The following is a 72089-nucleotide window of genomic DNA, read 5'->3' as shown; positions in this document are numbered from 1 at the left end:
GCTCATTGGACTGCGGTAAAGAATATTCTCAAGTACCTACGGAGGACTAAGGATTGGATCCTTACCCTTGGTGGGAGTGATGACTTGAGAGTAGCAGGGTATAGTGATGCTAGCTTTCAGACTGATAGGGATAACTTCCGCTCTCAGTCGGGCAGAGTCTTTACCCTAAATGGAGGGACAATCACTTGGAAGAGTTCCAAACAGGAGACTGTAGCTGATTCGACTTGTGAATCAGAGTACATAGCAGCGAGTGAAGCGACAAAGGAGGCGATATGGCTGAGGAACTTCATTGGAGACCTTGGAGTTGTACCAGCTATTAAGGAACCTATGGAGATTTTCTGTGACAGCAATAGTGCGGTTGCCTTAGCCAAGGAACCTAGAGATCATGGCAGATCCCGACACATTGACAGAAAATATCACTTCATAAGACACAAGATAAAAGAAGGACTCCTCGTGGCAAAGAGGGTATCGTCAGATGAGAATCCTGCGGATCCCCTTACGAAGGGACTGACGAGGGTTAAGCATTTGCAGCATGCGAGACGCATCGGGCTGAGGGACGATATTAGTTTTACAGATTAGATAGTTATTACTGAAACTTGTAAAATGTAATCGACGTTTGAGGATGAATAAAAGTTGTGATTTATTTATGAGTAAGGTGTTGCTATCATTGTCAATTATTTACTATTGTTTCAGCTTTGCATGTTTTGACTTCCAGAATAATAAATTTATTCAAATTCTCCACAGTCGATCATATGTCGGAAGTAGGTATGAATCAAGACTGTCATGAATTGGGATTGTAGATGACTGAAGGTGTTTAGCCATAGCAATGGTTGCTACAACATTCATGAGTACTCATAAGTTATGAGTATTGGAATAAACCCACGCTCACTTGTATCACTTCATGGAATTCATCTCGAGTGATCGTGAGACGGTAATATCATATAAGTCTTCAAACCTAGAGATATGAGTTGTTACCTATGAATTGGTTGTGCATTGATTGCACGTAAACGCATCAGTAACTTGATGTTATAAAACGTGCCTTTGTGTACAATTCAATAAGTAGTAGAACAAGCATATGAGTCGAAGTTTATCTGTTCCTTCTAGAAATAGAAGCGATATCTAGGCCCCTCGATGATTTTGTTTTGACCTATGTACCGGGCCCGATCAGAACTAAATTGATGTGTTCGATTAAGTTCTTTGTCAAACAAATCGGAAATCGGGAAACAAACTGCTGGAAAACAAGTAAGACATTGTTCCATGTATTTGTCCGGCTGATATCATGAGAACAGAGGATTATATGATCACTTATATAAAATGGCGCTTCATAGTTCAACAGAGTTTTCGAGAGCTACGATTGCCGGTTGGTTCCTGAAGCTATATAGGCAAATACAGTTATCAGACTTATCCAAGTGGGAGACTGTTGGATAAGGTGTCTAAGTCCATAACTTATTTGGTATATACTTGACCCGACCCGGCATGGTCCATTTGGGTTGCACTTCACCCGAACTATTTATATGGATAACAATATCAGAAGAGTATATCTGCGGCTACTAATATATTATATGTTATAATATATTAATATGAAATTGTATTATCTAATTAGTATTGATCTTAAATTAATTATGAATTAATTTAGTGGTCAAAAGGTGACTAATTAAATAATGGGCTATTATATTTATATGGTGTGGGCTAACACTCATTAGGAAATGAGCTAAGCTTAAATAGGAGTTCATGGATGATCCATGGAGCTTTTAACCCATGGATCCTTGGAATAGAAAAAGACATGGGTTATTAGGGTTTGCATGGTTCATAACCCTAATCATCTACACTATATAAAGAGGCTCATGGTGCTTGAAAAGACACTATGTGTGTGTGCATAAGGTGTGGCTGATTTCTAGAGTATTAGAGTGCTCTCTCATAAGTTTTTGAAGTTTGTGGTGATTTGTGATTTCCATTTGAGGCATTCACATTATTGGTGCTTGGCTCTCAAACTCCCAAGGAATCAACTCGCTAACAAAGGTATGTAATTATTCTAGTATCTTTTATGTTTAAAAGTACCCCATGTATGCTAGGTAGGTTATGAACCTTGGAAAATTATTTTGCATGTATTTTAGACAAACATAGATCCAAGGTTTCTAGGGTTGCATGAACACCTTAGGAGTGTTATTTTGCTCAAAACCCAACAATTACGAGCTGAGAAACTTTTTGCAAAGTTCTCAAAATGCGAATTCTGGATTAGGAAAGTGGAATTCCTAGGGCACGTGGTCAGTGAAGAGGGAATCCACGTGGACCCTTCTAAGATCAAGGCTATCAAGAATTGGGTTGCGCCCACAAAGCCAACCGAGATTCGCCAATTCCTAGGTTTCGATGGCTATTAGGGTAGGTTCATACAAAACTTCTCCAGCATTGCGGAACCTCTTACCTCCCAGACTCAGAAGGGTGTAGCCTACAAATGGGGAGAAAAACAAGATACAACATTTCAGACTTTGAAGCAAGCCCTGTGCAGTGCACCCATCTTGTCCCTTCTAGAGGGGACAAAAGACTTCATAGTATATTGCGATGCTTCCAATCAAGGGCTGGGTTGTGTGCTAATGCAGCGAGGAAAGGTTATTGCGTACGCCTCACGACAACTGAAAACACATGAAGCCAACTACACCACTCACGACTTAGAACTTGGAGTAGAGGTGTTCGCTCTGAAGATCTGGAGACACTACCTATAGGGTACGAAGTGCACCATCTTCACAGACCACAAGAGCCTTCAGCACATATTCGATCAGAAGGAGCTCAACATGAGGCAAAGATGTTGGGTTGAGCTACTCAACGACTACGAATGCAAGATTCGTTATCATCCGGGAAAAGCCAATGTGGTGGCAGATGCCCTTAGTCGTAAGGAGTACTCTGGTCAAAGAGTGAAGTCATTAACCATGACAATCCATTCACACCTGTCAACACATATCAAGGAAGCTCAATTGGAAGCCTTAAACCCAAAAATATGGCAGGTGAAGCAGTTAGAGGAATGGACAAGAATTTTGAGATCAAGAGTGACGGAGTTCGTTATCTCCTGAACCGAATCTGGACACCGACGTTCGGTGGGTTCAGAGAAATGGTTATGGCCGAAGCAAACAAGACCCCACACTCCGTGCACCCAGGTTCAGATAAGATGTATCTGGATCTCAAGCAACTCTACTGGTGGCCAAACATGAAAGCAGAAATTGCTGCCTATGTGGGCAAGTGCTTGACTTGTGCCAAAGTCAAGGTAGAACATCAGAAGCCCTCAGGGTTACTCCATCAGCCCGAAATACCTGAGTGGAAGTGGGAGCAGATTTCTATGGATTTCATAACCAAACTACCCAAGACACCGGGCGGTCACGATACCATTTGGGTGATCGTCGACAGGTTAACCAAATCTGCCCACTTCTTGTCAATCAAAGAAACTGATAACAAGGAGAAGATAACAAGAACCTACATCCGAGAGATCGTGCGACTTCATGGGGTGCCGATATCTATCATCTCGGACCGAGACAGTAGATTCACCTCAAGGTTATGGCAAACACTACAGAAAGCCATAGGTACTAAGCTGGATATGACTACAACCTATCACCCACAAACTGACGGGCAAAGTGAGAGAACGATCCAAACCCCAGAAGACATGTTGCGAGCATGTGTAATCGACTTCGGTAAAGCATGGGACGTCCACTTTCCATTGGTGGAGTTCTCTTATAACAACATTTATCACACTAGCATCAAGACTGCTCCATTCGAAGCCCTTTACGGCCGCAAGTGCAGATCACCTCTATGCTAGGTGGAGGTGGGCGACACGCAGTTGGCGAAAGCTCTAGTCCCTGATAGTACTCTCACTGGTCCGGAAATCATAAGGGAAACGACTGAGAAGATCGTTCAAATTCGAGAGCGACTGAAAGCCTCACGAAATAGACAAAAGAGCTATGCCGACAAAAGACGAAAACCCTTGGAATTTCAGGTTGGTGACCGCGTTCTACTGAAGGTCTCACCCTGGAAGGGCATGATACGCTTCGGGATACGTGGAAAACTAAACCCAAGGTACATTGGACCCTTCGAAATTATAGCAAGGATTGGTCCAGTTGCTTATAGACTTCAACTTCCAATCGAACTTAACAAAGTACATCCGGTGTTTCACGTGTCTAACTTGAAGAGGTGTCCATCCGACGAAACTCTTGTAATTCCACTAGAGGAAATCGAGCTGAATGAAAATCTTAACTTTGTGGAAGAACCCGTCGAAATCATGGATAGGGAAATCAAACGAACTAAGCAGAGTCGCATACCAATAGTGAAGGTTCGCTGGAATGCTAAGCGAGGACCCGAATTCACTTGGGAACGAGAAGATCAGATACAACAAAAGTACCAGCATCTTTTCCCTAGTTCATAAACTTTTTCTTTGTAATTAATTTCGGGACGAAATTCCCTCTAACGGGGGGATGATATAACAACCCGATATTTCAGGTCAATGTAACGACTGGAAGTCAACTATTGTAATATCTTTGTGAATTAATAAAAATAGCGTAAAAAATGAAATGTTCAAAAAGCTCAGTATGAGTATACTAAGTGGTAGATATCGTATCAAGGTTTCAAAAAATATAAAGAACAATAAAATCCGAGTTATAACGAAGAAGTTATGACCAATCGAAGATCCGTAACAATACCGGTAAAGCGTTGTTAAGCCTAAAACGCGAAATCTCAATAAAATAATTTTTGGCCTTAGGTATCTAAATGAAAGTCGTAGATATCCCTAAACCGTGAGCATACATAAAAAGAACGCCCAAATCTGACTTCGTATGAGGAAGTTATGATTTTTCGAAGTTTCGGATATAGCGGTAGACAACTAAAAACTCGAAATAGAGATCGAGCGACTTTTGGCCAACGCAATCTAAACGAGAGTCGAAGGTCTCGAGAATAGTGATACAACGGTAAAAAGACAGACGAAAACGGACGTCGGATGAAGAAGTTATGGATTTTTAATGGACTTTTCGTGTCCCGGCCTATTAAAAATATATAATTAAACATAAATTCAAAACTAGCCAACGGAGTCTAAATGAAAGTTGTAAAGTACATTCTCACCTACGCGTGGATATAAAGAACGCGAAAAACGGAGCTCATACGCAAAAGTTACGTAATTTAGAAGTTGGAAAAATCAGATTACGCCCCGCGTAATGTGTTACGCCCCGCGTACCAGAGGATAGGAGCCTCGTCCCATCGGCCAACATGCTCTCCCATCGGACAGAAGCCCTCCCATCCGAAGTGCGTAAGCAATGTCTTTATAACTACTACATGGATTTTGTTAACATCCAAACATCTTACACCACTATACGCTCTCGGGATGAAACATAATTATCAATATTTGAAGTTTTATTTATATGGTTGCGTCATATCAAGGGTAACCATTTTTACTATAACATTCGTAAACATGCAAGAACATACAAATCATTATTATGCCTTGTCAAAACTGTAGAAAAGGGTAATTAATTCAGAGACAAACATATTCATTCTAATACGTGACTTAATTGAGAATTCGTGAGTCATTTATCTTCAATATACCTATTAAGGTACCGCTAGAAGTCCTGTTTATATCCAGAATCTCCCGTCCGAAGAACGTGACAAGTGTGTATAGATCTATACGGGACTAAAGATCTATACGTGACTAATGATCCCGCGCCCTGACTGCCAGCTACAGTCCTCGGGGTGACAAGTGTCATCTCGTTTCGACGCCTGAAGAACGTCGCTACAGGAAAATTATGATAGTACGGTTATAAAAAACTCACTAGATAGACAATTATTATGGTATTACGTTTTCACGGGAAAAGTAACAGATACAGTTCTTTTCACATTCAAACATAATCTTTTTATAGTTTTGTTTTACAATAAGACTATACATCATCTTTTGAGCATGTCATAGTTGCTTACAGGTTACGGTCTTGGACATTTGAGACTGCATTTCACTTTTAGGAAAATATAGGATTTTCCTGGTTGAAATACATACAATTTATACAAAAATCATTCATACTCATTTCATACACTCATAAGAAAATATCGGATTTTCTGGAAAACGAACCTGAACTTTCGAATGGCATACATTTTCTCAAAACACTACTTATGAACTCACCAACTTTATTATTGACACTTTTTCTTTGAAATAACTTGTATTCTCAGGAAAACGCTAAATCAGGTAGCAACTACTTTTGAAGACAAACGCGCTGGCGTTAGTAATATATTTTGGATCACCATATTGTATTTGATATTCAAACATGTAACACATACAATCATGTAAACTTTTCAAATATATTTATATTATGGTGGTGTGTACTTTCTTTACTATTCAATTGTTATGATACTGTACATGACGTCCTCCGCCCCCGAACGTTTCCGCCGTTCAGGTTTGGGGGTGTGACATGGGATGTTAAGAATTTTATTAAAGGGGTTGTTTTGGTCATTATGGCATAGTTGAGGGTAAAATTATGAAAATCTAAAATTGAGTCTTGGGATTATGGCCTCATGATCGGCCTCTTCCTGCTTGCCCATTTGCCCAATATTTTAATGTAATACATCCTATACCTAGAAGCCTAAAAATCCAAACAGTGAAAAGTGTGTGCATGATTTTGAGTTACGGCCGAGAGAACGGGAAAGAAAAGAGAATCGAGAACCAAGAATGAGAGGAAGAAGGAGATCGAGAGGGTAGAAGGGAAGAGATAGGGCTGCAATCAAGTGAAGAGTTGATGTTTGATTTCTAGTGTGCCATTGTTTCAAGGTAAATATTCATCATAATCTCATTTTCTCCCTTTCTTTTGGTAAAACCCAACACCACCACCATTTAGGTGATGGCAACCACCTCCGACCACCACTTTCATGATGGCAGTGGGTGGTGATGTTTCCAGCAAGGTTATTAGGTCCTTAGTATGGCCCTGGTGTTCAAATGTTGTAAGCTAAAAACCCTAAGCCCATAATTTATCGTATAACATTATAATTTCGTTTTACATATAAAAGCATTGTGCTTTGAGTTGGATTTGAAGTGGCAATAGTTATTTTGACTCAAGACTATATGTCTACTATCAGGGACTTCCTTTCCAGGTTATAATTTATTTTGGATTAGGTCGTAATGAGTTAAGAAGCTAATTAACCCTAAATACCAAGTTGTGAATTTCTGGAAATGCCATAATCTGTCCAGAATATTGAGAGGTCATATCTCGATCATGAGTAAACCTTTTCAGTACAAACCAAAGCCCAGAGTTTCATTTTTTAGACCTCTACATTTCATTAGTTTTGACCGAAGGTCAGAAATGCATCTAACTAGGGTGAAATCGACCATTTATCTAGACTGGTCCGTAATGAACTGTTTTGCGAGGCAGATTTGTAAAGATCACCAAAAATGATAGAAAAATCGTACAGAGGTGTGAAAATACTACTTTTAAAGCTAAGGTCCGGAATTTTATGCATATAAAACATTTTTGAAAAATATGGTGTTTAAGAGGGGTAAAATAGGTCATTGTACTTTTTAGATATCAAAGACCATAACCTAACTTTTTTTTGGTCATTATTAGGAAGTTGAAGGTTGACCTGGTGTGAAGTGGGTGTTTGGATTATTTGAAGGGTGTTTGACTACTTAAGTGAGTTCCTCACTTCTTAGGGTATTATATGTCTACTGTTAGGTCGGGTTAGACTAGGAACTATATGGTTGATAGTTAAAGTAATACTTGTTGCATTAGTTATATTTGATGTACTTAATTGGTATGTGGAATGTATATGCATGATATGTTTGGGCTCGACGGCAGAATACCGAGTAGATATGTTTGGGCTCGACGGATGAATACCGAGCCGACTTACTAAGGGCCATTGTGCCAAGTCAGGGGGACCGAAGGCGGAAACGCCAAGTCTGTGGACTCGACGGCTGAATACCGAGTCTTTATTTGCGTTTTGTTTGGGATGTGTTCCCAAATAGACACGAGATGCATGATCTTGATTCTTATGTATTATATGGATGCTTGCATATTTGTTGATGGCATGAAATGTAGGAGTAGGGTGTAATACTTCTATTGTTAAGTTGTGTTGGAATTCACTAAGCTTTGTGCTTACCCTTTCATTTATAAAATGATTATTACAGGTACATATGCTATGAATGGGGCTTTAGCTTGACTGCACACTTACGCGGTTGAAGATTGGGTCCTTGTCACAGACTATTGATATTGGATTTTAAGAATATTAGTTTTCCGTTGTTGTTTTGAAGTATAAATGGATTAATATTGTTGGAAGTATGTTTTGATTTTAAAATGTTCTTTGAATACTTGAAACTTAATAGTTTTGATTAATTAATGGATTTAAAGGTTTTTATTATAAATATAAATGTTTTCAAATGTTTTAATTTATTGTAATTTTTAGGACGTTACAAGTTGGTATCAGAGCACAGCTTGAGCGAATCAGACACATCTCGGTGTGTTTGAACTCAAGTTTGTGGCGTTGAAATATTTTCTTTAATGGTTTGTAAAAGGAAATGGAAAATTTTGGTGACAAGGATAGAGGACCGATTGTGTACAGTTAGTTGAAGCCGAAGGAAAAGGATTTAATTATTTAATGTGAATTATTGCTTTCTAGGAGAAAGGATGTATATGCACTAAATAGCCTATTACTTTCATGCCATGTTGAATGCCTACTATATGTCACTTGAATTTATGCTAGCACTGATAGCTTGTTTAGTGAGTGCTTTAGGTTGTATGCAATAGGAGCCAAATATACTTAGAATGCCTGATTTAGCCTAGTGCACAACTCTTGTTTGAGTCCAACCGTTCTGTCGTGGGATTCGATATTCGAATGACTATCTGGCTTCACGTTGTGTATGGCTGTGCATTCATTTGGTGACATGCTAGTGTTGGAGAAGCTTCCTTGTGGATTATAGTAGAGGAATGAAAATGAAACCATTACACTAGGAGAGGATATAAATTGCAAGTGTAGAGAATATATATGATAGAAATTGACGGGAAGGAGCGAATCGGACAGTCCATAATGGATCTCGAAATGAACATGCATAGGTGTGAAAGATAGTTGTAGAGCTCCTACTATCTGAAGCACAAGATCCGTGTCCGGGTCGGGAGAAATCACGGAATGTCCAAGGAGCTGAGAGTGATAATATTGTTAATATTACTTGTGTATTTATAAATTGTAGTAATCTTAAGTTTTCCTATTTGACTGAGAATGGTGACTACGAGATCCATACATTGGGATTTGTTATGGTATTGAGTGATGATGAGATACTTAAGATTATTGTGATAATGGTTTCGTATTGTCACACCCCCAAACCGGAACGGCGGAAACGTTCAGGGGCAGAGGACGTCATGTTTAGTATCACAAGACATGCATCATCGTAATCAAAGTAATAAACAACCATTTCATTAGAAAGAAAGTGTTTACAAAGTATGTGGTTCACAAAACATAGACTACACATGTAAATAACAAAACAAGACATGAAGCTATTCTTCTCCATCTTCTGCATCCCAGAGCGAGTACCTGTCTACTAGTATCCTGAGAATACAAGTTATTTTGAAAGAGTAGATCAGCATTTAAGATGGTGAGTTCATAAGATTTTAGTGATGTAAGTAAGTTGAAAGTTCTTTTAGAAAATTTCGCCTGTTCCTCCAGAAAATCCTATATTTCTTGCTTTGATGAAAGATAAGTAAAAATGACTCTACAAACCTTTCTATGAGTGCTAAATGGATACAAGTTATATAAAACCCAGAGTAAACAAACAATCGATTGTGTGTATCTGCCCTAAGCCCACAACCAAACAAGGAACAGGGAATGAGACGGAAGGCACACCTCGCATTGTTTGTTAGATCATCGTTGTATATAACCCTGGCATATTCATTTGGTACTCACAGAGTTAATTGTAATAGTTCCTTTATATTTGATGAAAACATTCTTTAAGAAAACCCTTATTTATTTTAATAAAAATTGGTAACCACAGTGGTTCCTTCTATAATCTCTTAGTTATACTAGCAATATATAATCTAATATCAAATAGATAGTTAATTGTGTGAATCTGCCCTAAGCCCACAACCAAACAAGGAACAGGAAAGGAGGCGGAAGACACACATCTAACTATCTATCGGGTATTAATTGTATATAACCCTGATATATAAACTAAGGTATTATAGAATTAATCACCTAAGGTCCTTCAAGTTATACTGGTTTAATAAAATGGATTAAACCCTTTACTGGTAAGTTTCTAGTTTTGTATACCAAATGTTCTATTTGAAAAGTATGTTTTGTTCTAGAAAACAATGCATTGAATTAGTGTCCTATGACCTGACCCATACCTGGTACCCTTATGATGACTTAATTATAGGTCCCTTTCTACTGAACGTACTAGACCCGACTGTTCTGTTTGTCGTTTGAAAAAGATGCAAGTTTTCCCTAGTTCATAACTATTTTAACTCGAAAATAGTTCGCATTAACTTTCAAGTGGAACTGTCACAATATGAAAGTAATGGGAAAATGTAAGTACACAGTTGTCTTTTGAAATGACAACTGAAGTACTGATTACCTTAAAACAAGTATGTTTTATTAAGGTCATAATGTGATGTGTAGTACCCATACTATACGCTCTCCCTGCAAGAGATTATGGTTACCAAACACGACCTCAGCAAACAAATTGCTAAGCCGTATGGATCGCACATTAAAGTTATATGATAATGTATACCCAATATGTTATCACCTTTTGTTTAGAACAATGTATTAGTGATCATTGGTATAATTAGATCCTGTGTTGTTATATGCTATAGCATTTAGTATGTTCTTTCCGTTATAGTATAATAGCATGTTCCTTCTGTTATCGTGTATTGTGTCTTCCTCCCTGTTTCTCTTTATAGTGTGTTCTCTTATGTTATCGTGTATTGTATCTACCTCTTTGGTTCTCTTTTTAGTATGTTCTAGTATCTAGTATGAACTAAACCCCTAAACTATACCTATTATACTTTACTAGTATGTTTACTTGAACTGTTATTGAAAACACTCATTTATATACTATGTTATGATTGTACTTTAAAAACGGAGTATTATAAACTATAAAGTAACATAACTTAAAAAGAGTTTTTGAAATATTTTAATCGCTTATAAAAACATAAGCAATCCTTTGAAAGATGTTTATAACAAACATTTACACAATTAACAATTGTGTTCAACTTGTATTCCCCCCCCCCCCTTAAAAGCATTGAAAACAGTTTAAAAGATTGATTATAGGGGTATGAACTCACCTTATGTGGGTGATTCAATTGTAGATGCGTGTAAGGATGAGAAGTTCCACGAATGAACTCCCGAGACATAAACGTGTCCTAAATGACATATAATGGCATAAATTGGCATGCATATAGTGTTTAGAAGCAACCATATGCAAAGAAACACATTTAGGGACTAGGAAACACTTGAAATGAAGTGTTGAATCACATGTGATTGATCAAAGGAGTGTTTACGGCCACCATATGGTGTTTACGGCCATGGGTTTACGGCCATGGAGTCTACGGCCGTAAACTCATGGTAAAATATGTATAAGAGGGTGGTTTAAGGTCCTATCTATCATCCCTTAGGGTTCAAGGTCTAGTCCTTGGATATAAGAAGGGTTTGCGGCCAAAATGTGACCAATCCATGGGTTTACGGCCAAGGGAGGTTCCATGACCGTAAAATCAAGATTTTTAGGGTAATTGGGTCTTAAATCAAGGGGTTCAAGAGTTCTTAATGGATAGCAAGTGTCTAGAAGTGTTTACGGCTCAAGACATGACCAAAACAAGGGTTTACGGCCATAACCAAGAGTTTACGGCCGTAAACTCTTGAAGATCATGAGATTGATGATGTTTCAAGACTATGATCCAATGTTTAACATGTACAACTAGATGATAGATGGAATACTCACACTTTTGAGGGCCTTTGAGGAGTTTTCGGCCACCAAGAATAAGTGTGTGTTCTTGGTGTTCTTGGTGAAGGATTAAGATCTTGAAGATCTACTCAAAAAGATGATTTCCATGGATGAAATCAAAGAGTGTTTCATGATTAAGAAGGATAACAACTAAAGGATGGAAGAAACACTTACGTTTTTGAAGATCTAGGATGAAGAACTCGATGATACTTGAGAGAGAATGGAAGTTTCTTGGGTTGGAAGTGTAAGAATGAAAGAAAAGTGAAGGAAATGAGGCTTTAAGGGGGAGTTTACGACCAACCTTGAGTTTACGGCCGTAAACTCAAGTGTTGTGGCCGTGAACTCCTTTTGATGAAGATTAAGGCTTGAATGTTGCACAGTGACTCTAGCAGGTACTTCCTAAGACTCATTCCTTGAATGTACTAGGCTTAGAGCAGTCAAACAAACTCTAAACAGTGTTAAACGATAGCAGGAGCGAGTCTAACTTAAGGTTGATTGGCTTGACTTTACAAGGCAAAAATTTTCAGGTTGTCACATCATCCCCCCGTTAGATGGAATTTCATCCCGAAATTAGCTTTCTTAGTAGTACTATTGGGGTTGCGGTCCTCTGATTGGCAGAATACCCACTCGAAGACCTGGCAACTTTGCCCTATTGTCCTTGAGAAGGTTCATACTTGGTCAATCTATCATTACCTCGTGTATACAAGTCGTATATAATTTAGGATTTGTAAGACGGTTGGATGTGCGACTCTGCCCCAGGTCCACAACCAAACAAGTCAACAGGAGATAGGACGGAAACACACATACTAAATCTGCGTAATCATAATCATATACCACCCTCGCGTATACACTGAATAGTGATAGGTGGCCTGTATTCGTCCTTAGCCTTTGTGCTCGAACTTGGTCTGCTGGACGAGTTGTATTTCGTGACGGTCACCTGAACATACGGCGGCAAGGCTTCAGAAGGCAAAGTACTCCTCGCACGAGTACTTCGGGGTTTAGAATACGAGAGACAAAACGGAGGTCTATGTCGGACTGTTGTTACGAATGAAGAAGGTTTCACGAATTTGACAGTCAAAGCGATAGAAACATATGAAGTTAGTATGGTGAGGACCACGCCAACTCCTGACGAATGATAGAAACAGACTCTTTACTGAACAAAAGTTTGGCCAATTTGAAAGAAACGTCTGTTATATGATGATATACTCCTAGTGTGTTCAACAATGTACTCTTTGTAAATGTTCTAGTGCTTTCTGTTTTTCCCTTGATGTTAACACTTCTACGTATCATACCGCGATGAGCGAGTGCATACAATGAAAGTGTTTTGATAACTAGTACCACTATGATCGCCTGGAATATACAAGTTATGAATAATTAAGATGAATTAGACAGTCGACTGAGTAACTCTGTCTCAAATCCACAACCAAACAAGGAATAGGAATTAAGGCAAAATCACCCACTCTAAGTCTGCAACATCTTAGCTATGCACAACCTTGATGTACATACTAAGCCATCATAGCTTCTCTGAACGGATCTTTTAGTTCTCTTGGATACTGTGACTTGATTCAATAAGTGAGTTATTCTAATTACTATTAAATGTTTTCCCCAACTTTTAATCTTATATAAATATAAATTAATTTTTAAAGTAATTATTATTTCGAAAACGTATCGCTGCTCGTTGGCGACTCCGGGGTTGATTCTCCTGCGGTGATCATCGGAATTTGTTCATCCGCTCCTGAGTTCTTTGTTATCGGGCAGTCCTTCTGGTAGTGTCCAGTCTCACCACAGCCATAACAAGCTTGGTTTTCTTCAACTCCGGGGACTTGGGAGATCGGTTGAGCCGGTGCCCTGCAGAAACAGACAGTGTGTCCCTTTCTGTGGCAGTTTAGACACTGTATTTCCCGGCATACTCTAGTGTGGTGATAGTTGCACTTTCCACACTTCGGGAGGGTTCCAGCATATGGACTGGCAGGTGCTAGAGTAGAAGGTGTTGTGGCGGCGTACATAGTACTCGTTTGTTGCTCTTGCGGGGGTTCCTGTGTTGTTCGCTTCTTCTTCCTCTTGTTCCCTGACTTCCGTTTATAGTCCTCTCCTTTTGATGGCTCGGGAACGGGGTCTTATACACCATGGTGGACTCCATGGTCAATGAGTCACTGGGCCAGGCGCTTGGCGCTATCGAATGTGGATGGGTTAGAATACAATACATCTCCTTGGATCGGGGCAGTTAGACCCCAGATGTATCTTTCTATCTTCTTGCTCTCCGGGGTAACCATCCCGGGGAATAGTGCTGCCAGGTCGCTAAACCTTTCAGTGTAGGCCATTATCTCTGAGCCGACCAAGGTGAGCTCCCATAGTTCTTGTTCCAGCTTTTGAACTTCGCCCAACGGGCAGTATTCTTCCAGCATTAACTCTTTTAGGTTCTCCCAACCTATTGAGTTAGCCACTGATAGGGTCAGTGACTTAACATGGCTATTCCACCATGTTAGGGCTCTGTCGGAGAAAGTGCAGGCAGAAAACTTCACTTTGCTCCTTTCTGGGCACGAACAGGTTGCGAAGACCGAATTTTTTCTCTCGAACCATCGCATCAGAGCGATGAATCCACCAATTCCATTAAAGGAATTGGGTTTGCTATTCATGAAGTCCTTATACGAACACTCCCTTGGGTGTCCGTGAATAGCTCCGGGGTTGGCTAAGTGGGTACCGCTACCAGATCCGAAGGTACCACTTTCACCAAAGTGAGCTAGAGCAGTTGCCACTGCGGAGGATATCGCTGCTTGGAGAGCAGCAAAGTCGAATTGAGGTGGAGGTAGTGGCGGTTGAGTTGGAGTTATCGGAGTAGTGCGTCTGTTCGATCTGCGAGGAGGCATCATTGCTAAAAGAATACAAAGATAAGATGAAATAAGTCTATAGCAGTGGATAAAAGCCGAAAGCTGAAAGACAAGGTTATCCTAGTTCTGAGTGTATCGGGTCCTGACTTCGCAGGGTTCTGGAAACGATTCATAAAAGAGTCTATACCTAATAAACTTTATGAATTAGAAATGGCTATCCTCGAATGAATATCTGTGACTTGAATAACTGTTACAAGTTGCATGTAAAGAAAATAATCCTAACATATAGGGTGAGTAGTGTTTCCACTAACTCATTAAGTTAACCAAGATTATTATTTATTAGTGTGACGCATATGACGTTTTGGTTACTTCGGTTGATCCTTCTTCGAAAACTTCTTATGAACTTGCCCTTGTTCCTCCTTGACTCTTCTGTTGACTGCTATGAGGGAGTGTTTACATCTATCTGGGTTTGTCGTGCGAGAATGGAAGTGTCTAAAGAATCTATGAGATTTAAATGAAACATTATGGGGTGATCCATACAGAGTCCTTCTATAATTGCACATATACAAGTTGTATATAATTTAAGATTAAATAGACCTTCGAATAAGTGATCCTACTCCAAAACCACAACCAAACAAGGAACAGGTAGTGAAGCGTAGATCACAAATTCTAAGTCTATAAAATCTCAATTACATAAAACCTTGGGAGTATACATTGCAAGATTATAGACCTATCCGTAAGGGTCTTTTAAGTTATCACATAAGTTATATATATGTGCCTAAAATACTCCTATAGTATTTTAATGTAATGTAATTGGTATGTTTTCAACTTGTTGTCGTGTTATAGTATCAAAAAGTACTCCCATAGTATTCTAACTCTATGTATTGATCTAGAATTCTCTTGATTAGCGTTAGGTAAGTTTTAAGACTATTGGAACACCACATCACTCCTAAACACATGTCGGTCACATCTCGAATGAATATAGTTGATCAAGCTATATTGATCCTAGTTATGATTACATAACTGTCCAGGTTTGACCGCAGTGTTCAACCTTTAAATACTTTTGTTCTTGTTCTTCTTGTGATACTTTTCTAGTATGTATATATGTATAAGCAAGTAGGTATATTTTTATAACGTATTATTATATGTTTAAAACATGTTATTATTCAGAGCACTTAAGCGCCATTGTATTTATAGTTGTATATCTTTTATCGGTTGATATACTTAGTTCACTATAAACAATGCTCTGATACCAATCTGTCACACCCCTAAACCGGAATGCCAGAAACGTTCGGGGGCGGAGGACGTCATGTTTAGTATCATAATACATGCTTGATAGTAATCAAAGTAATAAACAACCATTTCATTAGAAAGAAAGTGTTTACAAAGTATGTGGTTTAGAAAACATAGACTACACATGTAAATAACAAAACAAGACATGAAGCTATTATGCTCCATCCTCTGCATCCCAGAGCGCGTACTCGTCTACTAGTTTCCTGAGAATACAAGTTATTTTGAAAGAGTAGATCGGCATTTAAGCTGGTGAGTTCATAAGATTTTAGTGATGTAAGTAAGTTGAAAGTTCTTATAGAAAAGTTCGCCTGTTCCTCCAGAAAATCCTATATTTCCTGCTTTGATGAAAGATAAGTAAAAATGACTCTACAATCCTTTCTATGAGTGCTAAATGGATACAAGTTATATAAAACCCAGAGTAAACAAACAATCGAATGTGTGTATCTGCGCTAAGCCCACAACCAAACAAGGAACAGGGAATGAGGCCGAAGGCACACCTCCCATTGTTTGTTAGATCATCGTTGTATATAACCCTGGCGTATTCACTTGGTACTCATGGAGTTAATTGTAATAGTTCCTTTATATTTGATGAAAACATTCTTTAAGAAAACCCTTATTTCTTTTAATCAAAATTGGTAACCACAGTGGTTCCTTCTATAATCTCTTAGTTATACTAGCAATATATAATCTAATATCAAATAGATAGTTAATTGTGTGAATCTGCCCTAAGCCCACAACCAAACAAGGAACAGGAAAGGAGGCGGAAGACACACATCTAACTATCTATCGGGTATTAATTGTATATAACCCTGATATATAAACTAAGGTATTATAGAATTAATCACCTAAGGTCCTTCAAGTTATACTGGTTTAATAAAATGGATTAAACCCTTTACTGGTAAGTTTCTAGTTTTGTATACCAAATGTTCTATTTGAAAAGTATGTTTTGTTCTAGAAAACAATGCATTGAATTAGTGTCCTATGACCTGACCCATACCTGGTACCCCTTATGATGACTTAATGTATACGGAAACATACATATAGTTAAGATCAAATAGATAATAGGCTGGGTGAATCCGCTCTGAGCCCACAACCAAACAAGGAACATGAAATGAAGCGGAAAGCACACATCCTATTACTTGTCGGATCCGATTAATATATATCCCTGATGTATACACTAAGGAATCATAAATTTAGCATTATAGGTCCCTTTCTACTGAATGTACTAGACCCGACTGTTCTGTTTGTCGTTTGAAAAAGATGCAAGTTTTCCCTAGTTTATAACTATTTTAACTTGAAAATAGTTTGCATTAAATTTCAAGTGGAACTTTCACAATATGAAAGTAATGGGAAAATGTAAGTACACATTTGTCTTTTGAAATGACAACTGAAGTACTAATTACTTTAAAACAAGTATGTTTTGTTAAGGTCATAATGTGATGTGTAGTACCCATACTATACGCTCTCCCTGCAAGAGATTCTGGTTACCAAACACGACTTCAACAAATGAATTGCTAAGCCGTGTAGATCGCACATTAAAGTTATATGATCATGTATACCCAATATGTTATCACCTTTTGTTTAAAAAAATGTGTTAGTGATCATTGGTATAATTAAATACTGTGTTGTTATATGCTATAGCATTTAGTATGTTCTTTTCGTTATAGTATCTTAGCATGTTCCTTTTGTTATCGTGTATTGTATCTTCCTCCCTGTTTCTCTTTATAGTATGTTCTCTTATGTTATCGTGTATTGTATCTACCTCCTTGGTTCTCTTTATAGTATGTTCTAGTATCTAGTATGAACTGAACCTCTAAACTATAACTATTATAGTTTACTAGTATGTTTACTTGAACTGTTGTTGAAAAGACTCATTTATATACTATGTTAAGATTGTACTTTAAAAACGGAGTTTTATAAACTATAAATTAACATAACTTAAAAATAGTTTTTGAAATGTTTTAATCGCTTATAAAAACATAAGCAATCCTTTGAAAGATGTTTATAACAAACATTTACACAATTAACAATTGTGTTCAACTTGTATTCCACCCCCCCCCCCCTTAAAAGCATTTAAAACAGTTTAAAAGATTGATTATAGGGGTATGAACTCACCTTATGTGGGTGATTCAATTACAGATGCGTGTAAGGATGAGAAGTTCCACAAATGAACTCCCGGGACATAAACGAGTCCTAAATTACATGTAATGGCATAAATTGGCATGAATATAGTGTTTAGAAGCAACCATATGCAAAGAAACACCTTTAGGGACTAGGAAACACTTGAAATGAAGTGTTGAATCACATGTGATTGATCAAAGGAGTGTTCACGGCTACCATATGGTGTTTACGGCCATGGAGTTTACGGCCGTAAACTCATGGTAAAATATGTATAAGAGGGTGGTTTAAGGTCCTATCTATCATCCCTTAGGGTTCAAGGTCTAGTGCTTGGATATAAGAAGGGTTTGCGGCCAAAATGTGACCAATCCATGGGTTTACAGCCAAGGGAGGTTCCATGGCCGTAAACTCAAGATGTTTAGGGTAATTGGGTCTTAAATCAAGGGAATCAAGAGTTCTTAATGGATAGCAAGTGTCTAGAAGTGTTTAAGGCTCAAGACATGACCAAAACAAGGGTTTACGGCCATAACCAAGAGTTTACGGCCGTAAACTCTTGAAGATCATGAGATTGATGATGTTTCAAGACTATGATCCAGTGTTTAACATGTACAACTAGATGATAGATGGAATACTCACACTTTTGAGGGCCTTTGAGGAGTTTTCGGCCACCAAGAACAAGTGTGTGTTCTTGGTGTTCTTGGTGAAGGATGAAGATCTTGAAGATCTACTCAAAAAGATGATTTCCATGGATGAAATCAAAGAGTGTTTCATGATTAAGAAGGATAACAACTAAAGGATGGAAGAAACACTTACGTTTTTGAAGATCTAGGATGAAGAACTCGATGATACTTGAGAGAGAATGGAAGTTTCTTGGGTTGGAAGTGTAAGAATGAAAGAAAAGTGAAGGAAATGAGGCTTTAAGGGGGAGTTTACGACCAACCTTGAGTTTACGGTCATAAATTCAAGTGTTGTGGCTGTGAACTCATTTTGATGATGATTAAGGCTTGAATGTTGCACATTGACTCTAGCAGGTACTTCCTAAGACTCATTCCTTGATTGTACTAGGCTTAGAGCACTCAAACAGACTCTAAACAGTGCTAAAAGATAGCAGGAGCGAGTCTGACTTAAGGTTGATTGGCTTGACTTTACAAGGAAAAAAAATTTAGGTTGTCACACGTATACTATTAGGAATGGTGATCGGGAGTACCGGTGAATGAATAGACAGAAATTAGAGTAATGATAACCTTTTTGGTTAGATGGTGATGAGTTATGTTTACATTAAATAGAAAGATGATTACACGACTTGGAGCAGAGGGCTCTGCCATTGGTTCGGATAGCACAACACGACGTGATTAAATTGTTGTCGAAGTCTCGTAGGCTTCACTAGGGGAGTTTCCTGGTATCATTATATGGATCGTTGATAAGTTTATATGCTGCTCAGATAGGTTGGTTTTTAGGTTTGAGGAGTTGATTGCAACTGTATAGACTACTCATGGGAGTGTTGAGAAAACTCGGAAATGGAGACCTTAGCTTGGAGATGCAGGTGGGAAAGAGGAAACAGGCGTGAGGCTCGACTCTGCTGATAAGTGTCAAGAAGTTTTACGATGTTGTGTCAAGAATTGGAGGTAAGGAGAACCACGACATCTGTGGTAAGAATAGAAGACACTCGTCCATTCGCCTCAAGTTTTGAGGCAACATGTATGAATGGAAGGGACATGCTCGTAAGGATTACTCAGTGGAGGTGGGGTTATGTCTTGGATACATTAGGGCCAAATGCGCGTGTTTAGGTGTAGGAGTGGCACAGAGCTCGGGACCTGCATTATGCAATAAATAGGGACAATGTCTCAAGACATAGTTGCATGTGTTCTTTGTGCTGTAAGTTGTTATTATATCCTTATTACTATGTATAGATGACTTCATATCTTTTGTAGTGCTACTACATTTAATAAGTTCCATTAGTAGGTCTATGTAGCATTGGAATTTGTTACTCAACTGCCTTAGTGATTGTTGAAGGTGAGACTGCCACTCATTTATATCTTATGCTTCTGGGATCAACAGATTCGTGATTTGTGGAGTCTATTCCATTTCTTTCGGTTGAGGTCGTCTATAATAGGGTAGTGACGGTTACCTATGGTTATTAAGGCTTCACCTTCGATGCCTTTTGCCAGAGGTTATCGATCGATTTATTTCGACAACGATGTAGGAATACATGTGATAGGGAGAATATTAGGATGGGTGCATTGATGTGGGGATTGTTTATTGTCACAAACAGGTGCAGGTTCGAACCCAAGTGGGGTAGAACAATTGATTTAGGGTGATACGTTAGTCGAAGCACGACAACATGTGTGGCGGTAGGGATCGAAGTTACATGTTGCATTACGTTTTAGTGTACGTGGAGATTCTGAAGGAAGTGTACGGCATCAAAGAATAGAAGGTGGTTGAAGAGGATCGTGTCATATTAGAGTTTCATGGACATGACTTGTGAAGATAAGTTGGGGATACCATCTGAACTTCGGATTGGGTTCTGTAATAGGTTTATGTTGGGTGCTGCAAAGTAGATTTTCGTAAGGAAGAAGGTCTACTTTGTTCCATAATATGATTGATTACTTCAAATATGAATTGTATTACTGGTTTAAGATAGATTGGGATTGGATCCATCTAAGGGCATCAGTAGATGTCCGTTAGGTTCCAAGTGGGAGAGAATTACTCACCATAATAAGAGTTCGAGGATTGCATAAACTTCAGAATGGTAGGGAAGATTTAAGTCAGCTGCTGTAGATTTTGAAATCCTTAGTCTCTCTATTTTTCGCGAAGGGCAGAGAAAAAAAAACAAATAACCATCATATATGGATGATTCGGTTCAGGAATGGGGTATTGTTACGGTCTGTTATGTATTCAAGAATGTCGTGGACTCGATCGTTATCACGGGTGCAGCTTGTTTTGGGTAAGTGATTGTCAGGCGTTTTGAGTCATCTACATTGACTCACATTTTAGGTGTTTGGCTGCCCTGGTTTAGGATTAGGGGTGACAGTCTCCTTCCCTATTCTTTTTTGGTAATGTCTTGGAGATTCGAGGCATGGTCTAATTTCCGGATAGTATTGTCTAGCTTCCTAGGGTTCGATACTTTATTTTGTTCTTTTCTACTACTATTATGGGATGATAGCAAGGCCAATGAGTTTTCATCAGCTAAAGAATGGCAATAAAAAAAAATACAAGTCTATGTGATGATGGTTACACGCCTATAAACCTACAATGGTTGGTTAAGAGCTTACAATTGGTAGGTATTGTATATTGATGATGATACCATGGTGTACGGTTTGATACATGGTACGAGATGTTGGGTGCAAAGTGGAACAATGTATGGATATGAGTTAGGCGTATCAATGGAAGCTCACAAGCGAGTGGGTAGAATATGCTTCGCTTATGTAGTTAATAGTATTGATACGTCAAGAAGACAACTAGAGTGCTAGAGTTGTATGGATGTGTGTCAGAACCATTACCCCTAACAAAATGTTGGGGTGGTGTTGATCCATATATTGTTTTATTTGGGAGTGGTAGAGATTCCTTGTTAAAAGATTACTTGATTTCATGTTTAAAGAAGTAAGAATGATCGTCAGCTTTAGAGGGTATGTACTGGAAGTTATCGAGCATGAATTTTAGTTTTATGGGCTTGCTTCTAGACATGGTTTAGGATTTCGATGGCGAGATAACTTATTATCCCTGTAAAGTACATGTAGTTGTCAATGGTCTTGGTTAGAGTTAGCTAGTAATCCACTTCAGGAGTTATGTCTGTGAATGGCAACATTTACTCCTCTGTTGGAGTTGTTGGAAAGGTATAAGAAGTGGTGTTTGTTTAAGGAGAATGCAAAATGCGAGACAGTTTCACACAAGATTTTGACTGTTGATCAGGCAAAATGAGGTTATTTGACATGTTATGGTCAGGTTTGTGTTCATAAGGTGGAGGTAATAAGAAGATATCTACGCTAGGTAGGGTAGCTAGGCATGGATTCTAAGTTATATGTTCTCTAATAGGGATATACAATTCATGTCTCGTTTTAAGAAAGATTTTAGGAGTAAAATGGGTAGTCAATTGCAATTTAGCACAACTTCCAATCTTGTATTGGCATGTTGTCATTCGTTTTGTTGTGTAGCAAGAAGTGTAGGACATTAACGTGTTGGGCGAGGTTGTTCATCGATTATTTGGGAACACGTACATCGTGCTTAAGGCGAATGAGTTGAGGCATATGTCATGGAAGCGGATGGTAACCATGTAGAGTCGGGCCACGTTGGCATGAGATGTTCAGATTTGGAATTTCGGGTGGAAGATTATAACTTTTTTGTAGTTTTACCTTGGTAGGAGTTGATGAGATTCGTAAGACAGGAACTTAGGATCTCGGTGCATAATTCAATACAAGATTATTGTTTGAGTGGGGAAGGTTGTGTATTGATTAGAACTAACAGATGACTTAAGGTGGATACATAACCTTTGTTATGTGTCTCAACTTCACAATTGGTATGGTGAATGAAACAAAAATGTCCTCACTTGGAGGATTACAGATTTCCATGCGGCTTAACTACGTTCAAAAGACGCTTGCTATCACAGAGAGAGAGAAGCAAAGATTCCGCAGAACAAAGATGCCGAGTTAGTAAAAGTTCATTAGTAGTAGTAGTATCGAGAGGGATCCGAGTAGAACTCAGAGTCGAATAGAAGGATGTAGGTATACTATTTAGATTTATTTCGCTTGCAGTAACTTCGAGGAGGAAGTCTATTTTATGCAGGGGAGAGTTGTAACTTTGAGTCTTGGGATTATGGCCTCATGATCGGCCTCTTCTTACTAGCCCATTTGCCCAATATTTTAATGTAATACATCCTATACCTAGAAGCCTAAAAATCCAAACCGTGAAAAGTGTGTGCATGATTTTGAATTACGACTGAGAGAGCGGGAAAGAAAAGAGAATCGAGAACCAAGAATGAGAGGAAGAAGGAGATCGAGAGGGTAGAAGGGAAGAGATAGGGTTGCGATCAAGTGAAGAGTTGATGTTTGATTTCTAGTGTGCCATTGTTTCAAGGTAAATATTCATCATAATCTCATTTTCTCCCTTTCTTTTGGTAAAACCCACCACCACCACCGTTTGGGTGCTGGCAACCACCTCCGGCCACCACTTTCATGATGGCAGTGGGTGGTGATGTTTCCAACAAGGCTATTAGGTCCTTAGTATGACCCGGGTGTTGAAATGTTGCAAGCGAAAAACCCTAAGCCCATAATTTATCTTATAACATTATAATTTCGTTTTGCATAGAAAAGCATTGTGCTTTGAGTTGGTATTTTAGGGTTAATTAGCTTCTACTGTTAAGGACTTCTTTTCCAGGTTATAATTTATTTTGGATTAGGTCTTAATGGGTTAAGAAGCTAATTAACCCTAAAATACCAAGTTGTGAATTTCTGGAAATGCCATAATCTGTCCAGAACTTTGAGAGGTCATATCTCGATCATCAGAAACGTTTTTAATAGAAACCAAAGCCCAGAGTTTCGTTATTTCGTCCTTTAAAATTTTCATTAGTTTTTACCGATGGTTACAAATGCGTCTAACTAGGGTGAAATCAACCATTTATCTAGACTGGTCCGTAATAATGAACTGTTTTGCGAGGCAGTTTTGTAAAAATCGCCAAATATTGTAGAAAAATTGTATAGAGGTGTGAAAATATTACCTTTAAAGCTAAGGACTTGAACTTTATGCATATAAAATAGTTTTGAAAATTATGGTGTTTAAGAGGGGTAAAATAGGTCTCGAACAGACCATAACTTCTCTGTATAAATCTGAAAAAGAATAACCCATGAGTCATTGTACTTTTGAGATATCAAAAGACCATAACATAACTTTTTTTTGGTCATTATTAGGAAGTTGAAGGTTGACCTTGATGTGAAGGGGGTGTTTGGATTATTTGAACGGTGTTTGACTACTCGAGTTGAGTTTCTCACTTCATAACCTTAGGGTATTATATGCCTACTGTTAGGACGGGTGAGCCTAGGAACTATATGGTTGATAGTTAAAGTAATACTTGTTGCATTATTTATATTTGATGCACTTATTTGTTATGTGGAATGTATATGCATGATATGTTCGGGCTCGACGGCTGAATACCGAGTCGATATGTTTGGGCTCTATGGCTGAATACCGAGCCGACTGACCGAAGGTCGTTGTTCCAAGTCAGGGGGACCGAAGGCAGAAACGCCAAGTCCACGGACTCGAAGGTTGAGTACCGAGTTTTTATTTAGGTATTTTTTGGGATGTGTTCCTAAATAGACACGAGATGCATAATCTTGATGTTTATATATATATATATATATATATATATATATATATATATATATATATATATATATATATATATTATATGCATGCTTGCATATTTGTTGATGGCGTGAAATGTAGGAGTAGGGGGTAATGCTTCTATTGTTATGTTGTGTTGGAATTCACTAAGCTTCATGCTTACCCTTTCCTTTATAAAATGATTATTACAGGTACATATGGTATGAATGAGGCTTTAGCTTGACTGTACACCTGTGCGGTTGAAGATTGGGTCCTTGTTAGAGACTCTTGATATTGGATTTTAAGAATATTAGTTTTCCGTTGTTGTTTTGAAGTATAAATGGATTAATATTGTTGGAAGTATGTTTTGATTTTAAAATGTTCTTTGAATACTTGAAACTTAACAATTTTTGTTAATTAAGGGATTTAATGGTTTTTATTATAAATATAAATGTTTTCAAAAGTTTAAATTTATTTTAATTTTTGGGACGTTACATCAAATTATCTAGGAGTTTCATGCTAGACTGAAACTGATAAATTTGTATTACCTACCTTGATAAATTCAAAATTACATTACGACATCCCTCTTCTTAGTTGTGAATGATATTTTGGATCCTAGCCTTGAATATTTATTTTGGGTTAAAATATTAAGTATTTATATCACTAACTAAAAACTATGTCTTTTTGTATAGAAGTCTGGAAATGGTGATCTCGCTACTACTCAAGATGGCTCCTCCAAATGAAACTTCTCTCTACTCTCGGTTTTGTCGAAAGAGAAGCTCACTGTTGCCATTTACATGGACTGGATGAGGAACTTGAAGATGATTCTTTGATATGAGGGCAAAGAATATGTCCTCAAAAAGCCTCTTGTCAAGATCGATCTTTCCACCGCCACTCCTAAGGAAATTCTGTTATACAACAAACACTTTGATGATGCCACCAAGGTTGCTTGTATCATGGTGTCCACTATGGAGCTAGAACTAGCCAAGTTCTATGAAGAATACGGTCGATACGAGATAGCTCTCGACCTTTCTGGAAAGTTCCATAAGAAGGTGAGAAAAGAGCATTTTAAAGTTGTCAAAGCTTTCATGGTCTGCAAGCTCCAGGAAGGAGAATCTATTTGCCCTTATGTATAAAAGATGTAAGGTATGTGCAACAACTACATAGTCTTATTGTGTCGTTTGATGATGAGTTCGCCATTGACATGGTCCTTAACTCATTAAATCCTAGTTATGATCAATTCGTTCAGACCAATCATTTGAACAACACGGAGACGACATTGATTGAGCTCAAAATTTGTTGCAAACTGCTGAATCGAGGATGAAGAAAAATCATGCCTCTACCACGACAAATGATCCTGACCTGGCCATCAGATCTGACATAGGGATAAAGAGAAAGGATCATTCCCGATCTGGCAGGAAAGGGATGACCGATGCTAGAGGGTTTGACAATGGGTCAAGAACGAAGCCCAACTTAGATGTCCCGGTGCTCAGTGATCCAAAGGAGGCCACTTGCTTTCATTATGGTGAAGAGGGCCATTGGAGAAAAATCTACCCTAAGTACCTGCAAGACTTGAAGGATAGAAAGATCAATGCATCCTCTTCAAGTATTTACACTATTCAAGTTAATAACACATAACTTTCTAATTTATGGGTCCTTGACACAGGATGTGGTTTCCACTTTTTTCTGATTTTTAGGGGCTAAGTGAAAGTGAGGAGGTGGAGCATGGGAAGCTCAAATTGATAATAGGCAATAAGCAATCTTCACCTGTTACCAAGATTAGGACATATGGGCTTATGGTCAGTAGTGGTGTTAGGGTTAATTTGATTATTTATTGTTATTCATCAGATATAATGCGAAAAATTATTTCATTTCATGCACTATTTAGACAAGGTATTAGATATTCATTTGATAATGAAATTGGTTCTATTTCTGCTTATCATAATTGTAACACTCTGTTCCGAATTGACTCCTAGTCTAAGGCGGTGGCTCGAAGGTCGGTGATTATAAGGATTATGGCTCTTGGGAAGGTAAGATCTAGCCCCTTTCGGGTGCGGTTGATGTATTAGAAGTGATCCGGGTGTTTGGTTTGTGTTTTGGAGCCTAAGGGTATTTCGGTAAAATGGCAGTTCGGGTTTTTGTGGAAAATGGACTTTTGTTCGGAAGGTATTTAGGAAGATATGAGTTTATAGAAGTGTAGGGCTTCTCGTTACCTTTCTATGGATATAAGGATCATCGAAAACAGATTTATAACGAAGAAGTTATGGCCTTCGGAAGTTTAGTAGTTTCAGGCTTAGCCGAGTACCCTGGGCGTACACAAGGAGTACGCTGGGCGTACTAGTGAAGAAGGCAGTACGCTGGGTGTACTTTTGGAGTACGTTGGGCGTATTGACCAGGATGGTCGCGAATGTTCTTCGGAGTACGTTGGGCGTACCATATGAACGTTGGGCGTACGCCAATCAGACCTGAACCCTATTTTAGGGTGTTGGACCCTATTTAAACTCTTTATCTCATAACCTAACCCTAATATCTTCAGCCTCCACCCCTCTAAACCCTAGAAATCGGCATATATCATCCATGGTGGCATTTTGAGCTTATGGAGTCCATTTTTGGGGTGTTTGACCCATTTTCAAGAATATGAAGTTTGATGCAAAGATGGGAATCAAGGAGGAGCTTATGGATCTGGATTTTAGGACTCATTCTCAGTTTGATGAAGGTATAAAGCTTTGAACTTGGCCATTGAATGCTTAGATCTATTATGTTGGGTTTTTTTTGGATCTTTTGGTCCCAAAAATGCAGCTTTATGGTTCCAAATCCGTTTTTAGGCTTGGGGTTGCCACCCTTGATGCTATTTGAGTCCCTAATGCAGAAAGTTGCCATCTTGATGGTCTTAATAGGTTCATGCTTGAGTTAGGGTCACTTTTATGGAAGTAGAATGCCATTTTTGGAGTTTGGGTTTGTTGGGGCACGCATAGTCACCAAGTCAGTGACTTTATGGGTTTAGACGTTAAGAATAGCTCAGATCTGTGATTTGGACTTGTTGGATCAAGTATTAAGCACTTAATGGATGTTGTGCATGATCTGTTTGTACGTTGGGCGTACTATGTAGTACGTTGCATGTACAGTCCATTTGCTCAGTACGATGCGTATAGAAGAGGTACGCTAGGTGTACGCTCTTAGGAGGACTTGGGCGTTAGTGAACTTCGGACCTTTGGGCCCTAATGGTTTTGGGCCTAGACTTGCGGTTTGTTGGATCTGAATGTATCTTGGGCTAATATTGGTATAGTTGGGCCTATTGGGCCTTGTGGCCCAATATAGAAATGGACTTCACATTTATGGGCCTAGGATTGGGCCAATTCTTGGACTAGGTTGTTATGCGCCTTCGTGGGCCATTTGGGTCAGGATTATTGACTAAGGAGAATATTGGGTTTTAGTATAAGGTCCGCTAGAAAGGTCTGGACCCAATTTGGAAAATTAGGCCATTGATGGTTTATGGACATTATAATGTTGGACTTTTGTTTTGGGTTTGGGCCTTAGTTTTGGATCATATTGGGGCAGGGGTAAAATGGTCATTTTACCCCATGCATGGATTAAGGATTATGGTATGGGACCCAATTGCTAACTGGGTATATTGATTGGTAGTGGCAACTCGGGTGGCAGGCGGGGCAGCAGCTAAGGAATTCTTCAGGAAGCTTCTGCATTCGAGGTGAGTCTTCTCACCATACCCATGGGTCGAAGGCACCAAGGCCGGCCCATTATGTTTTTAGGGTATATGTGTTAGTCATTCTGTGATTTGATATGCTATGTGATTGTATGTTATTGCATGGAAGACCCCGGGGGGAGCCCGTGGCATTGGATGTAAGACCATGTGGGGTAGCCCATGACATTCCTAGGTAAAGACCATGTGGGGTAGCCCATGTCACAATGGTGTAAGACCCTGGGGGAGCCCACGACATCCTTACAGGTTTATTTGTGTTATGTGTAGATATTTCAGTGATATATGATATGTTTACTAGATTATGACTCGCGTTAAACGCGGGGGAACGTATAAGAAAATTCATATAAATTTATAAAAAGCCGACACAATAAAAAACTATGATAAAATAACATAAAAAAAATTAATATCATTAAACATGAGTTGACGATTAAAATATATTTCTACTTGGCATAGTCACTATCTCAAAATCTGAACGAAATGGAAATACTTCATGAAAACGATGTGTCGGAACGACATACTGAATTGTATTTCCTTTAAAGAATTTAAGGAGATTGTTTTGATAATCTCACCATTCATGTGCACCGGCATTGTAATTACCAACATCTATTTTAACCAACCGATTCTCAATGAAAACCCAAATACCCCACAAACGATCTCCACCTATAGAAAAATATCCCAAATTTCCGTCAAACTTGATAAGTCTCGATGCATACGAGTTAAAATCATTAATAATAGAAGGTGTATATATCACTAAATATTCTTATGAATATACATCGAATCACGAAATGTCATTGTTAGACAATAAGATGTAAATCACATATGGTGGATGGGTGATCTTGTGCATCATTACTTTTATTGCCCGACGTGTAATCCATTATTGATTTGATGAATTGAAGTGATCTGATAAGTCGAATTGACAATTAATAAGCAAAACAGGAGGTAATAGTCATCTTTCAACATGTGTCAAGTAAAAAAGTTGATATTGTATACATAAAAAGAATGGAATCACTAGCCCTGTGTATTTCTCCGTATCTTAATTCCGATGTTAGAGAGCTTTAATGCTCACAGTGAATAAAAGTAATCGTTAATGAAACCATATACAATATATATAGAACAACTTTAAAGACAATTTTGGAAATTATTACCCATATATTATAGTTGTCAACAAAATCGTTTCTATACTTAATTTCAAAGGATGCATAAATAGATTATATATTATTTGCTATTAAATCAACCTAAAAGTGTAATAAAATTATACCAAAATATTTTAAAATAATACCAAAATTAATCGGATTCTTATGACATAATAATTAAAATCTTTAATATATAAAAATGACATTTTCGTAATTAGTATCAATTCCAACGATAGTTAATTTCTATTTTCTTAAAATTAATTAAAATTATAATATAATATACATCTAAAAAATTATACCAAAAATATTCAACATCATACAAAAATTAATAAGGATTTTACAATATTTTCATTAAAATAAAAAAAAATGACATCATACCATATTTAATTAGAATGTTAACATATCTATCGAGTTATAATTATACAATATCAATAAAATAAAAGTTAAATCATTTAAAAGTCCGTTTATTTTTTTAAATGTTAATAAAATTTTAAAATAACCAACATATATTAAACCTAATTTCCTCTTTAGTTATGACTAATTGTAATAACTAATCGTATTAACTAATAAATGTTTCGCAAAAAACTATTAATTTAAAAAGATAGATGTTTTATCATAATTGTTAGTTGAAACTAATATACACATTGTTATGATATTTTCAAATTCAATTCCTCAATCATAAACTTTTCAGCATGATATTTTCAAAACTTCATATGCAAGTTTAGAAAGAAACTTTGTCAAATTACTAAAATGCCCCGGATCATGTTTTGGATTTTTAAACCTAGACGTTACCAAATAGCTAAAAACGCCTCTAATCATATTTTTATAATTTTAGATGAAAACTTTTTTTTATTTCAGTTTAACAAAAATAATTACTTTACGACCGAATCTCGCATAAACCAAAAAATATAACATTTTTATTTTATAAAGACGTATACACAAATAGCAAAGTACTTTGCTATGAATAATATATAAATATATATATATATATATATATATATATATATATATATACATACATATATATATATATATATATATATATATATATATATATATATATATATATATATATAACTATAAACCATACACTTGCACCAAAACCCAAAAAAAAGCACCAAATTTTCACAAAGGAATTGAAACTAACCAAATCAGTCAGCAAAAAGGAACCAAAACAAAGGATTAATGTGTGTTATTACGTCAAAATCAGCGGAAATGCCCATGTACTGTTTCCTAATAGATCTATATACTCCATCACACTCAATTTATGCCAGTAATCTATTGCAAATTGAATGACAAGAAGCAGATAAATGTTCCTAATTCTCAATTTATGTCTAATTTTAAAAAAATTGCTTCTTCATATAGACAATGATTGTTGCCGGCATAAATCTTGTTTTAATGAAGGAAAAGGTTTACCCCCCCTCCCCACCACACACACACACAAACACACAACAAAAAAAACAATTTACAAATCCATACAGCCAAAACCAAATAGAATTGGCCAAACAAAGTTAGATGACAGATTGTGAAGGAAGAGAAAATATAATTCCGAAAAAAATTAACCCCAAAAAAAGGAAAAAAAAAACAAACACTTTGCAAATTCAGTAATCTACTGATTTGCAATCAAAAGAAACTTTATAAAACGTCACGTAAAACACACACATATACATACATACATGTAATTAAACACATTAACAACTAACAAAAGTATGTCAATAAGCGAAATCAGTTTGCTAACCTTATGTAGATGTTGGTGTCGTCGATGATGATTATGTAGAGGAAAGGATTTGAAAAACAACTAAAGTAATTCGGTGGTAACAGAGATGAATAATGAAATAAATAAGAAATCATATATATATATATATATATATATATATATATATATATATATATATATATATATATATATATATATATATATATATTGAAATTTTAATATGGAAACGATTACAATGATTTAATATTTAATGATAGGAGACTAAATCATATGCAGATCATCTAAAAGGTGCTGAAGATACGAATTATTAGATGGTAGGTTATGAGTTTAAGTTAATTACGGATTATTAGCTGAAAAAGGTTATTTATTTTTCAAAATTTGAATTACCTTGTTTAACAGAAATCTTGTTTAAAATTTCACAAACCCAAAGGCTTTACAACGGCATGATTTTAAATTAAATTCAAATAATTATCAAAAATAGATGTATTAAATGCATATTTAATGAGATTTATTAAATCATTGTTTTAAACTTTATTAGGGTCAATGATTTTGAAAGGATTTAAAGATATTAGTTCCTTAATTAACATTTTAATCATAATTGTCGGATTAGAATATTTTAATTCGTTTTGGTCACAATAACATCATCAAATTGATCCGAGGGTGGAAACCTATAAATGAAACACAATCAATAACCCTAATTGTTTGATGTCATAAAGTTTCTATTTTAAGAAAAATAAATGGAAACTTTGATGAAAATATACTTAAATGTAGGAATTGAAAGTTGGATGGAATCGTGTAGTCTTAAATCCTTAATTTTATTTTTAATGACACATCATAATTTAACTAATCACATCCGTTCTGAAAATAAATTATAATAAATGTCATGCATTGAGTAGCTATTTACATGTAATCACCTTCGTTTCTAGCTATACCAAATTTAGTGATTTCCCTAATAGCTCTTTTATCGAACAAGGCTTGAAATGCATTGATGATATTTTTTTGATTGTTGCATGTATTTTAGTGCTCCGTGGGTGATAACCAATGTTGTTTTAAAAAAATTAAGATATAACTTTATTTTAATTTAGTAAAATCGAACCTGTTGGTCCATTAAAATCATGTCCAAGCTTTTCACCATTTTTGAGTGGTTTTTGTATGTCTGCTTCCAAACCATGACTACTTGAACACGTATCTTCTATGATTCCTTCAAGGCATCTATGTAGCAAGATTGTCAAAGACGACTTCATTGTCACTGTTATGTGTCATTTCACCTTCTGTAAAGAGAAACACAAAATTATTAGAGATAATTATGAGACTAAGAAAAAACAGATACTATTTAAATAAAATCTTAGTTAAATTGTTTTCTTAATAACTATTTTACTACTATTTGATAAGCAGATAAAATACAACTTTTATGGTCGTGAGATTCTATTGTAGTCAAGACACGGTGTAAAACAATAAATTCCAATATTCCATTATTGAAATTAGAAGAGAAATAGAAAGAATAATTATATAAAGTAAAAGAAAAAACCTCAAACTGTGGTTGCTAAGTTTGCATGCAAAAGTATCAAACTGAATAACCCATGTTGTTAACAATATATATTTTAATTATTTGAATTTATGCAGGGGGCAATGAACGGATTCACTGAGAACATTTACAAATAGTTAGTTAACACATATAAGAGGTACCAAAAAAGAGAAACACAACACATACACATGCTAATTAAAATTTGCATGATGAGGATTATCTATTTTTGCTTGATTTATATCAGGTTTGAGAGATTAGAAAATTCATAGATGGATCTCATAACATAACAAATGATTATACGAATTCTAAATGTTTATAGAAATCTGAATATATTCATGTACCTATGATTTTCTATATTGCACTTATATTGGGTCTAATCATATCTATAAGAGTCAATATAAATGTGTGTAGATGCAGAAATTTGACACTTTGCTTTATATAAAGAAGATGAAGTTGTTAATATTTTTATGAAGTTGTAAATCTTTTTATACAGGTTTCTCTGAGAACAATTACAAATAGTTAGTTAACACATATAAGAGGTACCAACAAAGGGAAACACAACACATACACATGTTAAAAAGCACACACGGAGAATGACATACCTTGAAGATTGTAATAAAACTGATGTGAAGGTGTATGTATTGTTTTGTTCAATTTCTGTAGTGCATTGATATAAGAACATACATGTGAAGGAGAAAATGAGAAATGTGAGAATTATTTTTAATTTTCAAAACGCGGACAATGAGAAACAAAATCATTTAAAATCTACTTTAAATTGGAGACAATATGTTTATCTATTATTTAGTATTTCCAAAGATTGGAATTAAAGGATATTGGTGAAGATAATAAGGAATGAGAGTTGATTAATGATTTTCAAGAGATATTTGGAAAACAAGAGGCGTGATTTTATATTAATTTCAAATAATTGTCAAAAATAGATGAATTAGATGCATATTTAATAGGATTTGATTAAATGATGGTTTTGAACGTTATAAGGGTCAATGATTTTCAATGATTTAAAGATATTATTTCCTTAATTAATATTTTAATTATAAATGTCGGAATCCGAAAAAATAATTATTTCCTTAATCAACATTCTGAAAAGATTTAAAAAATCCTATTAACATTGTGAGGATGACATCATCAAATTGATCCAGGTGTGGAAAACTATAAAGGAAAACCAATCAATGGACCTGATTGTTGAAGATGATGTAATCAGGTTTCTCTTTTAATATATATAAAGATGTGATATGTGTTATGCTAGTTGTCTTTGTGATACTTGCATGGAAGACCCCGGGGGGAGCCCGTAGCAACTAGATATAAGACCATGTGGGGTAGCCCATGGCATTCTCAGGTTAAGACCATGTGGAGTAGCCCATAGCACAATGATGTAAGACCCTGGGGGGAGCCCATGACATCCTTACAGGTTTTTTGTATGCATGGCTTATGTGTTATATTTAGCTTTTATAGCTAGCAGGAAATGTGATACAAGTAGCTTTTATAGCAACAATATATGTGATATGTGGTTTGTGTGTATGGTATGCTCTAGGAAACTCACTAACATTCATGCTTACCGGTTTTGTTTATGGTTTCAGGTATCATCGGTTTGGAAAGGAAGGGCTCGGATTGATCACAGTGCACACACCTATGATTTCCGCAATGAATGATTTTGGGATGAACTCTGATAAATGTTTTACTTAATGATGATTTGAATTGTTTAGAATAAATGGTATCAATGTTTTAGCTATATTAAAAATGAAATTTGTACCTTGGATTTTTGGGTCGTTACAATAATGGTGTTTTTATGTTTGAAGCTTTACCTTGTAATAGTGTGTATGAAACTGTGACTTATGTTGATAACCTAGGCAATAATGTGTTTCTTATTGATTCGTCCAATTGTGTGGACAAAGCATGCTTGTGTCATTGTCATCTTGGGCACATAAACAAGAAACACATCACCCAACTCCAAAAGGATGGATTTTTGGAGTCATTTGATCCTAGGACATATGATGAATGTGAATCTTGTCTCTTGGGCAAGATGAAAAAGTCACCTTTCACTTGAAAATGTGAAAGACGAAAAGTATTGTTGGACCTAATTCATACGGTTGTGTGTGGCCCACTCAGATCCCCATAAGAGATTCCAATCGATACTACATGACATTTACAAATGATTATAGCAGATATGGTTGTATCTACTTAATCAAACATAAATCAGAAACCTTTGAAAAGTTCAAAGAGTTTAAGCACGAGGTCGAAAATCAATTTGGCGGGAAGATAAAAGATGCTCAGATCTGAGATAGGTGGTGAGTATGTTAATATTGAGTTCCATGACTATCTTAAAGAATGTGGAATTATTTCACAACTGAATCCTCCCATAACACCACAACTTAATGGTGTGGCTAAGAGGCGTAATCGAACCTTACTGGATATTGTTGGGGTGCAAAGTTCTTCATGTATGACTTTGTAGATGGTTTGACTTTTGTAGACCCACTTGCATGTGGTGCATTAGCCTTATGACTAATGATTATTAGAGAGTGAGAGAGAGACATGTAAACACCTTTATATATAGTGGGTTCATACCACTTGTAGAGGTGTGCTTGAGAGATGTAGTCATAGTGATTAGTGAGTGAGATATTTATGAAGTTGTAGACTAGATCCCTTTTCGTACTCATTTACTATGATCGAATATATCTTTTAGCACCCAAATCACCATGTTCAATTGTGCAAACATTAATTCCACATGCCAAACCAAGTTCTTATGTCACTACAATTGGTATCAGAGCACGTCTTCAAGATCAAGGTGATTTTTGAAGAACGATTCTCGGTTTGGCAATTTTTGTCGCAATTTGAGCAATTTTGGTGAGTCTCTCTCTATGATCTCTCTTAATCTCATTAAATCGTGCGTTGCATGTTAAATTTTTGATCATTTTGTCTCGGTTGGATCGAATTTGTTTCAAGCCCAATTGTAGATCCAATCTATTTTGTTTCATAGATCAAGCAAAATCTTGTTTTCTAATAAATTTTTATTCAAATTTCGAATTCAATCCAATCACATAACAAGTTACTGTTCATCATTGGTTTTTAAGCCTATTAGTCACTTTGATCCGATAATGTCATATTTGAGCCCATAAAAATTTCAAAACTGTTCATCTAAAGCCCAATTCATGAAAAGATTGCTCTGATTTTTCTTTTGTTCAAACATCTCGATTATTCTTAATCAGTTTGTTCTATCTTCTGCTTCGATTTAAGATGAATACTCACAAAATCGAAATTCAAAATTGATTCATGTTCTTGTTCATATTCTTGTTCATCTCTTTTTGTTGACTCATATTCTTTGAATCGAAATTGATTCATGATGTCGATTTAGAAATTCCTTTGGAAACGATTTGAAAGAAAATTCAAAATTGACATATCCTCTTGGTATATGGATGATTGTTTGCAATTGATTTCGAAGTTAATGTTGTTAATGTCAAGTTCGATTGTAGAATCTGAAAAAGAGTTTGATTTTGTTATACTTGGAGTCGAACTCAATTTCTTTTGTCGATTCTTGAATCTATGATTGGTTTCGATTATTGAAGACCGGTGATGTTTTTGTTCGTGAATGAAATTGCTGAATCATTGAGTTGGAGTCAAAATCTATTTGGTTTGATTTTGAGTCGATTTCTTCATTCTCATCTATATTTGTGGATTGTCGATAAATGATGAAGAACGAATAGTCAAAGCTAGAAGTCAAAATCAGAAATTATTTTGATTTCGTATGATTTGGAATTCATAGTTGATTCGAATGTCTTGTGGTCGAGACTCTTTTAAATGTCGGGATTGAAAGTCGATTTCGAAGGAGGAAGAAGATAAGCATATAAATAAATCAATTTGACTGTTATGGAAAAGTGCTTCGTTATCTGGTCGATTTGCACTTGATAAATCAAAGTTATGTTTTTGATGTTATGTACGAAGGCTCGATAACTGGATTTTTGGATCTTCATTGAAGTTGTTTGATGAATGGACAAATCAATCGAAATTTGAGTTAAGAACGAAGAATTTGTGTCAACACTGGAATGAGATTCTTATGAAAATGGAATTTTGGGAAGAAGACTTGTATTAAAGAAAGCTTGGAAGAGTAATTTCGTTAGTTAGCTGGTATTGGATTGTATACGAAGAAAGTGTTTTTGATTTATACGAAGGGGTGTTTGGGATTTCGTATGAAATACAAATGTTGGATTTGTACGAATCAAAGAAGAAGGAAAAGTTTCGAAAATGATCCTTGAAATTTCGTGTGTTCTGAATAAAAGTGCAAATGTTATGAAAATGGCCCCTAAACTTTCGTACGAATTGGCCAAAGTTTCGTATGCTTCTTCAACATTTCGTATAAATTGAACAAATGGCAAAGAGTTTCGAATTCGACCCCTAAACCTTCGAATATTTGACACTTCGAAAATTAACTCAAGTTTCGAATGTTTGACACTTTTCACCCAACTTCGAAAATTTTTGGAGTTTCGTATGTTTGGGTGATTCTTCGTTCGATTTGAGCACAAAGGGTAGAATTTTAGAAAATGGTCCCAGATGTTTTGAATGTTTGGCGGTTTGTACCCAAATTCGAAAAAGGACTGTTTTTGCTGAAAATTGAAGAGAGTGCATTTCAAGCCCCTACAGTTTGTGCAAATTGATGCTTTCTACCCAGCTCTGGAAAAGGGGGAGAGTTTTGCATATTTTGCTATTTTGGGCACAACGGGTCACTGCAGAATTTTGAAATTGACAATTTCTACCTATTTTTGAGAAATTTTGTTAAAGCCGATCCGTGAACGAAGCTAAAAATTGAATATTTTTTGGGTTTTCCGGATTGAAGCACAAAGATTATGCCACATGATAAGGGGGAGTTTTGACACGAAAAATTCCAAATACAGCACGTTCTTTTTCCTTGGAGGTTTTATAATCAAATTTCGATTATAAAAAGGAGGAGAAGTTTATATGGAAATTCGAACTTGAATTTTTCATATTACGCGGATTTGAAGACCGAAGTGATCTTGAAGTTTTGAAGCCTACGAGATGATGCAATTGGAAGTTCGAAAATGATGTATTCGAAATGGGTTTGGTTTTATTGAAGATTTTTGGGGTGTGCTTTATGCTCAACTTTTGGTGATCAATTTGGAGTTGGAGAAGCTCGTGATCATTCGTTGATGCTCGGATTGTATGGTCTCACATCCTAGAGCCCAAATTGAAGAATCATGGAAGAATTGAAGATTGAAGTTCGTTTCGATATGTGTCACCATTGAGGCTCGAACCGCGTAGTTGCTCGACTTTGGAAGATTTGAAGTGGGTCATCCATTCCTAACTTTGAGGGGGGAGAATGTTGGGGTGCAAAGTTCTTCATGTATGACTTTGTAGATGGTTTGACTTTTGTAGACCCACCTGCATGTGGTGCATTAGCCTTATGACTAATGAGTATTAGAGAGTGAGAGAGAGACATGTAAACACCTCTATATATGGTGGGTTCATACCACTTGTAGAGGTGTGCTTGAGAGATGTAGTCATAGTGATTAGTGAGTGAGATATTTATGAAGTTCTAGACTATATCCCTTTTTGTACTCATTTACTATGATCGAATATATCTTTTAGCACCCAAATCACCATGTTCAATTGTGCAAACATTAATTCCGCATGCCAAACCATGTTCTTATGTCACTACAGATATGGTTCGTTCCATGATGAGTCAAGCTTCTCTTTCGATTCATTTCTGGGGTATGCCTTAGAAACATCTGCCCATATCGTGAATCTTATTCCAAAAAAGAAGGTTTCCAAAACACCACATGAGATGTGGAGAGGGAAAGCTCCCTCTCTTGCACATATCAAGGTCTGGTGTTATGAAGCACTCGCAAGACGAGAGACGCATGACAAACTTGAACCGATAGCCGAGAAGTTGTAATTGTTTAATAGTTAGACAAGAAGGTATTCCAGAACCTTCCAACCCCTTGAACAAAGTTAAGGAGGGTTTTTAGGGTTTTTGGAAGATTCCTTATGGATAATTAGGAAACTAGATAATAATCTGGATTTGAAATAATATTATTTTATTTCAAATTAAGGTTTCTAGGGTTTTCCTATCAGCTATAAAGAAGGCCCTTTGGCATCATATTTTCGGCCACATAATATCTTAAGAGAATAGTAGAAAATCATCTTCTCTCCCCTCTTCTCAAGTCTTCTTGCTACTAGGGTTTTGGGTACAAACCATTAGAGACATTCATTCCTTTAGTGATAGTTTTCCAAGATTTTAAACAATGATTCATCTTTGTTATTTGCAATAGTAATTAAAATGGTATGTAACTCTAATTGACCTCTCTCCTAGGGTTGTTTGACATTCATAGTTAGTTGCTATCAATAAAGAAAATATAGATCCTTTCTAGGTTGCATGTGAACTTAAGGTTTAAAGTGTTTTTTTTTTCCACCACATGTAAAGTTTTTATAACCTAGAAAACCCATTAGTTTTCGGTACTAGTACTGGTACTGATGGTACCAAATCCCGAATTTCGTGAATTTGGGGTACCGAGTACTGCCCCATATTTTTAAATTCGGTATGGTTCGGTACCGGTTCCGGTACGGTATCTATACGGGAACGAAATTTGGTATAAATTGTTCATCCGTAACAACGGTCACTTGGATTTTCTTTATCTTACTAAATGATATCAAATGTGACGGGCAAAGTAGATTAATGTGACTAAAGGTTAAACAATAGTCACACATATAATTAATTGACGTGTAAACTTATTGATATAGTTTAAATGATTAAAGATGTCTAAGTTACGTTCATTAGCCATTTTGAAAAGTTTTGGTGTGTCTGAACGATAATAAATGTCATGGTTAACAATACGATAATAAATGTCATGGTTAACAATAGTTCATGTCGCCAAATAGATAAAAATAGCAATGAAGAAAATAAATTGTATGACAACAACGAAAAAATATAAAATAAAATAAAACCAGGGTAGTAATTTCATGTGACTATAGGTAATATAATAATCATATTTAAGAAAAGAACATTATATGACTATACAATAATTACAACTACAATTTACATATAATGTATGTGTAATATATAAAGAATAGTCACACACAACAATATTTGTCCACAATGAAAACAAGTTATTGGGGTCATGAAGTGAATAATGGTCACATTGACAACATACTTGTGTTTGTAAGACAATTACTGTCATTGTTTAAATGATTTTCAATGTCGAAATAATATATAATAATCACACTTAAAAACATATGTATGTCTGAATGGTGGCAATAGTCATTCTTAAAAGTATTCATGCAGCTATAATTTAAAGGATAAAATATTTAAAAAAAGCAATCGCATGTCTATAAAACACTTTCGGTCATGCTTTTCTTAAATGTATGTGTCTAAATCTCATAAAATAATCGTTTGTGTGACTAAATAATAGCAAATGACATAGTGAAAAAGTATTTATGTGGTCGTTGAATAACAATAGTCACCGTGAAAAAATGCAAGTGTGTCAAGAAGGAGTTTACAACCACATTTATTAGACAAAATGCATGATTACAACAGCACTTTGACCACGGTTTTCTTAAATCGATGTGACTAAATACTCAATAAACACTCATTTTTGTGAGTAAATAGTAGCAAAGGCCACACTAACAATACATCCATGTGGCCTTTCGATAAACAATAGGAACTAGCAAAAAACGATTGTGTGTCTAGAAAGTGTTTATGGTTACATTTAATGGACATAATGCTTGATTACGCCAAAAATAACGGTACCCAATAGCTACACTTTTATGCCACGGTCACAGTTTTTTATATGATACAGCCATTAAATTTTAGAGTGACCGTATGTTGGCTAGAATGACATGAGCTTCTTTGACACTTCCGATGAAAAAAAAAAGGTGTGGCTTTAGACATATGATCATGGTTTTTTGGAGTGACCATAGCTTATCTTTATACTAGTGGATCTTCTTGGTATCCAAACACAGAAAAATCACTTCTTCATCATAACTTAACTGTCACCTTTATTCCACCGTCCAACTACATTAAACACAACTTCAACACCACCCTTATTCATTAATTCTAGCCAACACCATATTATCTTTATTGCCAAACCATCCTCAGACTCAAGAAAATCATTTGTTGATCCATTTATTTAATTGAAACCAGAAAACACTGCAAAAAAAAAAAAAAAAAAAACGAATAAGAAGCGACGCATAAATCAAGAGGAAAGCAAACACCTGTAATTCAGAAAAATTCCATGTTTCATTATCTACATTCCAAAGGTCACCACCATCTCCATTACAGGTAACCTTAATCACCAATACCATTAACCTCCAGCCTTATTACCTTAAGATTTGTTACCTGCAACATAGATAAAAACCCACTTTTCATTCCCTTGTTCATCACCATCTCCCCCTCATAATCCGCGTCGTCGGACATCACTATTGATTTGTTATCTGCAACATAGATAACTGAGTTTGTGACATTTGATAAAAAACCGAATGACCATTTTTGTAATTTTGTGTTTTTTTCTCACACCCGCAATTGATAATTACCCTGTGCAGTATCCATACTTGCTTTTTTATATTGCATAAACATTTCATGATCCTACATCTAATATCATTTTAAACTACATTTGCCATTAAAGCAACTAATTAGTTTATTCACTACTGCTATGTATAATATTTTTCAAAAACAAATTGATTTGGGCTAAATTTCTTTTCTAGCAATTTGAAATATGATATAAGCTTAAGCTGAGAAAGAATAACAACTTACAGTTGTTTTAATCAATTTTTAAAAAATGTATAGTACAATATTTTTTTTAATATTAGTCACTTTATTGCTAATCACTTTAATAATGATATAAATAAAGAAAAGTTACAATTATTTGTACCATCGACAAACAATCTTTCTTCTTTATTCACCAATTGATCATAATTGATAATTAGTAATCTTCCTTTTTGGGTCATCCTAATCTCTTTTCAGTACCCTCATGATAATACCAAACAAACAATCTTTTTTTCTTTTGCGCAATTGATAATTGTCGGTTCATTCATACTTTTTTTTTTCTTTTGCATAAACGTTTCTTGTTTATGAATCTAATATCATTTGGAACTACTTTTTCTATACAACCCATCAAAAAAGAAAGAACAATCTAGAATGGAGGTTGCTAATAACTTGATTGGAAAAGTCGTGGATTTGGTGTTCGGAGTAGTTAAACAGGAGATTGACTACGTCCGGAATTGCACTGAAAATATTGATAAGCTGAGGAATGAAGCTCAAAAGCTCAATGATATGAAGGGCATGGTTCAACAACGAATCAATGTAGCTAAAGATAAAGGAGATCGTCTCTTAGATGGTGTACAAAACTGGATCGAAAAGGCTGAAGCTGAAGTATCCAAGGCCGGGGAGTTTCTTGAAGGAGAAGCTAATGCTAAGAAGACATGCTTTAACACACGACTATGTGTCAATTTGGGCACCCTCCGTCATTACAGTAAGATGGCATCATCCAAGACAAGTACTATTCTGCAGATCCACGAAGATGGCAAAACATATGAGAGTTGTGTCTCCATCCCTGCTCCCACTCCAAGTATCATAGACCTATACGAAGCGAAGAATCTTGATGATATCAATACACACAAGTTTACTCTGGATGAAATCATTAAAGCTCTCTCAGATGCAAGCATACAAATCGTTGGAATCTTCGGATTAGGAGGTGTAGGAAAAACAACATTAGCCAAGGAAGTTGTTGCAAAAGTGAAGAATCTATTTGATGATGTTGTGTTTATAACCGTCTCAAAAACTGTAGACGCTACAAAGATTCAAGAACAGGTCAGAGTAGCAGCAAAGCGAATAATCAATGGGGACAAGGTTCTAATTGTTTTAGATGATATATGGGAGGAACTATTACTCTCTGATGTGGGCATTCCGTGTGGGAATAACCACATGAACTGCAAGATTTTGTTAACGTCAAGAAGCAAAAATGTATGTGAAGCAATGAATGTGCACCATAATATCTGTGTAAACACTTTGACTGAAGACGAATCGTGGATCCTTTTTAAACGCGTGGTTGGTGAGAAAATAGAGACAGACACTAGCTTGAAAAAAATCGCAAAAGCTGTCGTTCAAGAATGTGGTGGATTGCCGCTCATCATTCAAGTTGTGGGAAGAGCGTTGAGAAGCAAATCCAGTCCAATATGGGAGGCGACACTGGATCGGCTACAAAAACATGCCCCTCTAGATATCGCTCCTGAGATAAGGAAGGCATTTACTCATTTGAAGCTGAGTTATGAGTATCTTGAAAGTGAAGAAGCTAAATCGTGCTTTTTACTATGTAGTTTGTTTAGAGAAGATGGAACCATTCCGGTTACAGATTTGGTAAGCTATGGGGTGGGTCTAGGGATATTTAATAATCTCGATAGCATTCAAGATGCAAGAAATAGAGTTCAAATTGCAGTTGAGACTCTCAAATCATCTTTCTTGTTATTGCCAACGGAGTACATAGAACTTGTTGAAATGCATGACGTTGTTCGTGATGTGGCATTGTTAATAGCTTCTAAAGGAAAAGACAATTTTTCGGTGAATGCTGGAAAACGTTTGAGAGAATGGAAGCCAACAAAGAACACTTCTGAAAGCTACACGAAGATCTCTCTCATGTATAATAAAATTTCTGAGCTTCCTGATCAAGACCTTCAATTCCCTCTTCTTGATACCTTCATTATACGAGGCAATGAACTTTCATTTGTCCCTGATGAATTCTTTCGAGGCATGAAAGAAGTTAAAGTTCTAGATTTGTCTTATAACCAACTCTCCTTCCTCCCACAATCAATGAAACTGCTCAAAAAACTCCGCATGCTTGATCTAACTGCGAACTATGGCATCAATGAAATTTCTTTACTGGGGGAGTTAAAAGACCTTGAGATTCTAATGCTTGGATTTACTGGAATTGAACAGATTCCTGAAGAGATTGGTCAATTGACCAGTTTAAGGATGCTGAATCTTGAGTGTTGTGAGTTTCTATCCTGTATAACATCTGGTGTCATATCAAGGCTCACTTGTTTGGAAGAGTTGTACATTTTGAACTGTGGTGGAGATATTGCTGAACTTAGTCTTGTCGAACTAAGTAAGTTGAAGTCGTTTAGAACTCTGCATTTATTTGTGTATAATCCTGGTTTTTTCACCCAAGGTACTGCCGAATTGGAAACATTAGCAGGGTTTTATATTCAAATTGGTGACAGATCACATTATGTTTTTTCAATACAGAAGTCTCATATACGACGCGTACTGTATATTGCTCGCGTTGGGAACGTATTTACTGATTCGGTGAAGAAACTGATTCAGGTAAGTGAGTCTATAGTGTTGGAGTCGATAGAAGATATAAATAGCATCCTACCAGGCATGTATCAAGAGAATTTTAATGATTTAAAGTCTATCACGTTGCGTGGTTGTCACAATGTTTCATGCTTGGTGAAGACTATGGATCAAGATGCAATGCAAATCTTTGGTGAAAGGGAAACAAAGGAGAAGTTTTTCGCCCAAATGGAAGAAATCATCTTGGTAGATCTGCAATGCTTGGAGCTTCTATGGGATTGCCCACATCAATATATAAGCTTTGGTAGTCTACAAACAATCAAAATTAAAGGTTGCCCCTCCTTGGTAAATCTAATTCCAGTAGCTACAGCACAAGGGCTTGTGAATCTGAGTGATATAGAGATTCAAGATTGTGATAATCTTGTAGTAGTGATTTCGGCCAGTGATGAACATACAACTGATGGTCAAATTGAGCAAACAGATGGTACTAAAACTGATGCAGATATCGTGTTCTCTTGCCTTACCAGGATAAGCTTGAGTGGTTTGTCTGGACTCGATAGCTTCTACTCTGGTCATTCTACCATCAAATATCCTTCTTTGAAGTTTATAAAGGTGGAAGGTTGTTTAAACATGACGAGATGGGGTCATGGAGTCCATGATATACCTAACATCAAATTTCATGATCAAGGAAGAGATTGTTCCATCAATGATATCATCGCAAATGAGGTATGTAAAGGGTAGATCCACACATATATACCACTATATTATTGTTTTGTTATGCTGTCTAACCTGTTAATAACTTTTCCAGGCCAGTGGAGAAATAGAATTTGGAAGTCTGAAATGATGATTAAAAAAGTACATCGCCAATGAAACACCTGGTACTAGTGAATGGATTTTATAGTAAGTTTTTTTTAATGATATGTTTAATATTGTATCGTATATATATGAAACAACTCAATACCAACTAGGCAAATACTGATATTGCTATAATAGTATATATATTTTGGTGCAATTTCTTAATGTTTTGAGCTATATTTCGAATTCAAAATAAATGATATTAATATGCTTTGAATTGATAATCTGCAAATAAATTTATAGCTGATAAGATAAAAAGCCAAGTGAAGCAGATAAGGACCAAAGTGAAGATATAGACAAAAGTAGAAGTATGTGATGCGTCCAAGCACAAATACACGACTCGTAGAGGCTTAAGACTTCGACTAAAAAGTGGACACTTACCACAAAGTGATGCGTCCAAGACAATTAAGTGTCACGTTTGCTATCGGTTTAGAAAATCTATATAAGGCATGATCTCTAAGCCTAAAAGTGGTGCAATTTGTGGCAATCTTAGCACACAAGTCGAAAGATTAATTTTGAAAACCATAAACCATTTGAAGTTGGAAATCAACATTGGAACATTATTTTGAAGATCAAAGAGTGGAGTTCCTTAGGAATCGTTTGGTTTGCTTTATTATAATGTGTAGCAATTCCATTATGAATTCTTTCTGTTTTCTAGTTATAATTATGGGTTGATCGCCTTTTACTTTCGCTTTTACTTTCACTCAGATGTAGAGGAACCACTTTGATTATGCTTTGATTATAGGATTTGGATTTATTAGTTGTCTAATTGATTGTGTTTGATTGCTCATAGATCCTTATGTACTGAAGATTCGATTTTTATTACATATTTATGTGGTTTATATAGTTTAGAGAATCAATCTGACTATATTAAGTTGAATCACAACATGTTTTACGACGGACAAAGTTCTTATGATTAGTAATGGACATAATCCTAAGGGTTAAGAAATAAAAACTTTAATGTGCAAGATTACATGTAATAACTATTAAAACGTTGCCGTGGGCATCCTAAACAAATAAAATATCACTGCTCGAATGCACTATAGGATATCACAGGGAAACAGAGTCGAATCCTCGGGAACACAGCCTAAAATTCAGTGTCACTTTGCATAAGACACATACTAATCATAAAACAAAAAATATAAACAGGGGGATTTTGTTTGTAATTAAATCTAAAAATTGCAATGAAATAAACATAATAAATTCAATAATAAAAAACGAATTCAGTTCTGTTGCGACTTTCCTAATCATGCAATCATCACAGAGTAAGTTCTTTTTTAACTTGTTAATTAACGAAAACAAGCTCTTCAGTTAATCCTAACTTTTTACTAACTTAATTAAACAAGCACTTAATGAAATTATATAAAAAAAACATTATGATCCGGGTAAAATTCCAATAATATTCAATACTTCTCACAAGTTTGGAAGCGTAAAAATATAAACTTTCAGTTTATATTATAACAGAGTCAAATCCCAAAATGAAACGATTATGTTACTTGTTACTTATTACCAATTGATTAGAAAAATTATTGATTTCATTAACTGATTAACTAGATTGATTTAATCCTAAATTAAGTGATTAGCATAAAAAGAACTAAAATCAAACATTCGTTAAGATCATAACTGAAATATGTAGATATAATCATAAATTAAAAATCAGATCTAATCATTAATTACATAAAAACTACTACTCTTTGCAGAACTGAAATCTAAGGTTTAGTCAGACATGACTAAAATATGATCTAGAACAATAAAAAGAAGAAATAAGTGACTAATCCTACTAAACTAAATGGATGAGATGATGCACACCCTTCAGATGTTCAGAAAACAAAGAGAAATCGCCTAAAAAATTATCTAAAAAAAGGGTTTTCGTCGCCTGGGAACATCTAGGATTTAAACTGATCATATAGGGAGCCTTTATCTACGAGCTTACAACAAAAAACACAATTTTAAAAAAAATGTGATCGTGCTTTTGAAAAACGCTATCATGTTTTTCCTTCGAAGACCCGAACATTTCCGTTTTTCGCTTTTACTGAAGTACGATGTTATTTTGGACACTTTTCTCAAAAACATGATCGTGTTTCTTTAAAAGTACGCTCACATTTTGTCTTTGAAGTCCCGGAACTTGAGTTTTTTTGCCTGGAAGTTGCAAAGGTAAAGCATGATCAATATAGTTCATATTTCCGAATTGGACCTTTTGAAGAAACATTCCGTTTAGCTTTCCATTCATATTTCGGAATTGGACCTTTTGAAGAGTTTCTTACAAAATAGTTTTTAGTGTCCTTTCCCTTATTCACTATTCTCGTAGGCACATTTGACTCCACAATGTGTTTTGGTTTGAGAATCTTGCCTTCCTAGGTAGCAGGGAGTACTGAAAATGATACTTTTTGAGGAGAATCACTTTTCTTTGGTGAGGCCTCAACTTTAACAGATTGTACGTTACTTTTAGTGAAAATGTCATGATTATCCAAACTAATACGAATAGATGGTCGTTTGAGAATTTTAGTAGGAGCAAGCTTGTTGTGATTCCTAGTTGTTGGACTAACAACTTTCCGAGACACTTTTTGTTTTTACCTTTCAAGGAACCTAGAATATTGTGTATACCTAGTTTCTTTTTATAAATCTTTTCTAGCCTCTACATTCAGATGAACAATATCCTTCTTGTTCAACTGTGGTTTCTCCTTGGAGTCTAATGTTGACCTAGAAGATTGTCCGACAGACGAATTGTTGAAACAAGGTTTTATCAGAACTAAGGTAGACTTTGAAACAACTCTAGATTTCGAAACAGAGGAATTAGACGATTAGTCGTTATCACACCAAATTACTTCATCAACATCACTATCTAATGATGCCCAAAATGATTTATCATTTTTGATTGGTTTGTCAGAGTCACGTCTAGATATCTTAAGAATAATTTCCTCAAGAAAACAATTGTTTGGAGGTCTAGAGTTCGGAAAATAAACTCTAATTCCTACTATGCCACATGGAACATTATGAGATTGATTCTGGTCCAAGGATATCATAGGCGAAATTTGCGTGGAATGAGGACATGTGACAGTGATTGGTTTGAACTCAGGAATCTGGGGTTAATATCCTCCTGGAGGATCTTGAATGGTCGACAATGGAGAGACAGGGGTATCCGAATAAGTGTGGTTAGGAATGTCACCCATAAAAGTCAGATTTTGTAGTTCCTTCAAGGGATTGGCAATTGGTTTCAGATACTTACTTACAAAACCAGGTGACTTGGACCATGGATGACGGAAAATATAAGTTATCCTTCCATTCTATTTAATCATATTAATGAAATTATGCAAACTATCAATCTTAGCATTAAGACACACATTATCATTAACCAAAAGATTTCTTTGACTAACTGAAATAGCACATTTGTCATTCAAGATAATACATTCATCCTTAGCTATTACAAGTTCTCTAGAAAGAAATCTATTTTCAGTTAGCGATCTTCAAAACATAATCTAAGTATTGTTAATTCACTATCCAGTTTCTCACTCATATTTACGACATACTCATAGACTTTTAGAATAACTATCCGATCTGATTCGATGTAAGTTAGATAGGGATCACAAACATATGAATCAACCTTTTTTTAGTAATAATAGATTTTACATGTTGGATGATGCTTCTACCTAGCGGGTCGTTCGTTGCCATGTAGCAGTAGTTGGTCTCAACATCCTTATCTTCATCTTCTGAACCAGATGACCAGTACCCTTCATCAAAATCATTCACTTTCCTAGCCATAAAACACATGTTCCTCCTACAATTCCCTTCCCCTCATCCCCAGATGACCAATAACCATCCACATTCTGAGAAACTGTGGTAACAAAAGCTTTCTCACTCTCTACTAGCTCTTATGATCGATGAGTACAGTAAGTAGAGTCTCTCACCTTTGATTTATGTGGGACATCAGCTAGACAATCCTTTGCATAGTTGTTTCCGAGACCATATTTATGACATATGATTCTAGGTTTAACTGAAGTTGGAGTCTGATGAGGTTTCAGAGTTTAATTCATAAGGTTTAGTCGATAAGAATGTGTATTTTTAGTAGGTTTGGGATAAGGTTGAGGATTGTTTTGGTGAGGAGCTTGGAATTTTCTTGGAGGAGGTTTTTGGTTGTTATTCCATGGTCACCTGTACTTCATGGATAACAGAGCAAACTCTTGTTGGAAATGAAGTTCGGCATCAACAAAATCTGGATCAAAGTTTTCTTTAAACTGGAAATTCGAAACAGGTTGAGTAGGTGGAATAGGTTGTGCATGTGGAAGAAGTTGAACATGTGGGACAACTCAGAACGGATCTGAGACAACAAGGTTCGAAAGAAGTGGATTGGCTACACTAATGAGAGCAAGAGGACCGCCTGAGAGTTCTCTTAAGGTTTAAGCGACATTGGACTCATGAATACGCAATTCGTCAAACAATTGATAGAGCTTGAGTTTCTTCATAGATCCATTGTTGTGAAGATAATACTTGAGAATGTCCCATCCTTTTCCGAGACTATTGATGAACTTTAAGTTGTACTTAAGAGGAGATTGTACCATTCCACATGTAGTCATGTTGTTCACCATGATTCTGTACTGATTAGATGCTAAGGCAAAAGATTCACCATGAATTGTAGTGAATGTATCAAATTCATTCACCACAAAGGTTAGACGCATGTCTTTCATGTTTTCTGAGCCTTCAAACCGGATTTGAAGTGTGTCCCATATCTCCTTGGCTGATTTGTGCAACTTGATGTGCTCAAAGAGAGATGGTGGGACACCAAACACCATTTCGGAAAGGACTACTTGATTAGCATGGAGCTTCTCAATGTCGTTGGCTATTATAGGTGCAAATCTAAGTTTCTCTCGCCCATTTTCTTCTTGACCTTTTTCTTAAGCCACAAAGAACCTACTTGATTAGCATGGAGCTTCTCAATGTCGTTGGCTATTATAGGTGCAAATCTAAGTTTCTCTCGCCCATTTTCTTCTTGACCTTTTTCTTAAGCCACAAAGAACCTTTTCATTCTAACTTTCTAGTGGTCATATTCTTCAACAATTAGCAGTGGGACTTTGGTAGGGTAACCCATGCCATTTGCGATATGCATTAGATACATTTATTGAGCTTGATTAGGAGTAGCCATTGTTCTTTGAATATTAGAGTAGAAGTGGTATATAAAAGTACTTTTATCTTAGACACATAAATGCTTAAGATACTATGGTAATCTCAACCAACTATAATATGATCTTATGGATTCAAAAGACAACCACTTAGGCTATGATACCAATTGTCATGAGAAGGATTACGCGGACAAGTTTGAAAACACAAACCTTGAGATAAAAACAGCAATGGTTGCTAAGAAATATCACAATCAAGTCTGGAAGAACCAATAAAGCCTTGAAGATGATAAATCAACAAAATGCTGAAGATAATAAAATAAACTATGAACAATGAACAAGAACAAGAAGAATGTTAGAGAAATGATTGAGTGAATGATTCTAGATTTGATATTACAAAGGTGAAGTGATAAAGAATTACATGTGGAAAGCTCATATATATATATATATATATATATATATATATATATATATATATATATATATATATATATATATATATATATATATATATATATATATATATAAACATAGGACAAATCATGTGAGGAGACATTTGTAGTAAAGTTACTAATAGATCGATCAATCACCTGACATATCGGAATGATTGACACTTGTATCCTACTTGCGCTACTCAACATGAGACAAAATACACGACAACAAAAAAGTACTAACATTTAATCACTCAGTCTACTAAATTCAGAAACACAATTGTAACGTCCCATTTTGAAACCAATTTTTTTTTCATTTTTAATAATATGCTTCATAGAACCCACATCAAGAAAACATAAGTGTCAAATACGGTCATCCCAAAAATATGAGAGTGTCAAAATATGTGGAAACACAATACTGTAGGCGAATGTGTACAATCGATCCTTCTCTTTCCGATGATTATCTGAAGTACCTCAAACACATTTAATCAACAACTGTAAGCACAAGGCTTAGTGAGTTCCCAAATATAAAATACAACATAACATAAATAAAAAAATATGGGTTAGCAGCAATCCCAACGAGTTAACAGCATGTGCGGTGAGTTATCAGCAACCCTAGAAACTATCAACAGTCTCAATGTGATAACAACACGCCTAGTGGGTTATCAGCAACCCTAGAGAGTATCAATAGTATTAGTGGGCTAACAACATACCTCGGAGTTATCATCAACTATGAATAGCATATAATAGCAACAATCAAGTAAGACCCAAGTGGTCAGCATGCATACATACTATGACATAGGCAATACAGTAAAATCCTAATTTGGGAAAAAGACCATTTTTCCCTTCTATATGTAACACCCTGAATTTAAAAGGTTGGAAAGAGAAGAAAACCTCAAATAAGGAAGTGACTCGTCGAGTAGATGGGCAACTCGACGAGTAGGAGCGCGATTTGGTCGCGGGTTTAGTGACCTACTCGCTGAGTCAGAAAAACTTACTCGGCGAGTTGGCCAGGTTTGGGGAAAACCCTAAATGCGGGCCTTGTACCCTATTTAAGGAACATTATGGCCTTCACCAGCCCCCTTGATACTCTCTCAAGTCCAGAACGAAAACCCTAGAGCCTCCCTTGAGTTGTGAGTCATTTTGAGAGTTTTGGAGCATTCTTGAAGCTTGGAGGAACAAGAAGAAGGTTGGAGGTTCAAGGAGGAAGGAGTAGATCCAGAAGATTCACTCCATTTGCTGCTCATTGTGGTAATCAAGTTCCTTCCTTGACTTCTAGTTTGTTAGATCTCTTTATGTCCCTTTTTATGAAGTTTATGGACCAAGAATGATTTCTTGTGGGATTTAGACGTCCCCAAGCTAGATCCTTTTAGATCTGGGAGTATTTGGAGTAGTTAAGGCATAAAGGTGGAAGCTTTATGCCAATAGAACTCCCCATGCAAAGTTCAAGAGGTTGTTATGGCCTTTTGAGCAAAAAGGGCCATGCATGGACGCAAAGGTATTAGCTTTGCGTGTTATTTCGACCCTAGGAGGCTAGATCTGGGTCTTGGATGCCTTGTGCTTGACTGAAATCGTCTGAATAGAGTTGGACATAGAGGGACTCGGCGAGTAACTTGTAGGACTCGTTGAGTCAGGCCAGTTATTGCCCCAAAACCCTTCTGTAAAAGGGTATGAGTTGAATGGTTAGGGACTCAGCCAGTCCGAGTCCATAATGGTCATGAAGTTCATCGTACTCGACCAGTTCAAGGAAGAACTCGGCAAGTCTAAGGCAATCTCCTTAGTTTATGAAGATGGACTTGACGAGTTGTTCATACAACTCGGCAAGTCACAGACTAGACACATTCATATGTGGATGATGAACTCGACGAGTTCAAGGATGAACTCGGCGAGTCGGATGAAGTTGGTCCCGATTGTGTGGTTGAAGGAAAAACCGTCGAGTTATTGCTAGACTCGACGAGTAGATTCGGGGTTGTATGGGGTTGGAGTAACATGGACTCGACGACTTAGTGGACCAACTCGGCGAGTCAAGTCAACTGGATGTTGACTTTGACCAAGTTTGACCATGGTTGAATTTTGGATTATTATGGTCTAAATGTTGTTTTGGGTATTGATAGTTCGGGAAGCCGAAGGGTCAGCAGTTCATAAGTGTCGGTTAGCAGTCAGAAGTGTTCAACGAATCTTCGGCAGTGTGAGGTGAGTCTCCTCACTGTTTGTATGGGTCTACGACCATAATGCCGACCCATTTAGTTTATGTATGGTAGGAAGACCCGGAGGTTAGCCCTTGGCATTATGCATGAAAGACCAGGAGGAGGCTCCTGGCACATAGTATGTTATTGTGTATGGTAGGAAGACCCGGGGGTTAGCCCTAGGCAACATGTATGAAAGACCAGGAGGTGGCTCCTGGCACACTGTATGCTTTTATGAATGAAAGACCAGGTGGTGGCTCCTGGCACACTGTATGCTGAGTAGCCTAGTAGAGTAGTATGTATAGTTGTCTTTGTGATGCTTGCATGGAAGACCAGGGGGTGGCCCTTGGAACTTGTCTGTAAGACCCAGGGAGTGGCCTCAGGCTTGACAAGAAAGACCACGTGCGGCCCGTGGCAATACAACAAGAGTATATTTGGCACATAGCACCCTACTTGATTATGGATACGTTTGTTATGTATGGCTCATGGTTACATGTGGCATGTATGGATCAGTTGATTTGTATGGTATGTGGTATCTGGGGAACTCACTAAGCTTCGTGCTTACGGGTTTCAGCTATTTGTTTCAGGTACTAATGTTTTTCCAAGGAAGGAGCTCGGGGCGATCGCAGCGCATCACACCATGTTTTCCGTACTAGATGATCTTTAGGATTTAAAACTCTGATAATTGTTTATTAAGAATGTTGTTAAATGATTGAGCAAGATTTATTAAGCGGTTTTTAATTAATCAAAACGAAATTTTTGGTCTTAAATTTTGGGATGTTACAAGTTAGTATCAGAGCCTTGGTTTGAGGGATTCGGGCACATTCTCGAGTGTGTCTGGACTCAAACTGAGGACCTGATATGGAAATTTTCAAAAGGAACTTGAAAAGTATTTGAAAAGAGAAAAGAACTTTGAATAGAACAAGGTGTGTGATGCGTGCAATCGACCGAGCTCAAGTAAGTGGTTCCCAAAATACCAATACATGTTTGATATGTGATATGATATGATTATGTGATTTGTATGCTAGATTATGGCTAAGGATCTAGGAGAGATGCCTTTGTATGTTTATGTGAACTTGTAGAATTGAATGCTAGAACTGATCAGCCAGTAGTAGGATGGCCTGTTTAGGTTATGCCTGATTGTATGAGCCCTTGAATTGCATGCTAGTGTAGATCCCTAACAAGAGGATAGAACAGCTTGTTTGGTTAAATTTTCCGTTTGCCTAAATGCTGCTTGCTTTGTGCTTTGTGGAACTTTAAGTAATGGGAGTTAGCTACTAGATGAATGTGTTAAGTCACATGTGATCAGGGTTGAATAATCTCAGAGTGCTGGACTTGACCCTATTGCGCAGCTCTTATCTGAGTCTAACCGTTGTAGGGGTGAGTCCTTTACTCGAATGATTATCCGAGCCTCGTCACATGTGGTGGTATTCATGTAGTGGTTAATTGGCATCATTAAGAGTCTTTCAGCAGCTGAGGACTGGGTTTGGGATTGTAGATTTCCCTAGGGTAAGCCTAGGAGGAGAGTAGCAGAGAGCAGCAGTAGTAGAAGGGACTTGGTAATGTCGAAGCAATCCTTGAGGAAAGGACGGATAGATGTGGAAGGTAGTATGGGCCCGTACTACTGAAAGCAGAGGATCCGTACTCGAGTCAAGGAGGGCCAAGATAGAACCAACAAACTTGTAGTATGTGAGACCTTCTGAGGTTACGTACGACCCTAACAATTATGTGTTCCGTTTCCGAATGATGATGATTACGCGACACGGAGCGGGAGGATCAGGATGCGGTTCAGGATCAGGTTTGGGTTCAGGTTACGAGCCAGTGGATAAGGGATTACGCGAGTTCATTGCATCTCAGATCACGATAGGTATCCTTGAGTCGACCCCGGTGATTTTCGGTTCGATCAAGGAAGGGATTATTGAGGTGATGGAGGATCGCCTCAGAGCATTCCGGAGTGATATGGCGTCCAGCCAGTCAGGATCGCACACACTGTCCTTCAAGGATTTTAGGGGGAGTGGCGCGCCAGACTTCCACGGGGTGAAGGACCCCATTGTTGCCAGGAGATGGATTGCAGATATTGAGTCTGCACAGTTGACGAGCTTCTGTCCTGAGGGGTCGAAGGTTCGATTTGCTGCAGGATGCTTGAGGGACAGAGCTAGAGACTGGTAGGAGTCAGTTTGTGATTCCTTGGCAGCCTCAGCCATTGAGGCTATGACCGGTCAGACTTTGTGACCAGGTTTAGGGCGGAGTTTGCGCCGGCTGCGGAGCTTCAGTAGCTGGCCAGGGAGTTCCTAGACATGAGACAGATGACGGAGTCGGTGGCGGAGATTACCGCCAAGTTTCGGGAGAGGGCCTTATTGGTGCCTCAGTATGCAGGGGATGATGAGATGCAGAGGACCCGCTATCATGAAATGTTGAGAGCTGATATTCGGGAGCATGTCAGCTTCTCAGCATGCCCGACCCTGGACTCCATGATTGCCACGGCGTGGGAAAGGGAGATTTATTTAGAGCACATTGCAAAGAGGAGGTCGGATCAGATGTATACTTTGGAGGGTCCCGGGAAGAGACCCAAGACTTCAGATCAGCGATTAGTAGGCCGGCAGGGCCGAAGTCAGTGCAACACGTGCGGGAAACTGCACGAGGGAGTTTGTCGTTCCATGGGTTCAGGCTGCTACAAGTGTGGCAGTGATGGTAACGTCAGCAGGGACTGCCCACAAGGGGGCAAGCCCATTATGTTTTCACTGCAATCAGGTGGGCCACAAGAAGGCCGACTGCCCGACGATGAGGGGAGGATCAGGGAGTGTGTCTGCCCTGACGACTTTGAGGATTGCGGGTGGGCGAGAGGGTAGGGCCTTGTAGTGACGGATGATGGAGATCTGAATTACAGCATGGAATGTTGCAGGTATGTATAAATGGCTATTTTCGATTCTATATGTATTAGGATTGTTCTTACCTCGGTCTCGGGTGATAGTATGTATGAGTTGTCTCTCTGCTTGTATTTGGATTGTATTTTCAGAATTGTCATATGCCAATTGCATACCAGAAAATATTAGTAGCTAGTGTAGGGTCATCTTGCACTTCGGGTTCGAAGTGTCCAGTATTATCTCGGTTACGGCCGAAAACGGTTCAGGAGCATTATGTGGAGGTCGGTGGGCAGGGTCCATGGAGTAGGCATCCACCATCATCAGGGTTCGGTGGTTCTAGTCTTGGTGTTTGGGATAGCTTTTGGAAGCATCAAGGGAAGTGGTCTATCACTGAAGAGGTTGCTCTAAGCATTAGTTATTCGTACCTTAAGGAGGATAGTTGAGCTCATAGGATTATCAGTATCGGGGATGCAGGAAGTGTTCATCCAGTATTCGGTATTTGGGGTGGGCTAGTGATGGATTGCTAGTTATATTAAGGCGATGGTAGTTATCATGCCTTTTTGGGTAAGGGAGGAAGGAATGGAAATCCTCAGATTTTTGTGTGCCGTAAAGACTTAGCCGAAGCTAAGTGGGGGAGAAACAATCATGTTATAGGAGCAGAAGCGGTTTTGAAACTGGGATAAGTTTCGCTCTCCTGTCAGGGAGAAAGACGGCCTAGGAGGACGTATTTATTGAGGATAGTGTGAATTGGAAGTTCGGAAAACTTGTCAATTGTGAGATCGCATTCTCGGGATGTCTAATAGCAGGTTTCAGAAGAATCAGTTGGGAGTTTCAGTTAGGACATGAGTACAGCTTGGGGTACTAGATTGTACTTCTATGCTCGATTATGGGTATGTACGGATTAGTAATGAGCGCAAGACCATGGGTAGCGGTCGAGTCAGTGTGGAAGTTGTTGTAAGACTACGGGTTAGCCGTAGCATCCACCAGCAACCAGTCGGTGTGGAAGGTGTTGTCAGACTACCGAATAGCCGTAGCATTCACCAGTGGTCAGATAGTATTAGGAGTATGGTAAGACTGTGGGGTGGCCCGTAGCAATGGTTAGCAGATAACGTAGGAGTGTTGTAAGACTATGGGGTGACCCGCAACGTTCACTAGTTAGCAGATAGAGTAAGGGCCTTGTAAGACTGCGGTGTGGCCCGTAGCATTCGTATGTTAGTATATTTAGACTGCGGTGTGGCATGTAGCATTAGTATAGTAAGACTGCGGGGTGGCCCGTAGCATTAGTCGGCAGATAGTGTACAAGTGTGGTCAGACTGTAGGGTGGCCCGTGGCATTAGTTGGCTGGTAGCGCAGAAGTGTTGTAAGACTATAGGGGTGGCCCGTAGCATTCACTAGTTGGCAGAACAAGTATAATAAGATTACGGGGTGGCCCATGGCATCCACTAGTGGTCAGTTAACATGGAGGCGCAAAACTGCGGGGTGGCTTGTAGCATTCCTCGGTCTCTATTCGACAGTATGAATGTATCAGATGCGTGATTCGCTGGCAAGGTTTTTCAGATAGTTTAAGATAGGGCGGGGCAGCCGCTCGGATGTGAGTAGGCCACATTATGATTGGATTCGGAAGGCGGTAGGTCATTGGAGACCAGGAGTGATGTAAGACTACAATGGTTTTGGTAGCATTCACATTTAGTAGTAGATTCGCTGGCAATGAGTAGTCAGACAGTACGATCGGGAAGGTCAGTAGGAATGTTGGAGCCGTGAGTAAGGGTGTGGATCGAGGGGTCTCGATAGCTGAAGTTCTTCGGAGGTCGTTGGAAGTGACTATGAGATTGTGCTTGGAGTTAGTAGCCGGTGGGAGTCCGGTTATCCAATTGATGTCAGATCAGTTGCCGAGCAAGGTAGTATCAGTTCATCCGAATAGTAGTTGGGAAACAGAAGGATGCTCGGATCGAAGGAAGTACTGTGAGGAACCTTGTGCGCGAATTAGCTCACCAAACGAAGTCACTAAGGCACTTGCAGGCGGATTGAATAATCTCGGAGTAATGGGTTTGACCCTGTAGCGGAGCTCTCGTATGAGTCTAACCGTTACAAGGATGAATCTGCTACTTGAATGATGGTTTGGATTCACGCGCTGGGTGGAGTTTACAGTATTGGAGCATCGTGTGAGGGGTTATTTCGTGAGTACTGGTGTGATGGCCGGCACCGGGAGTGGCCAGAATTGTGGTTTCAGCAGAATATTTGTTCCTGATGGGGATTAGAAAGACTGTTGTTTATAGGAAGTTGCCTTGGAAGGCCAATGTCAGTGCAAGGAAAAGGGGTGAACCCCTTGTGTATCAGTGTAAGTGCACTAGGAGTACCGGTAGGGCTACCGGTTGGGTAAAGCTGTTGTACTCGAAGGTAGTAGTGATCGGATTATTCTGAGGGTGACATTTTCAAGGATTGGATCGGATAGACGAAGTGTGTACCTAGTGGTAAGTGGATGGTAAAGTAGTGGATCGTGGCGGACTTCGAGGACGAAGTCTAGTTTAAGTGGGGGAGAGTTGTAACACCCTGAATTTACAAGGTCAGAAAAGAGAATAAAACCTCAAATAAGGAAGTGACTCGTCGAGTAGATGGGTGACTCGACGAGTAGGAGCGCGATTTAGTCGTGGGTTTAGTGACCTACTCGACGATTCAGAAGACTGACTCGGCGAGTTGGCCAGGTTTGGGGAAAACCTTAAATGTGGGCCTTGTACCCTATTTAAGGAACATTATAGCCTTCACCAGCCCCCTTGATACTCTCTCAAGTCCAGAACGAAAACCCTAGAGCCTCCATTGAGTTGTGAGTCATTTTGAGAGTTTTGGAGCATTCTTGAAGATTGGAGGAACAAGAAGAAGGTTGGAGGTTCAAGAAGGAAGGAGTAGATCCAGAAGATTCAATCCATTTGCTGCTCATTGTGGTAATCAATTTCCTTCCTTGACTTCTAGTTTGTTAGATCTCTTCAGGAGGAGACTCCTGGCACACAATATGTTATTATGTATGGTAGGAAGACCCGGGGGTTAGCCCTAGGCAACATGTATCAAAGACCAGGAGGTGGCTCCTGGAACACTGTATGCTTTTATGAATGAAAGACCAGGAGGAGGCTCCTAGCACACTGTATGCTGAGTAGGCTAGTAGAGTAGTATGTATAGTTGTCTTTGTGATGCTTGCATGGAAGACCAGGGGGTGGCCCTTAGCACTTGTCTGTAAGACCCATGGAGTGGCCCCAGGCTTGACAAGAAAGACCACGTGCGGCCCGTGACAATACAAAAAGACTATGTTTGGCACATAACACCCTACTTGCTTATGGATACGTTTGTTATGTATGGCTCATGGTTACGTATGGCATGTATGGATCAGTTGATATGTATGGTATGTGGTATCTGGGGAACTCACTAAGCTTCGTGCTTACGGTTTTCAGCTATTTGTTTCATATACTAATGTTTTTCCATGGAAGGAGCTCGGGGCGATCGCAGCGCATCACACCATGTTTTCCGCACTAGATGATCTTTGGGATTTAAAACTCTGATAATTGTTTATTAAGAATGTTGTTAAATGATATAGCAAGATTTATTAAGCGGTTTTTAATTAATCAAAACGAAATTTTTGGTATTAAATTTTGGGATGATACTCCATATCCTCAACCGCTCATAATTCACCAAAACTTAAATTAGTCCAAAAGTCAATAGTCAACCTTCTGTTGACATACGTGTGGCGTACAACTAGCTCTATGCATGAAGTACCACCTTAACTATAAAACGGGTGAAACCCAGGTTACGCTGGCCGTAGCCCAGATTAACCCCCACATAGAACGACTTTTTCCAATCTTCGTATTAATCACTTAATACATTAGGACCTTTCACTCAAAGCTTATATCTGATCCTAATGAGCATTTTAAATCATAAAGTCTCCATCTTCATTCCTTTGCATGTCTAAAGAGAGCTCAAATTTAAAATAAAACTATTTACTCATTCTCATGTTCCATATCTCATGCATGGATGGAAGGAAGGGGCCACGATTTCATTTTTATAACTTAATACACTCCAAAACGTCTACAAATGCAACCACATCAGATACGTGTAGAAACAATTGTGAAAAATGGTGGTAGAGAAGTATTGGTGGGTATGATAGAGGTTTGGAAAGAGGAAGAAACAATAATTTGCGAAGTACCTTTAGCAGCAGAAGTTGGGATTTCATTATTTGACACTCCTTCACCCGTGTAGACATTTGCAACCACATCAGATACGTGTGCAAGGATGCCTGAAGTTCGAACCTCCTCATTAGATGACTTGGTTAACGAAACTTCAGGTGGTATGACCGAAGTCTGCATAGGAGTCGATATGACTGTTGCACCACGAAGAATAGTAGTTGTGTACACTGTAGAAGTTTTCACAGAGCTACTTGGAATTCCTATCTCCTCGACAATCGGTTTGACAGAAGATTTCTTCTTGGGTGATACATTTCCCATTGGAGATTCAGGAACAATCTCATCTTCTACTGAATCATCATAAATAATCAACTTTCATTGCTTTTTGCGCTTCTCAGAAATATGTTTCGCCATACCTTCTGGTCCTCTTTTGTTTGACTTAGGTGAATCAGGTGTAGGAATTTCTCGAACAAGAACACCTTTCCGATTTAACTGAGCCTTTCGAACCACAGATTGTGAAAAACTTGATGATTCATCATGAGAATTACTTGATCGATGAGCCATTTTCTTTAGTCGTTTTAAGACTCTAGATTTCGAAGGCATAACTTCCTTCGAAGGAACAACAACTTTATCAAAAACTATCTTCTCTTGTTTCTTTGAAACTTTTTCTTCTGGACCCACATTCATTTCAGAATTCTTGTGTTGTTTGTCAGCAGAAGTGAGTTTCAAAGGAGCATGCTTCCCATCTTTCGTGGAACCTCTTAATTTCTTTGCAGGCCCCTCATTAGGTTTCTCAAGCAACATCCCAGTCTCAACAGAAGGATTGATAATCTGTAAATACGCCATCACCACAGGATTCGAAGGATCTACTTTTTTAGGTATTGCATCTGGAATTCTTGCAATGTTAGGAAATTCCTCCTCATCATCTTCAATAGCCTTTGGGTAGTGATACTTTGCAAACTCAGCCTTTTGTTCATCATCAACAGACACCTGAATACCTTCCTTCTCACATGCATGTCATAATATACGCCAGCAACCATAGCATACACCTCCAATCTTCCTTTATCCAAACCAACACTTCGAATAGTCAGACATCGAAGATAAATTCCAAAGAGAAAATTCCAGATACAAGGAAGGCCTGATTTCTTGAACTCGCTAATCTTGGTAAGAGAGGGTTGATAACCCATCTCATTGAATATGTGAATCACCTGTTCATTAGTGACCTTATAGAAAGGTGGAGAATTAGGGATTTCGAGAATCTAAGCAAAAAGCTTATTGGACAGACGGAATTTCTTGTCATTCACCAGATTGAATGTAACTGTCTGTAATGTCTTGTTGTATGTTGCTGTGGAACCAAGACATCGGAACTTCAAACGAATTGAACATAGCAGTTGACAAAATGGATTGTTTCAGAGCAACGATCAACATCTTGAGTTCCTCCGGTGTGACAAACCGGAACTTCTATCTTGTACACCTGGTCAATTCTATCAATGTTAAACTTGTTCTGTTAACTTCTTGTGTTGTTTAAGGGTTAATTTAAGCGTTCTAAGCTTGAGTATAACCAAGGTTGAGGTTAGGAATGAGTCAGCAAGTCGTATAGTGAAAAAACCGGGCCATATACACCTTTAGAAGGAGTGTACGGCCGTACACATGGGTGTGCGGCCGCACACCCACCTCTTGGCAGCTCACTCACCTTTATATAAAGGGTAGACCCCTTTCCTTTCATTCCATTCACTCCTTGTGTTGAGTCTAATTGTGGTACGTCTTGGGCTTTATGTTTTGTATCCGTATTGGGCCTGTCCATCCGTGATTATCTGATAGGGTTATACTATAAATACGCATGCATGTATGCATTAGACGGGGTTGATTATTACGTTCATTGTTTTGTAACCCTAAAACAACTCTACAGTCGAAGTTCTTAATCGAGCTCTTCTGAGGTGTTGAAGTTTTAATCATTCGACATATTCAAAGCCATTCTTGTGTTCTTGATTACGTTCTTAATTGTTTGCTTGCATAGAATCTAACGATCCTAATAGAACTTTGTTCTAACTATTGGTATCAGAGCAGGAGACTGTGTGATCAATACACATTCCTTTTGTATTCAGAATTATTTAGGGTTTCCGCTTTTATCGTATAAATAGAAGTCGTCTTCTTTGTATCGACGACAACTCTGTTTCTGATAAAACCCTAATCTCAAGTTTACAGGTTTGATTCTAGCAGCTCACCATGTCTCACGAAGATTCGCAAACAAATCCCATCAACATCTCAAACAACATTGGATCTACAACCCGGATACCCATTCTCTACACTCAAGACTATGAAGTATGGGCGCATCACTTTGAAGATTACGTGGTTGGATCTGAAGACAATGGCTATCTCATCTGGGAAGCTATCACACTTGGGCCGTTTGTTCACTCAAGAACGAACACGACAGTTAAGTCTCAAAAGGAATATAATAAGCTGGTGGCGGATGTGGATAAGATGCCACAGGATAAGAAAGACAAATTGCTATGTAACGTGAAGGCCATGAGAATGATCAGATTCGCCTTGCAATCTGACACTTTTCGGTTGGTTGGTTCATGCACGACAGCCAAAGAAATCTGGGATAGGTTGAAAGAACTTTATTCAACCGATGAAGATCTAGAACACTCCATTCAGACCTTGCTGCTGTCAGAATTTGGAGTTTTCGAACAGAAACCAGAAGAAAAACTCATACAAACTTTCGATCGGTTCAATCATCTCCTAAGTAAGATGATCAAGCATAGAATAGAGAGAAAGTTGATCGAGCAGAAGGTGACCTTCATGAACGGGCTGAGACCAGAATGGATGGCTGTGGTTTCCACCGTGAAAGCGGATGAACAATTTAAATCTTACTCACTAGCGAAACTTGTGGGAATACTTAAGTCCCATGAAAGTGTAGTAACCAAAGAAGCGAAAGTAGTTTCTTGTGTGGGATCGCTGGCCCTATTCTCAAAAGGAAAAAAGCATTGCAGAAGAAGAAGTAGAGTCTGATATGTCTGAGTGTGACCTTACAAGCGAGGAGTATGCTATGATGGTCACCAATCCAAAGAAGTTACAGTTCTGAAAAGGTGAAGGACGAAACGAAAAGTTCTTCTCAAAAGGATGAAGACAAGAAGGAGAGCAAGCATGCAGGAGACTCTGGGTTCGACTGCAACTACTGTCACGACAAGAACCACTTTGCCAAAGACTGCATGCTAAGGAAAATGGCTGAGAAAAGAGATGGTGAAGATGATGAGGCGTACTACATGCGCAAGTTGGAAGAGATCAAGAAAAAGAAGGCGACTAACAGCTCTATGAATGCCTTGATTGTGCAGGAAAAAGCAGGTGAAGATGAGTTTGGTGGCGTTGAAGTTTGGTCAACCGATTCTGAAGATGAAGAGGTGAGAAAGCCCACTCATGGAAGGGCTTATGTGGCAAAGGAAGTAGGTTCGGCTGGAAGGTGTTTAATGGTCACAGCTGGTTCATCAACCGAAAGTGCAAGTAGGGAACCGAACCTAACTGAGGACAAGTGTTTTGCGGCCAAGCCTTTAAGTGAGAAGATCAGTGACTGCGATCGGCTGATCAAAAAGGTACAATCCATCCTTGAATCACTTAAAGTTCCAGAAACAGACTATGAAGAAGAATTCAAAGAATTAAAATTTAAATTTTCTAACTTAAGTTGTAGTCTCATGCAAACTCGCTTAGCGAATTCTAACCTAACTGACCAACTCAGCAGGGTGTCTTCAAAAAGTGAGGAGAAAAGGATGTGGATTGAGCTGAAGGAGGCGGAATTAAATAGAGCTAGGGATGAAAGTATTTATTTGCAAAGAGATAATTTAAAGTTTTTAAAACAAAGGAATGTTTTTTGTTTAATAGCTAAGCGTTTACACTCTAATATTTCTCAATTACATTTAAGTTGTGAGATAGGAAAGAAGATTCATAAGATGATTTTACCTTTCCTTGAATTTAAGGAGGATGAGGTCATAGCAGAATGTGAATCAGTAGTATCATCAGAAGAAACGTCCATTCATTACAAAATCGGACTGGACAAGATAGAGACCTTCATTGACTCTAAGGAACATAAATGTATGCTTAAAGATCTTTTAGATGAAAATGATAGGTTAAAAATAAAGTCCGAAACTATTCAATCATTTGACTCGTCTAAAGCAAAATTGATTTCAGAAAATAAAATGAACTTAGAAAATACGTCAGAATTTGATGAGGAAAGTGAAATGAGTGAAATCTCAGTGGAAGATGTAGTAGATTGCTCAGAGTTCATGAAAAGTGAAACCGAGAATGAGAAACCCCTCATATCTGAAAATTCGGTTGAGTTCGCTAGCTTGTCAAAAGACAAGACACAGAAACTCAAGGAAAAGGCTATGGTCTATCAAAAGGTTCAAACTGTGCCGAATCAGGTATATGCAGTTACAGGGGTCACTGCTAAACAAACTGCAGAATTAAAAATCTTGGTCGACAAAGACATTGCTGAAGGATTCGACGATTACTTGTGGTATGCTCCTATTGACAACGCAGACGAAACCGTAGGCTTATCTGAGCAGACTTCATGGAGGGTTAAAGGAAGATATGTTGCTGAACCCATCAACAAACCCTCAAGTTTTGACAAACCAAGCACAAGTGGAACTAAATAAATCCCTAAAGAACCGATGACAGAACCAACTGTTCCAACAAATACAACCAAAAGTCAAAAGGAGAAGCCAAAGGCTAGCTTCAATATCCACAAATCACAGAAGGAGTTAGCTGAACAGAAACGCTTAAGAAATCAAAGATACGCAAAGAATCTGAATGAGCGAAAACGTCACTGGGAATCTCAAAATCCCAACTACGTACCTCCTAAGAAAGAATCAACGGATAAAGGAAAGGAAAAATTGAAATGAAAAGAAAACTTCAGCCCAAATTCCTACTATTCCAAATCTCAGAACCGAACGTCTACTTTCGGTTCCCAAACTAGCGTACCAAACCGAAAGTTAGGTTTCGGTTCCCACATGGGCTCTCAGAACCAAAAGACAATTTTTGGTCCAAACATCAAAAAGCCTACTTACGATCCCAACAACCACCATCAGAACCGAAAGTCAAGTTTCGGTCCTAAGTCTAGTTTCGGTCCTTCAAACTCACAAATCAAATTAACTTAAATGAAGGATATCAAAGGCAAGGGAAAGCTTAATTCTGAGTTCAATAATAAGAAAAAGACAGCTAACCCTAGGACTCAAACGAAAACACCAAAAACATCTAACAACACACCATCAAATACACCAAAGTTTAAACAAGATAAAACTAAAATTAAGGTGTATACCATCAAAAGAAAAGATCAAACAACTTTAGTAAAACGAACATATTTGGTTGATGTTTCTTCTGTAATTCCTTTTTCTGTAAAAAACTCACCAGGACCCAAGAAACTTTGGGTTCCTAAATCTGCTTGAATTGCAGGTGATAAGTGACGAGCAGTTCGATGACGAATGGTATATAGATAGTGGCTGCTCGCGTCACATGACAGGAAGGAAGGAAGAGCTGAGGGAGTTTCGGTCCCTAAAGAATGGTGGATGTGTGAAGTATGGCAATAACTCCTATGGAACGATCAAAGGATATGGGATGATATCCAATGGAGATTTCTCGATTCGGAAAGTAGCGTATGTGGAAGGATTGCAGCATAACCTCATCAGTGTGTCACAATTAGTTGTGGGAACAGGTCTGAAAGTATCATTTGATGATGAGGGTTCTGAAATAATTGAAAAGCAATCGAAAAACGTTATGTTAAAGTCTGAACGCAAGGGAGAGATGTATCCATTAAATCTCAATCCAATACGAGGAAAACCGGCAATATGTCTGCTGTCAAAGGCAAACACTGATGAAAGCTGGTTGTGGCATCGACGATTATCGCACCTGAACTTCAAAGACATTAACAAGTTGGTGCTTGGTGATCACGTTCGAGGACTCCCACTTCTCAAGTTTGAGAAGGAACATCTGTGTGCAGCGTGTGAGATGGGCAAACAAAGCAGAAAGAGCCACCCTTCACGAATCAATACAAAGATTGTTGAAGCTCTTGAACTATTGCACATTGACTTATGTGGACCTTCGGCTATCGAGAGCATCGGTGGTAGTAAGTACATCCTTGTTATTGTAGATGATTTTTCGCGCTTCACCTGGGTTTTCTTTCTTAAACAGAAATCAGATGTAACTCCCAATTTGAAGACATTTATCAAGCAAGTGGAAGTGCAGCTGAGAAAGACGGTGAGGAATATCAGAAGTGACAACGGTCTGGAATTCAAGACTAACGATTTTGAGGACTTTCTGGCTGACAAGGGGATAACTCACAATTTTTCGGCCCCTTATACACCTCAACAGAATGGGATTGTTGAAAGACGAAACCGTTCTTTGTGTGAGGCAGCCAGAACCATGCTCAGTTTCGCTTCTCTTCCGTTATACTTCCTGGCTGATGTAGTTGCAGCCGCGTGCTACACACAGAACCGATCTTTGCTCAACAAGAGATTCTCAATCACTCCATACGAGATCATAAACAATCGAAAGCCCAATGTCAAGGTTTTCCATGTGTTCGGTTCAAGGTACTTCATCTTTAATTCAAAGGAGAACCGAAACAAGTTTGACGTCAAAGCAGATGAAGGAATTTTTCTTGGTTATTCACTCACTTCAAAAGCTTACAGAGTGTTGAACAAACACTCCAAACGAATTGAAGAAACATATTATGTCACCTTTGACGATAATTACATGAAAAAAGTGCAAAGGAGTGAAAGTGACTTAGATGAAATATTTCCGGAATCTGGACAGGTCTCGGTTCCAATATCCAACTTGTTTGAAGAGTACATTCGGTTGTTCGATGAACCAGAGAAAGCGGCACACTCAGAGGCGAAAGCAGCAAATAACAAAATTGATAATCTCAAAAAGATCATAGATGAAGTTGCCAAAGATATGGAAAGTGAACCTCCTAAAACTACAGATGGTCAACCCTCAACTGACTCTCCAATCAACGGCTCAATATTCAAGGGGGAGAGTTCATCAGCTCCAGAGACAACCGAAGTATCTTTCGAGGGGGAGAATCCAATTCCGTCCCCAACTCATAAAAGTCCAGGTGAGGGGTAACATACTACTCCAAACCCACCCAATAGTAGTCCAATCGAGGGGGAGAATCCAACTCCCACAGAGGATGCAAATTCTGATGCTGCCACAGGTTACACTTCGCCAGTCGAGGGGGAGAAAGAGAATGCAACTGACGAAGGCAAGGGTGATCAATCAGAACTTGAAGAGGAAGTGAATGCTGAATTGGATCCAGCATATGACCCAAATTATCCTCCGTTAGTCAAATGGACCAAGGACCATCCCAAAGCTCAAATTATTGGAGAATCATCTGAAAAAGTACTCACTCGTTCATAGTTGAAAGCGAAACAAACTACATTATTCTCTAAAGTTGAATTCTGTATGTTTAATTCGTTCATCTGCAAGGTCAAGCCGAAAACAGATAATGTTGCACTTGATCATTCTGATTGGGTTCAAGCAATGCAAGATGAGCTCCATGAGTTTGAACGCAACCGAGTTTGGAGGCTGATTCCTACACCAAAGGATGCTTCAGTGGTCGGCTTAAAATGGGTCTTCAGAAATAAATTAGATAAGGAGAGGAATGTCATTCGCAATAAGGCTCGGTTGGTAGTGAAAGGTTATTGCCAAGAGGAAGGGATAGATTATGAGGAAACCTTTGCTCCAGTAGCTAGGTTAGAATCAGTTAGAATCTTCCTGGCATATGCTGCTCATAAAAACTTTGAAGTTTTCCAAATGGATGTCAAATGTGCTTTCTTGAATGGAGAACTAGAAGAAACAGTATCCGTTGAGCAACCTCCCGGGTTTGTGAAAGAGAAATTCCCTGATCATTGCTATGTGCTGGATAAAGCGGTATATGGTTTGAAGCAAGCACCGAGAGCCTGGTATGAAACTTTAACTCGCTTTCTGAAAATGTAGAAATCTAAGCAAGGTTCGGTTGACCCAACCTTCTTCCGAAAGAAAGAAGGCGAACATCTAATGATAGTTCAAATTTAAGTCGATGACATCATCTTCGGCTCCACGAATCCTAACTTAACGGTTGAATTCAGGAAGTTGATGGAGACTAAATTTGAAATGAGCGCAATGGGACCGATTAATTTTTTCCTTGGTTTGAATATTAGACAGGGATCAGAAGGTATCTTTATTAACCAGGAGGCGTATACAAAGACCCTGCTAACAAAATTTGGCATGACAGGAGACTCTAAAGTGAAGGTTCCTATGACATTGGCACCAAGTTAACACCTTCTCTGGAAAAACCTGCTATTGACATAACACTTTATCGACAAATGATAGGGTCCCTTATGTATCTAACAGCTAGTAGACCGGACATTATGTTTTCTGTTTGTTATTGTGCCAGGTTTCAAGCTAATCCAAGAGAACCTCACATGGTGGCGGTGAAAAATATCTTCCGTTACCTGAAGCGAACCTCATCTCTCGGTCTCTGGTATCCTGCTAGATCTGGATTCTTCATTCAAGCCTTTTCTGATGCTGATCTTGGAGGATGTGGTCTGGACCGAAAGAGCACTACAGGTGGATGCCAATTCCTTGACGGAAAACTGGTTAGCTGGCAGTCCAAGAAGCAAACTTGTGTGTCACTTTCAACAGCCGAAGCTGAGTATATAGCTGCAGCATCTTGTACTTATCAAGTCATATGGATTCAAAGTCAACTAAGAGATTACGGGCTATGTATGAAGAAGATCCCTCTCTATTGTGACTCAGAAAGTGCAATAAGGATTTGTCACAATCCAGTACGACACTCAAAGACTAAGCACATTGCACTTAGATATCATTTCATCAAGGATCACGTAGAAGATGGGAATGTGGAAGTGCATTTTGTTCGATCCTCTGATCAATTGGCTGACATATTCACTAAAGCCTTACCTGAAGCAAGTTTCAATAAAATTCTGCAAGGCTTGGGAATGATGGAAGCAGAGTCGGTACCGAATCCTTAAATCTCTACCTAAACAATTAGATAAGCGAAATGGAGCGAACGCTCGGTCTATTTCGGCTCCATAATTTTCGGGAACCGAAATAAACCGACCACTCGGTCTATTTCGGCTCTGAAATTTTGAGGAACCAAAATGAACCGACCGCTCGGTCTATTTCGGCTTCATAATTTTCGGGAACCGAAATGAACCGACCGCTCGGTCTATTTCGGCTCTGGAATTTTAAGGAACCGACATGAACCGACCGCTCGGTCTATTTCGCTTCATTCTTTTAAGATAACGTTTCGGTTGTACATTTTGTTCAAAGAGTGTTTTATGCAACCTTATTTTATTTTTCTGTTTTTATTATTTTTCAGAAAACTTCAAAAATCCAAAAATATTTTCTCTTTCTGTTTTTATTATTTTTCAGAAAAGCTCAAAACATAATTTTTTTTTTGTTTTTGTCTGTGTGTTTTGGTTGTGTGGTGTGTTTGTTTGCTTGTTATTTTACATAGGTTCCAAGTATACCAGTACAACATAATTTGGAGCTGAGGCAGGTATGATCATTCATATATGAACTAGTTAAGGGTCCCTAGAAGCATGCTGCTGCATGTTGACCGAAGCCTCTTCGACTTAGAGCACGACATTAATGATTCGATCTATACCTATCGTTTCTTCCCAATAAGGCTGATAAAATCAACTCAGTGAAGAGCTACCTTACTCTTCTCAAATGAGTTAAGAGTTTTTTTGCTTAGTCATGACTTTATAGCAGAAGGTACTTTCGGTTCTTTAGCCACCTTCCTTAAATTCTCCATCTACTTTCGGTTCACCACTGTAACCCTTGAGACTCTCGGTCCTTACCACTGAGGTTTATGGTTGCACAAAATCTATGTTTGTGATCTTAGATACATATACCACGTACTGAGTGAAACCCACAATCCAACACCAACAACGAATTGACGGTGAATTGTAATATTCAAGATCTTACTGGTTACCTAATGAAATCTCATTTTTATTTTTGAGTGATCTTTTATGAATTTGTCTAACACCAAGGCTTTTCTTCCCAAAAAGATCCAGTTTATTTTTGTTTTTGAGATTTCCATCACTTCACTTGTCACTATAAATTATATCCCACCTACTTGTACAACAGACCACATCGGTCTCACAAGTACTTCTTCCAATGTTCGGTCTTATGTTAAGTATCGAAGTTCGGTTGAAGATAAGCCACCCTAAGCCTATACATTAAAAGAAGCCTTTCAATGTTTCTCTACAAACACTTGATCGTACTTTCTCGGGACACTACACAAGCACTTGAAGTCTCTCTTGACTTTGATGGAAGCGATTCTTGCCCGGAATCATCTGCTTTATGTCTTCTAATAGACATCACTCACATCCAATACACATTTGCTTTATTTCTTTATCTTTTGTCACTATTTTGCACGAAAATTTTATTTTCCAACACTCTGGTTGCTGGTGGTTCGATTTTTGTTTATCTTTTGGCTAAACAGGGGTAATTATAAATGATGGAGTGAAACTGAATTTCAAACGACGATTGAGGATAAGATTTTGGGCGCGTGAATTTGAACGGTCTCCATACTCACGCGTGCTGACGTATACCTGGGAGTAACCACCCTATCACATCGCGCTTTTTCAGGCGACGTTTTAGTGACCGCGTCATTATCATGATGATTTTTCTCTCTCCTGGCAACGGTATATAAAGGGGTTCTAATTACATTTGTCTTTTAGCAGCAGCAAATTCTCTCTAAACACACGGCGATTTACAACTGTTCATCTTCCTCCTTCGATTGACAATGGCGACTTCTTCATCAGTTCACGATCAGACTGCTTTGTCCTCATTGCTTTTGATCAAGCCTAATCAGAACTTGATTATTGAACTCAATCCATTTTTGTATGATTCGTATATGTTACACGTGGTTGAATGTTTGAAATATTCCCTATTGGTTATAGCCCTAACACAGGTGGAAGTAGTCCCTATGTCACTTTTATCACTGGTTTACTCGACTGCATCTTATGACAAGAACAAGGAACGAATCTACTTCCAAATCCATTCTCATAAGGCTTCTATGTCGAAAGGGCGATTTTGTTCCCTTTTGCACCTGGCTGTGGATTCATCTGTGATTTCACCAGACTTCATCACCACTACTCAACTTTTCTCCATGCTGTAGGAAATGGGACACACTGACGTGCTTACCACGATAACGAAGGTTAAGAAGTCATGCTTACCGTCTCCATGGAATGGAATGCTTACTCTTCTCATCAAGAGTTTGGCAGAGCGAAGTGCTGGATCTGATGGCACCAGTAAGGGTTTCCTTACCCTTCTCTATGGCCTTTACAATGGTCTCAATCTCGATTACGGAAGTATTATCTGGTCTCAAGTGGTTCAAAGCCTCAACACATCAACGAGGCATTCTGAAATCTTGTGTGCACGATTCTGGACTATCATTACACGAAGGGTGATTAATTCTTTGGAAATTCTGGTAATGAAGGATGCCTTAGTTGCGTCTATTGCTACGTTTCACACCAAGAAGATCATAAGTTCTGATCGTAAGAAGTTCCCTCACATTGGCTCTATCCCAGAGACAATGTACCGGTGTGTCACAACCGAGAGTAAACTCTTTGCTGAATATCGCAAGCTTCCTCCCAAGGAACCGAGAGTCCTATCTCCTGAACAGCAAGCTGCCTTAGATGCTGTGGACCGGCCTGGTAACCGAGGGAAACGAACTACTACCAAGAAAGAGCCAACAAAGGATGCTAAGTCTAAGACTGCCAAGTCTAAGAAGAGAAAGTCTGAGAAAGGAGATTCTTCTAAGCCGAAGAAAATTAAAAAGATGGCGAAAAGATCCAAGAGTCCTACTCCTCCCAGTTCTGAAAACGATGAGGATGAGGAAGAAGAGGAAATTCATCATGCATCACCGAGAGGTAACACTCCTCCTCAATCTCCTACTCCAACCGAATCTCCTCATAACAAACTTCCAACCTCACCTCCATCACCGAAACAGACGGTTCCCGTTTCGGTTCCTCCTATTCCCCCACCTACCACATCTCTAACAACAACTTCTTTACCACCACCACCACCAGTTACTTCTATTCCTATTTCTACATCTCCAATACCAACTCCTATTTTTTCCCAATCCACTACCACTACTATTCCTGAACCAACAGTAGGAGTCAACGTATCTGATACGGGGGCGACTACTGAAACATAACCTCCAGTTACTTCTACACCCCTTTCACCCTCACCTTCAACCGACTCCAGTGCCACTCTCGGTGGTGCTAATGATGAGTATGATTCTACATACTTCAGTCCCTATAGGCTTCCTACTGATGAGGATGATGATGTTCCCATCACGCGACAACACCTACAGAGTATTCACGAGAAGCTTGATAAATTGCTAGAGGATAGCAAGTCCTATAGTGGTGTTGTGCTTAAAGCCTTTTTAGGCACTGCTCTAGAACAATACACTGAGTCTATTGAAAAATCCACCAAAGTTGTTAAGGAGTCTACCTCCTCTTTCCAAAAGGCCACCACTGATATTAATGAAATTGTTCATAGTACTCAGATCTTTCTGGAGTCACTTAAAGGGCAT

At 38.0% G+C, this 72089-nt stretch overlaps 1 protein-coding gene across 2 annotated transcripts; it reads left to right on the top strand.

Moving 5' to 3' along the window:
* The first annotated feature begins 41595 nt into the window (after positions 1-41595).
* Positions 41596-45502, top strand: LOC145159285 (disease resistance protein At4g27190-like). Of its 2 annotated transcripts, none has more exons than XM_079078222.1 (3): positions 41596-44604; positions 44687-44756; positions 44977-45502. In XM_079078222.1, exons 1-2 carry the CDS (start codon positions 41728-41730, stop codon positions 44720-44722), a joined length of 2913 nt encoding a protein of 970 aa, XP_078934348.1. In that variant the 5' UTR covers positions 41596-41727; the 3' UTR covers positions 44723-44756; positions 44977-45502. The 2 variants fall into 2 exon arrangements, 1 of the variants encoding a protein (XP_078934348.1); XR_013737601.1 differs by having other exon boundaries at positions 41597-44604; positions 44687-44778.
* The last annotated feature ends 26587 nt before the right edge of the window (positions 45503-72089 follow it).

The sequence above is a fragment of the Lactuca virosa genome, chromosome 2 (genome assembly GCF_052849685.1).
Source record: "Lactuca virosa cultivar CGN04683 chromosome 2, Lactuca_virosa_CGN04683_v6, whole genome shotgun sequence".
NCBI classification, from domain to species: Eukaryota; Viridiplantae; Streptophyta; class Magnoliopsida; order Asterales; family Asteraceae; genus Lactuca; species Lactuca virosa.
This window is presented reverse-complemented; position numbering and strand designations above follow the sequence as displayed.

Coding starts and splice junctions, on each gene's coding strand:
- LOC145159285 (XM_079078222.1), top strand. CDS start 41,728: ATGGAGGTTGCTAATAACTTGATTGGAAAAGTCGTGGATTTGGTGTTC. Junction 44,605..44,686: donor ATGATATCATCGCAAATGAG/GTATGTAAAGGG, acceptor TAACTTTTCCAG/GCCAGTGGAGAAATAGAATT.